The 72,089-nt window shown below is 39.3% G+C and overlaps 3 protein-coding genes and 1 long non-coding RNA gene across 4 annotated transcripts in view; all 4 read left to right on the top strand.

Moving 5' to 3' along the window:
- The first annotated feature begins 2,227 nt into the window (after positions 1-2,227).
- Positions 2,228-2,711, top strand: LOC110921827. Its single transcript, XR_002582677.2, has 3 exons — positions 2,228-2,309; positions 2,374-2,441; positions 2,608-2,711. It is a non-coding gene; the product is annotated as an uncharacterized LOC110921827 (long non-coding RNA).
- A 27,227-nt stretch (positions 2,712-29,938) lies between these two features.
- LOC110923178 (putative disease resistance RPP13-like protein 1) lies at positions 29,939-31,895 on the top strand. Its single transcript, XM_022167351.2, has one exon. The coding sequence runs from the start codon at positions 29,939-29,941 to the stop codon at positions 31,616-31,618; it is 1,680 nt and encodes a 559-aa protein (XP_022023043.1). The 3' UTR covers positions 31,619-31,895.
- Positions 31,896-31,972: 77 nt separating this feature from the next.
- On the top strand, positions 31,973-44,952 carry LOC118485909 (putative disease resistance RPP13-like protein 1). The gene is made up of 3 exons (XM_035982427.1): positions 31,973-32,801; positions 44,146-44,801; positions 44,887-44,952. The coding sequence occupies exons 1-3, from the start codon at positions 31,973-31,975 to the stop codon at positions 44,950-44,952; spliced, it is 1,551 nt and encodes a 516-aa protein (XP_035838320.1).
- Positions 44,953-70,110: 25,158 nt separating this feature from the next.
- LOC110899966 (putative disease resistance RPP13-like protein 1) overlaps positions 70,111-72,089 on the top strand; it is a 3,383-nt gene continuing 1,404 nt past the window's right edge. Inside the window, exon 1 of the mRNA XM_022146861.2 lies at positions 70,111-72,089. This exon is cut by the window's right edge and continues 1,404 nt beyond it. Coding sequence (XP_022002553.1) covers positions 70,166-72,089 — 1,924 coding nt within the window. The 5' untranslated portion in view covers positions 70,111-70,165.

Here is a 72,089-nt window from a genome sequence, read left to right as displayed (position 1 = left end):
TGACTATGAGGAGACCTTTTCTCCTGTTGTTAAACTTGTTACTGTAAGGTGCATTGTTGCTTTAGCTGTTCAAAATAACTGGAAATTGTATCAATTAGATGTCAATAATGCATTTTTATATGGTGATTTAAATGAGGATGTTTATATGTATTTACCAGAAGGTTATGATGACAAAGATAAGTCTAAAGTGTGTAAGTTGAATAAGTCATTGTATGGGCTAAAGCAAGCTCCTCGAATGTGGAATGAAAAACTTGTGGGAGTTTTGATTGCTTCTGGTTTTGTTCAAAGCAAGTGTGACACATCCTTGTTTGTTAAAAATGTTGATAATATATTTGTTGTGTTGTTGGTTTATGTTGATGATATTGTCGTTACTGGAAATTCCATGACTGAAATTGAAAAAGTAAAGCAAAATTTAAAGGCTCAATTCTTAATTAAAGATCTAGGATTGTTACAATATTTTTTAGGTATAGAAGTTTTAACATGTGATAATGGGTTATGCTTATCACAAAGAAAGTATTGTACTGACTTGTTGACTGAGTATGGAATGCTAGGTTGCAAGCCTGTGAGTATTCCTATTGATCAAAGTCACACTGTTAATGCTTTACTTGAAAACAATACTGGTCCTTTACAAAACATAACTGGGTATCAACAGTTAGTAGGAAAACTTATATACCTCTCTCACACTAGGCCTGACATTTCATATGCTGTTCATATTTTAAGTCAGTTCATGCATAGTCCTACTGAAGGACATCTAAAACTTGCTTTTCATTTATTAAGATATCTAAAATCTGCCCCTGGTAGAGGGTTGATATTTAGTAAGAGTAAGGTGTTTAATTTGTCTGTTTTTGCTGATTCTGACTGGGCTAAGTGCTTGGTGTCCAGGAAGTCTGTTACTGGATTTTGTGTGTTTCTTGGTAACTGCTTAGTGTCTTGGAAAAGTAAGAAACAGACAACTGTGTCTAGATCTTCAGCTGAGGCTGAATACAGGTCTATGTGTGCTGCTGCATGTGAATCTATTTGGTTAAAAAATTTGCTTAGTGAGTTAGAGGTTAATATAGAGGTTCCTATTAAACTGTTCTGTGATAATAATGCTGCTATTTCTATAGCAGCAAACCCGGTTTTCCACGATAGGACCAAACATTTTGAATTAGACTTGTTTTTTCTAAGGGACTTAATTTCAAAAGGAACTATAAAGTGTATTTGTATAAAGTCTGATATGCAAGTGGCTGATATATTTACAAAAGGGGTTTTACTTAAAGATCATCAGTGCTTGTGTGAAAAGTTACAGTTGTTTGATATGTTTAGGTGATGGAATTGTGAGGGGGTGTTAAAAGTATGGTCAATTCCATATTTCATCCCTGGTCAATGTTGTTTATTAATATTGGTCAATATTGTTTTGTCTTCTAATTATATTTTTATGGGTTGTGTTTTTTGTATTTCATATGGGCTATATTGGAGTTGCTGGTCATAAGGAGATGGGCTTACAAGACAAGAAGTTTGGGCTTAGAAGACTGTGGGCTTAAAGACGGGCTTAAAGACTTTCTCGAAGAGTCGGTTGGTTCAGGAGCTATATAATACTTGGTCAAGATATTTTCTAACCTAACTTTAGTCAGTGTGTGGTCATCCGTTCTTCTTGATTCTCTCCAGTTTTAGGCGATTAGGGTTTGTCAATATTGAATCACTTTGATTCATATTTTAGTTGTTTGATTTCCTTGTATTTGTCTAGCAGATTATCTTGTTGATAATCTGCAAGTGAGAGTCTGTTTGTTGGTGATTTCTGTCTAAGTTCATATTGTATCTGTTGGTCGATTTGGGTTAATAAATCATCGGTTTGGGTAGATCTTCCTCTGATCCATATTTTTGACACTTTTACGGTTCAGGTGAAGTTGTGGAGATGGGATTTTGGGGCTTTTGCTTGTAATCAACCCTAAGGTATCACCATATTGTAATATCATCGCCATTGGAATTGATTTGGGTGGTCAATCGATAGAAACATGAAGTTAGGGTTTCAGTAACGTTAAACTTGAGGATTTTGTAATTCTTGTGTTGTATGATCAAATTAACAACCAATTCAGGTTATACACCTCTAAGATGGCCCAATGTAATGTATTTTGTGACATTTTATTGATTTGGGTGGCCAATTGTAAGAAACGCGAAATTAGGGTTTTTGGTATTGTCAAATTTGGGGATTTTGTAATTCGTAAGGCATTGATCCTAATTGCATTCTTAAGTTGATTTTAGGGGAGCTTCATGAGTGCAATTATTGAACACAAATCCTTAAATGGTTCAAGAAGAACATTTTGATTCAGGTGACACCCTGATAAGAATTTTAAACTAATTAAATATGATAGTTTACACTAATTAAAATTATAGTTTCTGTAGGAGTTGATGCTGAAAAGGGACATAAAGACACCCTTAGAATCAAGTTCCTGAGACCAATGGTAAGTTTGAAATCTCTACCAATCAACAATCTCCTGTAAATATGATTGTATTATTAAAATTATATTAGCAATTAGTGAGTATGGTGAGTAGTATGATCACTGACAACACTGAGAATCCGATAGATGAAATAATCACAAAGATATGTGTATATATCTATATTTACAGTAGATTGTTGATTGGTAGAGATTTCAAACATACCATTGACACCCATCAAGAAAGCGACAGAGCGAAGGTGAATCAGCTATTTGTATTTCTGTTCTTAGAGCGAATGTGAAATCAGCTATTTGTATTTTCTGTTCTTAGAGCCGGTCGTTAAGAAAGCTCGGATCATCCTACTTAGGCGGGGATGATGAATCTGATCTCGGCAGCAAGCAAGATGAGTTTAAGTTTGGGCTGGATGATGAGGATGGTATTGTACGAAAAAGCTTTCCTGTAAGTTATTCAACATATAATATTAGGTTTTAACCTGTCGTTCGTAATTATATTTAAAATTTTTGTTTTTTTTACATGCAGGTTTTTGATGATCGATTCTCTGAAAAGATACCATGCCTTGACTGACACCTTATCTACCAGATGAGAATGAAGTTGGGTTTGTCTTTGATGGAGCACTATGAAAGACATTGCCCTCTGCCGAAACGGCGTTTTAACTACTTGATTCCTCACCCAAATGGGTACAAGGTGCGTTTCTAATCAACTAGAAGTGAAAAAAGGACAGGTTGGGTACCGGGTCATTCATGTGGCTCATGGTACCTTGTCAAACGGGTCGGGTTGACAAGAAACATTTTATTGTCCATGTTCACAAAAAAAAACATTATTTTTATAGTATTCTAAGCTTTTAAATGAGTAAAATACACGGATGGTCCCTGTGGTTTACCTAAATTTTTTATTTGGTCCCTAGCTTTCCAAAAGTAGACAGATGGTCCTTGTGATTTACACTTTGTAATGCATTTAGTAAATGCACTGCTGACCATTCACTAAGAAAATTCATCATATGTGTATCCTTTATTTTTCATTTGATAAAACCCCTCAAGGCCTTCTCCAAATTCACCCGCTTTATTTCATGATGACAGTGAAAGTGCTAGCATTAGGTTCAAGATTTGATTCCTCAAGCTCCTTCAGGACCTGTCTTGTAGTCCGTAACCGACCGGATTTACAAAGCCGGCCCGTCAATCAGTATGTTGTATTTGATTAATTGAGGAATGAACATCCCACTTTGCTTTAAATACATGAATGAATAACTTTAAGGCGTTATTGTTCTGCGGAGACCATTAAACAAACATGGTGTTGAAAGTAGTTGAACAAGGAGATATAATATCATCATGGTAAACCTTGTTGGCTTCCTTGGGTTTTTTAAATTTAAAAAAGCAATGCATTAAAGTATTATAACTCCAAACATCAAGTAAAGTTATAAATGTGATGATGAAGAAAATGAAAAAACTAGCGATGTCTCTGCCGTAAACACTCACCGGAAAATATGTTCACAGAGCCAAAACGCTCCAGCCAGAAACCTGACCGGGAAAATGCCTTCAAAAACGTCGACGCATCCACATCCTCTTTCTCTTCTTTATTTAAAAACTCGACCGGATTACGGAGAAATGAGATTATAAGATGCGGCTTTGGCTGGTCTAATGGAGATTGGAGATCGTATTGGATGTGCGAGTGTGCATATAATAATAATAATAAAATAAGGATCAGTGTTGGTGCACTTGTGTCTGTACTTTGTCTGTATTCGGTCTGTATGTAAACGATGTCCTAAATCAGTCTGTAAGTTGACCAAGTCAACTATCCTCCTAGTTTGACTTGGACAACATGATGTTTGTCTGGATCGAAGGATAGCCTCGAAGGATACGCATCATCCTTCGAGGTGCTCGAAAGATATGGTTCGACCATTAGACATCGAAGGATGATCCTTCGATGTCCACGCTGATCGTTCGAGCTCCCTGTCATCGATAGATGATCCTTCGGACCATCTATCGATCCTTCGACCAAGAGCTGCTGTGTATGGGTATAAATACCCATGCAGTGTGTTAGTGTTGGATAGATGCACACATAGAGAGTTAGTGAAACTCTGCTGGAAAACACACACACACACACTTTAGAGAGTTTGCAAACAAGATTGTAAACATTGTGCTTGTAACCGTAAACCTTCATACGTATTAATACAGTGGTGTTAATCGGTGAACTTTGTGTGTTCTTGTGTTTGTTCTTGCTTCATCCCGGTTTGCCTACTAGCTTGGATTCCGCACTTGCTAGTGGGTTAGTATAACAAGGTTTAGGTTTGTTCTCGATCCTCCGAGAAAAGGGACCTACAAGTGGTATCAGAGCCTCGCTCTTTACCTTGTTTAAAACCGGTTTGTTCAAGTTCTTGGTGTGTTTGGACACTTGGTTTAGTAACCGTTTTTGGTAGTTTTCTGCATAAAAACGCGTACTAAACCTATCGGGAGTGTTCGGGGTCGGTTTGGGTAACATAAAAATCGTGTTTGTAAAACTTTGATTTTTCCGGCCATATTCCGATTTGTTTCCGGTGACCAGATCTTGAAGATAAGGTTGCTTATTTTGGCAAAAATTTTTGAAAGTCAAAAGTTTGGTGAAAAAGTTGTTGGCAGACCATCCTTTCTGCCGAAAGTACTTCACCAACCTATCACACTTTTCACCAACCTGTCAAGTCAGTGTCAGTGTGTCAGTCAACCGCCGAAGGATATCTTTCGATTTCGAAAGATCATCTTTCGATTGGAGACAGCTCGAAAGATTAGCATCCTTCGAGTAGTCTTTCGAAGTCTACATCATCCTTCGCATTTGGAATCTTTTTGAAAGATAATTGTCCGAAAGATACAAATTCATCTCGAAAGATAAGGATCATTCATAGTGAATCCTTCGAGACCAGAATTCGAAAGATAAAGATCTTTCGAACTGTGAATCTTTCGTGACAATCAGTCGAAAGATAAGGATCTTTCAATTGTGAATCTTTCGAAGACTTTGCTCGAAACTCAACAGTCATCTTTCGATCACTGTTGATCCTTCGAACAAGTCTTGATCTTTCGATCAGATTGGATCTTTCAATTGTTGTCTGTTTGTTGTTAACAGTTTGTGGTGTGTAGGTGATTTATTAATTTTTGATCACAATGAGTTGCACAAGTCCTTGGGATTGGAGTACGGATCCACAACCAGATCTGAAACAGATGTCGATGGCTGAATATATGACGAGTGCCATTCCTAAACAACAACAATCAATAAGTTCGTGTCAATGGGCTTTGGTATCCAATCAAAGTCAAAGTCTTCAGAATCTTCTGATTAGTGAGAGTGAAACAGGCAGTAACAATCGTCCACCAAAGCTGAACCACATGAACGATTTTCCGTCATGGAAAGGCCGCTTTCACACATATGTTCAAGGACAAAGCACCGACCTTTGGATGTGTTTTGTCAATGCATTCAATGAAAGTCTTGAAAGTAGAGCATCCACTTCAGAAGGTTACGCCAATATGCTTGAAAATGACAAGAAGGCTTATGAATTGGAGAAAAAGGCATATGCCATACTTACTCAAGCACTCAACAAAGACATCTACCATCAGTTTTCATATTGCAAGACCACGAAAGCATTGTGGGATGCCTTAGTTGCTAGAGGAGAAGGCAATGCAGCTGCTCGAAAGTCTAGGCATGATTTGTTGAAGAAAGAATTTGAATCTTTTCAGTTTTTGGAAAACGAGACTCTGAATGATATGACCACACGTTTCTATCATTTGATTAGTGAAATGTGTGCTTATGGGGTGGCAGCTACTCAACAAGACATGGTGAACAGGTTTGCTGACGCCCTACCCCCAAAATGGAGTTCGTTTATTGAGCTGTTGAAGCATACTAAAGCTCTAGATGAGATTAACATCTATGAGTTCATTCAGAAGCTGGAACATAAAAATGATGAAGAAATTAGGAAAGCAAGGCGTGCTCCAGCTCCTCAAAATACAGAAATGTATTTGCCTGGTTTTGGTCCTTCAGCTAGTTCTGTTCAGCAACCGAAGCTTCAAACTGCTTTTGTGTCCAATACGAGTTCTTTTCCATTTCCTCAATCAACAGCTGCTCCACCACAACCTCAATTCGATCCGAGGTCCTATATTCCTGTTCCAACACAGCCACAACCACAACCTCAACAACAACAACAGCAAGCTCACTATACAAGCAATCCTCAACCTCAACCTCAAAGTCATCACACAATCCGAGTCGACAACTCAAATCTTTCACACCTTAGCATTGAAGTTGCTAAGGAACATATGGAAATTATCAACACCATGGTCAGTGCTTACTGTGGTTTGGTAGCTGGTCAGCTTGGAAACATCAACATGACCAATGAAGATTATGATCAGATCGACAAGGAAGAAATGGAGTTGATGGATATTAAATGGGCTTTTGCTAGTGCGGTTAGAAGGGCAAAAGATTTCATGGCACGAACTGGAAGAACTTCGTTGGAAGGAAAGAAAAACACGAAGTATGGGTTTGATATTAATGCCGTCACGTGCTTTAATTGTGGCGAGAAAGGGCACTTTAAACGTGAGTGCACTCGACCAACAAAACACGGCAATCACAACCCGTTCAGAAACCAGACTAATGCGAATGCCCAACAAGAAAACCGTGAACGGAGGATGGTGGCAGTGAATAACAATCAGGGACAGCCTGGAGCTACCAATCACAATCGGGCTTTGGCTGTTCAAGCTGATGAAGGATGTGACTGGTCAGTGCAGTTTGGTGAAGGTGATCAAGGAAGTGGAACTGCATTGTATGCTAAAGTCATCGAGCAGGTTCATAAAGAAGAATCTTCTGGGAGCGATGACAGTTCTGGTTATTCGGGCAGTTCTGATGAAGAAGGCTCTGTTTCTGGGGATAATCACTCAGAGCCTGATGTGAATGAAGAAGGAGATGATGATATACAGGAGCTACTGAATGAAGCTGATGAGCTTAAATGTCAGAAATCAATTCTGATTAGGAAGGCTGCTGATACATCAATGGAAATGGAAAAGCTATTCTCTGAAGATGGAGCTTTTTCTTTTCAAACTGCCTTTATGGCAAATGGTTCAGCCTCTACTAGTCAGGTAACTTCTGAACCTCCTGCTCCTAGTATTTGTAAATCATGTGCAGAGATGAAGCTTGAATCAGAAAAGCTTCATAGTCATAATCAGAATTTGGTTATTGAACTGTCAAAATGCCAAGAGGCAAACATGGCTTTAACCCGGAATGAAAAAGAATTTAAATCTGTAATAGAAACATTAAAGAAAAATGTGTCCGAGGTTAACAAAGTAGTTTACCACAAACAAGTAAGTATAAATGAGTACATTAACCTTGTGGAAGAAACTAAGAAGCAATTAGCCATTGCCCAATGCAAGCATGATGCGATCAAACAGAAATTGGATAGTTATTCTAACTCCCGATTTGTGCTTGATCACATCATAGACGTTCAACAACTGAAAGGTAACGTGAAAGGTGTAGGGTATAAGGCGTGTCCACCCCCTTTGATGGACAACTATACCAAGATGCCCGATGAAGAGGAAATGCCTCGGTATGAACCCAGTGTGCCTTTGAACTTTGAGGAATTTTCTACTGGCCTAGGGTTCAAATCGGACAGTTCTTCAAACACAGCCCCTAAGGAACAAGAAACTTCACCATCCATGAAACAAAGTCCTCCAATTATCGAGGACTATGAGACATCGGATGATGAATCAGATGTGGCTGTAAGTGATCAGGATAAATCACTTAGCAAGATGAAAGGAGTAGATATTCCACGAGAGAATCACATCCTTTGTGATCCTGATACTCCTGAGGTTCCATCTGTTGAGAAGCAAGTGATTGATCCTGTCAAGGTTGATAAGACAGGTGTGTCTACTGTTAAAAGCAGTAATGTGTTGTACACCTTGGTTGGAGATAATAAAATCTATTCAGATCATGTTTTTCCAATTAAAAATGTAAATAAATCTTTGATTGACAAAGTCTTTGAAGACAATACAAACAAATTTTTGGGAAAAACACTGCCGGGAATTGTGGTAACACAATGTGATCCAATTCCTAAGGCTGAGATTAGGAAACAGTTTGGCAATCAAAAATCTCCAACCACTCAACAACCGACTGCTTCTAAGGGTAAACAACCACAACGAGTTCCAAAGCCAAAGGCTAAAGTTGAATCAAAAGGAGCTCGTTACATGAAGAAAGGAAAAGATGTTAAGTTTGTAGCATCAAAAGGTACTGATAAAATTGAGACTTTTGAAAACAAATCAAACACTGATTTTGTACAACAAGTCAAGATTTTGAAACGAAACAGTGATAACAATTACACCCAACACACAAACGGGTGTGATGAAAGAGCAAGTACCTCAGGTTCTACAAGCTCAACATCTGGTAGTCGATCAAGTTCTCCTAAAACTGTTGAAAGGAGAACTTGTTTCAAATGTGGAGAAATTGGGCACATTATCAGAAATTGCCCAAATGCTCCAAAGAAGAAGTTGGTTGAAAAGGCTCCACCTGAAGCAGTTCACCCTCAACGTCGGTCAGTTTCACCTAAACAAGATAAACGAACTGTAAAAGAACAAGAAACTAAACAACGACGTAAGAACATAAAAACTGTTGAAAAAGCTTTAAAATCTGAAGTTAAAACAGTTCAAAAGGAACCAAGAGTGTCACAACCTATAAAACCAGAATCTTCAAAAGCTGGTAGGCAAAGACAAACTTGGTTACCTAAATCGGGTGACAATTCAGGGGGAGCAGTTGTTCTTGAAAACCATCAGGAGATAGAGCTTACGTATCGTGATGCCAAGGGACGACCCAAGACCACTAAGGCTTGGGTCCCCATTCTCAACTGATGTGTTTATTTGACATGTGCAGGATGTTCTAGGAGGAACTATTAATAGTCATTGGATTGTTGATAGTGGGGCATCCAGGCACATGACTGGCGACTTACGACTCCTATACGACGTGAGAAATATTAGAGGAGGGTATGTTGCTTTTGCGGGTGATAAAGGAGGGTACATTACTGGAGAAGGAAGTATCTCCAATGGCATCGTGTGCTTTGATAAGATCAATTATGTGAAGCAAATTGATCACAATCTTCTCAGTGTGTCGCAAATCTGCGATAAAAAGTTCTCAGTGATTTTTGATGATGCTGGCTGTTATGTGCTGAAGCCTGGATTCAAAATTCCACAAGAATGGGTTCTCTTATCGGCTCCGAGAGTTAATGATCTTTATATTCTCGACATGAGCCAAGCAATTACTACATCTGCACAAGTTACTTGTTTTGTCTCAAAAGCCACAGAAAAGGAGTCTATATCTTGGCACAGAAGAATGGGGCACATTCACTTGAGAAAAATGAACCATTTGGTGAAAAATAATCTTGTGAATGGTGTGCCTGTAAGAAGTTTTCATCTACAAGATATCTGTGTCTCTTGCCAAAAGGGGAAGCAAACGAAGAAGTCTCACCCTTTGAAGAAAATCAACACTGTCAGCATGCCTCTCGAACGTCTTCATATGGACCTTTTTGGACCTATGAAGCACAAGACAACGTTTGGTGATGCTTATTGTTTAGTAGTTACTGATGACTACTCTAGATTTTCTTGGGTATCTTTTATGGCACACAAAAGTGAAACTCCTGGCATCCTCAAGGATCTTCTTACAATGTTGGAGAATCTCTATACGTTGAAAGTGAAAAGGATCCGAAGCGACAATGGAACTGAATTCAAGAATCAAGTTATGGATGAGTTTTGTACTTCTAAAGGCATTCTTCATGAGTACAGTTCTCGTTATACTCCACAACAAAATGGTGTCGCTGAGAGGAAGAATCGGACTATTATTGAAACTGCAAGAACAATGTTAGTAGAGTCGGAACTCCCTATTCAATTCTGGGGAGAGGCTGTATCGGCTGCTTGCTACACGTTGAACAGAGTTCTTACAGTTAAGAGACATGGCAAGACTTGCTTCGAACTCCTTCAGAGAAGGAAACCGGATCTTTCTTACCTTGAACCGTTTGGTGCTCCTTGTACTATGATTGAACCGGATGGAAAGTTTGGTGCACGAGCTATCGAGGGTTTCTTCCTTGGATATGCAACTCCGAATTTTCGTGTTTGGAATCTAGCTACCAAAAAGATTGAGCTATGGAGTGAAGTTAGGGTTCAAAGGTACACGAGTCCTGTTAGGGCTCCGGGTGATCCGTGGATGTTCGATTATGATGGATTATTTAACTCCTTCAATCTGCCAACCTTTGACGAAGAATCAGCAGCGGCTCGGATGTTGTTAGAAAGTGACAACGCTGCTGTCTCGCCATTGGTCAGACCTATTGTTGTTGACCCTCAAGCTTCTACGTCAGTCAACAATATGGTTCAAAATGAGGTTTATGAAGATGCTGCTGATTATAATGACTCTTCTGAAGATGATGAATATCATGATGCAGCCGAAGGATCTTCAGCTCCAGCTGCTCCTGTTCAAGGTGCCTCTGGGGATACACCTCATACGCAGAATATAGATACTGCTGAAGGGAATGCATCCACTTCTAACCACATTCCTGGTGTGGAGTTGGTTGTTGATCTTAATCTGAATAATTTGGGTATCAATGCTCGTGTGCCAGATAATTCTGAAATGCGGATTCACGATACCCATCCTCAGCAGAATATCATAGGAGATGTCCATCGCGGTGTGCAGACGCGTAATCAGCTGAGAAACAACCGGAATGCTGGTTTGTATTCAGCTATAAGAGAATCTGGTCAACAGAATGACTGGTCCTTCGCGTGTTATGTGTCACAAGAAGAACCAAAGTCGTGGAAAGAAGCATTGAAAGACAGTGCTTGGGTTGAAGCCATGCAAGAAGAGTTACAGCAATTTCACAAGCTTGGTGTTTGGAAGCTTGTTGAAAAGCCTGAGAATTACAAGAAGATTGGCACTCGATGGGTCTTCAAATGCAAGAAAGACGACCGTGGAGTGGTTATTCGGAACAAAGCTCGTTTAGTCGTTCAAGGTTTTCGTCAGATAGAGGGTATCGACTACAACGAAGTCTATGCACCAGTTGCACGTCTGGAAGCTATTCGGATCTTTCTGGCTTATGCCTCATTCAAAGGATTCAAAGTTTACCAGATGGACGTCAAAAGTGCATTTTTACATGGTGTGGTTGAAGAAGAGGTATATGTCGAACAGCCTCCAGGTTTTGAAGATCCTGTTCATCCCGATCGGGTTTGGTTGCTCAACAAAGCTCTATATGGTCTTCATCAAGCGCCACGAGCTTGGTATGCAACCTTATCTACATATCTGTTGGAGAACGGTTTTCGAAGAGGTCTTATCGATTGTACTCTCTTCATCAAAGAACAAGATGGAGATCTTCTTCTGGTACAGGTATATGTTGATGATATTATTTTTGGTTCTACTAATGATGTTTTGTGTAGGAATTTCGAGCGCATCATGCAGGATAAATTCGAGATGAGTGCTATGGGGGAAATGAATTTCTTTTTGGGCCTACAAGTGCAACAAACGGAGTCTGGGATATTCATCCATCAGACTAAATATGTTGGAGACATCTTGAGCCGGTTCCAGATGTCCGATGCAACGCCCATTGGTACCCCATTGCCAACTAATCACGGAATAACTCCTGACGTAAAGGGTGAACCTGTTAGCCCTTCATACTATCGCGCGATGATTGGATCCCTTATGTACCTCACAGCATCAAGGCCAGATATAATGTACCCAACGTGCCTGCTTGCCAGATATCAAGTTAACCCGAAGGCCTCACATCTTGCAGCTGTCAAAAGGATTTTTCGTTATTTGAAGGCTTATCCAGACACCGGTCTGTGGTATCCTAGGGATAATAACTTTGACTTGGTCGCATTCAGTGATTCTGATTTTGGCGGATGTAAAATCGACGGCAAATCCACAACGGCTGGATGTCAGTTTTTAGGAAATCGCCTAGTCACCTGGCAGTGCAAGAAGCAGACGTGTGTCGCTACATCAACATGCGAAGCTGAATACATTGCTGCCTCAAGTTGTTGTTCACAAGTTCTTTGGATCCAACAACAATTGCGGGACTACGGTTTTGAATTCCTAACTACTCCTATTTACGTTGATAATTCTGCTGCTTTAGATATCACTAGAAATCCTGTGCAGCATTCAAAGACCAAACACATCGAAATCAAATATCACTTCATACGTGATTGCTTTGAGAAAAGGCTAATCGATGTTGTTAAGGTCCACACCGATGACCAACGTGCCGACTTATTTACCAAAGCTTTTGACAAATCTAGATTTGATTTCTTATTATTGGTAAACGGCATTAAGGTCAAGCAAGAGTAAACCAACATCGGAAAATCATTTTTGTAAATATCTTTGTGTGTTTTTAAATTTGTCTTAGTTTGTTGATTTTAGGGGGAGTAAATCCAAAAATCGGAAAATACAAAAACATCGAAAAATTTCAAAAACACAAAAACAATAGAAAATCAAAAATGAGTTTCCTGGCGAGCAAAAGAGAAAATGATAGTACATCAGTGGTCTATCCAAACCTCTTTTAAACCTTAAATGCAAAACGATAAGCAGCTCTATATAAGATGTATCGGTAGGCTCACAATCATTTTAAAGTGTGCAGGGTGATATAAATCTTAATCGACTGAAGATCAGGTGGGAACCATTCATTGGCATATGGTCTTAGTACCGAAATTTCGTTTGATAGATTGCCGAGGTTCTGAGATATTCGGTCTTTATGCTGCTTATCATCTGGGTATCATGGTTGTATCTTTTACCGAAAAATAACGGGGACGCAAGTCTAGATCTTCCATGATACTATACATACGTGCACATATTGCATACTGCATTCGACCTCAATAAGTGATAAACAATCACATGTCCAAATCAAATAAGTGATAAAATATCACATTTATCCGGGTGTCAAGTTCGTCTCTCTGCTGTACGGAAGTACTGACCTGTTCACGGACTTGCACCTGTGCCCTCATGCATACGAAAATCAAGTTCCTCATCAATAAGTGATTATATCACAAAGGACTTGTTTTCAAATCAAAATAAGTGAGTATCTCACAATTTATACGGTCAAACAGATGATAATCGGTATACTCACCGGTAAGATGAACTCTCGTGCATACCTTGATACGGGAATGTGTCGTGATGTGGATGAACACCGGTCGGTAAGTATAAATCATACATTAACGTATCCTCTAAACATGATTACATCTGATAAGTTGAGCTTAAGTGGATAACAATACCGATAATTGTTATAGGATGCTTATCTTAATGTTAACTAACTGAACAACAAGAGTGTTTTGGCATGACCGTACACTGATATGATTCTCTTACCCTCGAAACTCGCAAAAAGAATGTCTGTATATATTAACTTACTACTTAACTTTTATTGTTCTTCTTTTAAACAGTTTCGTCGTTTGGTGCATATCAGCACGACATTAGCGGTGATGTCGTTTGATAACACTCAAAGGATTTTAAATTGTTGTCTTTTTATTTCAAAAACACACCTGAAATCTGTGTTTTAATATAAACTTTATAAAAGCCAAAAAGATTTTATTTCTACTTTATTTTCGATCGTACGATGTTGGAGCTCAAGTCTTCGTTGCCTGAAACCTGAACGAAAACCAAACTGACTAAATCTTCATAAACGGTCGAAATTTGCATGTTTTGAAAGTTAGAATTTAAAATTTGAAAAATTTATTAAACTTTCAAACTGTCGGACGGTGCTTGATTGTGACATGGTCATTCGTGTGTCATTTGCTTATACTATGTTCCAAGCAGTTGTTCTCATTACGCGTTTAGATTTCTTGCATGTGCAGATTCTAAAGGCTAGGAGAACATGGTCGATGACAAGCTTTGGAATGAAGACACGACGAGAAGGCGCTCAAAAGACGAAGATGATCGAGTTGCCGCTGGCCATCTTCAACACCACAAGGATCTCACTTCATAAAGATAAAGTCCATTCACGAGCATAACTCAAGGGGGAGCTTATGTTAAGGGGGAGTTTGTCAACACACTTCCTACATGATACGGGTAGTTTGTTGATACACTCTCTGCTTTCAAGACGTGAAGACTTTGAAGATCCTCCGACCATGAAGACTTGAAAGGACATCAGAGTTTTGGAAACTCGAAGACCAAAGACTGTCGAAGTTCGAGACAAGTCTACATCTATAGAAGATAAAGACAAGATAAAGACAAAGCTACAGCCAAGGGGGAGTTTGTTGGTGCACTTGTGTCTGTACTTTGTCTGTATTCGGTCTGTATGTAAACGATGTCCTAAATCAGTCTGTAAGTTGACCAAGTCAACTATCCTCCTAGTTTGACTTGGACAACATGATGTTTGTCTGGATCGAAGGATAGCCTCGAAGGATACGCATCATCCTTCGAGGTGCTCGAAAGATATGGTTCGACCATTAGACATCGAAGGATGATCCTTCGATGTCCACGCTGATCGTTCGAGCTCCCTGTCATCGATAGATGATCCTTCGGACCATCTATCGATCCTTCGACCAAGACCTGCTGTGTATGGGTATAAATACCCATGCAGTGTGTTAGTGTTGGATAGATGCACACATAGAGAGTTAGTGAAACTCTGCTGGAAAACACACACACACACACTTTAGAGAGTTTGCAAACAAGATTGTAAACATTGTGCTTGTAACCGTAAACCTTCATACGTATTAATACAGTGGTGTTAATCGGTGAACTTTGTGTGTTCTTGTGTTTGTTCTTGCTTCATCCCGGTTTGCCTACTAGCTTGGATTCCGCACTTGCTAGTGGGTTAGTATAACAAGGTTTAGGTTTGTTCTCGATCCTCCGAGAAAAGGGACCTACAATCAGGGGCAAAGAGATAATTTTATCACCTTTCAAACATTCAAGCAAACGGTTAGTAGACGAAGGGTTGCAAACTGAAGCAAAGTAGAAACGTAAATGGCTCAGGTATCTAAACTTTTCTTAGGTACGTACTTGCAAAGTGATTTTGTTGTCATACCAAGGGGCAAATTGACCTTTACTCAAAATATTTCAAAATAAATACAGGGGTGGAAAGTGAAAAACACATTCTAGAAAGTGATTTTGGTGTTTTTTTTGTTTCTTTTTTTTATTTTTATCATTATTAACATATAAAGAAGCAACTTGTATATGCATATATGTGTTGTAATATTTGCTTAGGGGGTCTTTCAAAAAAGAAATACAATTTTCCTTTTTAACCCTAAAGTTTTAATCTTTCACAATTTAAGTTTAACTTTGTTTCCTTTTTAACCCTAAAGTTTTAATCTTTGACAAATTAAGTTTAAAGTTTTAATCTTTGGTAATTTAACCCTTTTGATTAGTTTGATTTTTCACTTCTAATTCAAAAGTTTCCATCTTATACAATTTATCCCCTTTGATTAATTTAATTTTTCTGTTGGTGCACTTGTGTCTGTACTTTGTCTGTATTCGGTCTGTATGTAAACGATGTACTAAGTTGACCAAGTCAACTATCCTCCTAGTTTGACTTGGCCAATAAGTTGTAATGTGTTTGCCTGTATCGAAGGATAGCCTCGAAGGATACTGTTGATCCTTCGAGGTGCTCGAAAGATATGCTTCGAATGTTAGACCTCGAAGGATCATCCTTCGAGGTCCCTGCTCATCCTTCGAGTGACATGTCCCCGAAAGATGATCCTTCGGACCATCTATCGGATCCTTCGACCAGACATCATGGGCTGGGTATATATATACCCATGCAGTGTAGTGTGAAAGATAGATGCACACAGACAGAAAGTTAGAGAGTTGAGAGCATTCTGTCCGAAACTCACACACACACACTTTGAGAGTTTGCAAACTGTTTGTAAACATTGAGCTTGTAACCGGAACCTTCATACGTATTAATACAGTGGTGTTAATCGGTGAACTCTTGTGTGTTTGTTTCTCTACTTGCTTCATCCCGGTTTGCTTACTAGCTTGGATTCCGCACTCGCTAGTAGGTTTGTATAACAAGGTTTAGGTTCGTTATCCTCCGCGAAAAGGGACCTACAAGTGGTATCAGAGCTTGGCTCTTTACCTTGTTTAAAACTGGGTTGTTCAAGTTCTTGGTGTGTTTGAACACTTGGTTTAGCACCCGTTTTTGGTGGTTTTCTTGCTTGTTTAAACTGAAAAACGGTTTCTAAGCCTTCGGGAGTGTTCAAGGTTGGGTTGGGTAACTTGAAAACTTGTTTTTAAGTGACTTTGATTTTTCCGGCCATATCTCCGGTGTGTTTCCGGTGACCAGATCTTGTTGATAAGGTTGCCATTTTTGGTATTGTTTTTGAAAGTCAAATAGTTGGTGAAAAAGTTGTTGGCAGACCATATCCTTTCTGCCGAAAGTACTTCACCAACCCATCACCTTTTTCACCAACCTGTCGTACTTTCTGTCAGTGTGTCAGACATCGAAAGATACCCTTCGAGCTCGAAAGATCATCCTTCGATCAAGGAGATTCGAAAGATAGCCATCCTTCGAACATCCTTCGAAGTCAGTGTGTTATCCTTCGAGTCAAGGAATCTTTTCGAAAGATCATCCTTCGAGTTACTGTTCATTGCGAAAGATAAGGATCCTTCGTGTAGGAGAATCTTTCGTATTAGTGTTCGAAAGATCGGTATCTTTCAAGTGTGAATCTGTCGAGATCTTTGTACGAAAGATCAGGACCCTTCGTTGTGAATCTTTCGAGACACTTGTTCGAAAGATAAGGATCTTTCAATCTTCGAAAGATAAGGAGAATCTTTCGAAATCTTCTTTCGAAAGATAAGGATCCTTCGTACAGTCAATCTTTCGAAGTGATTGTTCGAATCTCAACAGTGATCTTACGAACATTGTTGATCCTTCGAACAGGTCTTTCGAACAGATTGTATCTTTCAATTCTTATCTGTTTTACACTTAACAGTCTGTGCTTGTGTAGATTCTCAATTAATATTTGATCAAAATGAGCTGTACAAGTCCATGGGATTGGAGTCTGGACTCACGAACCAATCAAGAGTTAGTCACTGCTGCAGATTGGGCAAAGAGTATGATTCCACAGCCTTCAATCAGTCCAAGTCAATGGGCTTTGGTATCCAATCAAAGTCAAAGTCTTCAGAACCTTCTGATTAGTGAGAGTGAAACTGGCAGCAACAATCGTCCACCTAAGTTGAACCATATGAACGATTTTCCATCATGGAAAAACCGTTTTCACACATATGTTTAAGGGCAAAGCACTGATCTTTGGACGTGTTTCATCAATGCGTTCAATACTAATCTTGAAACTGCTGCGTCAACTTCAGAGGGTTATGCCAATATGCTTGAAAATGACAAGAAGGCTTATGAATTGGAGAAAAAGGCCTTTGCCACACTTACTCAAGCACTCAACAAAGACATCTACCATCAGTTCTCATATTGCAAGACCACGAAAGCATTGTGGGATGCCTTAGTTGCTAGAGGAGAAGGCAATGCAGCTGCTCGAAAATCTCGGCATGATTTGTTGAAGAAAGAGTTTGAATCCTTTCAGTTTTTGGAAAACGAGACTCTGAATGATATGATCACACGTTTCTATCATTTGATTAGTGAGATGTGTGCTTATGGAGTTGTCTCTACTCAACAAGACATGGTGAGTAGATTTGCTGACGCCTTACCTCCAAAGTGGAGTTCTTTCATTGAACTGTTGAAGCATACTGGAACTCTAGATCAAGTCAACATCTATGAGTTCATTCAAAAGCTGGAACATAAAAATGATGAAGAAATTAGGAAAGCAAGGCGTGCTCCAGCTCCTCAGAATACAGAAATGTATCTTCCAGGATTCGATGTTTTGGCAAGATCCGCTGCAGCTCAGCAACAGCAACCTAAGCTGCAAACTGCATTTGTGTCCAATACAAGTTCAAGTTCCTTTCCGTTTCCTCAGTCAACAGCTGCTCCACCACAACCTCAATTCGATCCGAGGTCTTACATTCCTGTTCCAACACAGCCACAACCACAACCTCAACAACAACAACAGCAAGCTCACTATACAAGCAATCCTCAACCTCAACCCCAAAGTCATCACACAATCCGAGTCGACAACTCAAATCTTTCACACCTTAGCATTGAAGTTGCTAAGGAACATATGGAGATTATCAACACCATGGTCAGTGCATACTGTGGTTTGGTAGCAGGTCAGCTTGGAAACATCAACATGACCAATGAAGATTATGATCAGATCGACAAGGAAGAAATGGAGTTGATGGATATTAAATGGGCTTTTGCTAGTGCGGTTAGAAGGGCAAAAGATTTCATGGCACGAACTGGAAGAACTTCGTTGGAAGGAAAGAAAAACACGAAGTATGGGTTTGATATTAATGCCGTCACGTGCTTTAACTGTGGCGAGAAAGGGCACTTTAAACGTGAGTGCACTCGACCAACAAAACACGGCAATCACAACCCTTTCAGAAACCAGACAAATGTGAATGCCCAACAAGAAAACCGTGAACGGAGGATGGTGGCAGTGAACAACAATCAGGGACAGCCTGGAACTACAAATCACAATCGGGCTTTGGCTGTTCAAGCTGATGAAGGCTGTGACTGGTCAGTGCAGTTTGGTGAAGGTGATCAGGGAAGTGGAACTGCCTTGTATGCTAAGGTCATCGAGCATGTTCATAAAGAAGAATCTTCTGGAAGCGATGACAGTTCTGGTTATTCTGGAAGTTCAGATGAAGAAGGCTCTGTTTCTGGGGATAATCACTCAGAGCCTGATGAGAAGGAGGAAGGAGATGATGATATTCAGGAGCTACTGAATGAAGCTGATGAGCTTAAATGTCAGAAATCAATTCTGATTAGGAAGGCTGCTGCTACATCAACGGAAATGGAAAAGCTATTTTCTGAAGATGGAGCTTTTTCTTTTCAAACTGCCTTTATGGCAAATGGTTCAGCCTCTACTAGTCAGGTAAATTCTGAACCTCCTGCCCCTAGTATTTGTAACTCATGTGCTGAGATGAAGCTTGAATCAGAAAAGCTTCATAGTCATAACCAGACTTTGGTTATTGAACTGTCGAAATGCAAAGAGGCAAACATGGCTTTAACCCGGAATGAAAAAGAATTTAAATCTGTAATAGAAACTTTAAAGAAAAATGTGTCCGAGGTTAACAAAGTAGTTTACCACAAGCAAGTGAGTATAAATGAATATATTAACCTTGTGGAAGAAACTAAAAAGCAATTAGCCATTGCCCAATGCGAACATGATGCGATCAAACAGAAATTGGATAGTTATTCTAACTCCCAATTTGTGCTTGATCACATCATCGATGTTCAACAACTAAAGGGAAATCAGAAAGGCATAGGGTATAACAAATGTCCACCCCCCTTGATGAACAACTATACCAAGATGCCTGATGAGGAAGAAATGCCTCGGTATGAACCCAGTGTGCCTCTTGATGTTGAGGAGTTTACTACTGGCCTTGGGTTCAAACCGGACAATTCTTCAAACACAGCCTCTAAGGAACAAGAAACTTCATCATCCATGAAGCAAAGTCCTCCAATTATCGAGGACTATGAGACATCGGATGATGAATCAGAAATGGCTGTAAGTGATCAGGATAAATCACTTAGCAAGATGAAAGGAGTAGATATTCCACGAGAGAATCACATCCTTTGTGATCCTGATACTCCTGAGGTTCCATCTGTTAAGAAGCAAGTGATTGATCCTGTCAAAGTTGATAAGTCAGGTGTGTCTACTGTTAAAAGCAGTAATGTGTTGTACACTTTGGTTGGAGATAATAAAATTTACTCAGATCATGTTTTTCCAATTAAAAATGTAAATAAATCTTTGATTGACAAAGTCTTTGAAGACAATACAAACAAATTTTTGGGAAAAACACTTCCGGGAATTGTGGTAACACAATGTGATCCAATTCCTAAGGCTGAGATTAGGAAACAGCTTGGTAATCAAAAATCTCCAACCACTCAACAACCTACTGCTTCTAAGGGTAAACAACAACAACGAGCTCCAAAGCCTAAGGCTAAGGTTGAGTCAAAAGGAGCTCGTTACATGAAGAAAGGAAAAGATGTTAAATTTGTAGCATCAAAAGGTACAGATAAAATTGAGACTTTTGAAAACAAATCAAACACTGATTTTGTACAACAAGTCAAGATTTTGAAACGTAACAGTGATAACAATTACACCCAACACACAAACGGGTGTGATGAAAGAGCAAGTACCTCAGGTTCTACAGGTTAAACATCTGGTAGTCGATCAAGTTCTTCTAAGTCTGTTGAAAGAAGAACTTGTTTCAAATGTGGAGAAATTGGGCACATTATCAGAAACTGCCCAAATGCTCCAAAGAAGAAATTGGTTGAAAAAGCTCCACCTGAAACAGTTCACCCTCAACGTCGATCAGTTTCACCTAAACATGATAAACGAACTGTAAAAGAACAAGAAACTAAACAACGACGTAAGAACATGAAAACTGTTGAAAAAGCTTTAAAATCTGAAGTTAAAACAGTGCAAAAGGAACCAAGTGTGTCACAACCTGTAAAACCAGAATCTTCAAAAACTGGTAGGCACAGACAAACTTGGTTACCTAAGTCGGGTGACAATTCAGGGGGAGCAGTTGTTCTTGAAAACCATCAAGAGATCGAGCTTACGTTTCGTGATGCCAAGGGACGACCCAAGACCACTAAGGCTTGGGTCCCCATTCTCAACTGATGTGTTTAATTGACATGTGCAGGATGTTCTAGGAGGAACTATTAATAGTCATTGGATTGTTGATAGTGGAGCATCCAGGCACATGACTGGCGACTTACGGCTCCTATACGACGTGAGAAATATTAGAGGAGGGTATGTTGCTTTTGCGGGTGATAAAGGTGGGTACATCACTGGAGAAGGAAGTATCTCCAATGGTATCGTGTGCTTTGATAAGATCAATTATGTGAAGCAAATTGATCACAATCTTCTGAGTGTGTCGCAAATCTGCGATAAAAAGTTCTCAGTGATTTTTGATGACGCTGGCTGTTATGTGCTGAAACCTGGATTCAAAATTCCACAAGAATGGATTCTCTTATCGGCTCCGAGAGTTAATGATCTTTATATTCTCGACATGAGCCAGGCGATTACTACATCTGCACAAGTCACTTGCTTTGTCTCAAAAGCCACAGAAAAGGAGTCTATATCCTGGCACAGAAGAATGGGACACATTCACTTGAGAAAGATGAACCATTTGGTGAAAAATAATCTTGTGAATGGTGTGCCTGTAAGAAGTTTTCATTTACAAGATATCTGTGTCTCGTGCCAAAAGGGGAAGCAAACAAAGAAGTCTCATCCTTTGAAGAAAATCAACACTGTCAGCATGCCTCTTGAACGTCTTCACATGGACCTTTTTGGACCTATGAAGCATAAGACAACATTTGGTGATGCTTATTGTTTAGTAGTTACTGATGACTACTCTAGATTTTCTTGGGTATCTTTTATGGCACACAAGAGTGAAACTCCTGGCATCCTCAAGGATCTTACAATGTTAGAGAATCTCTATTCGTTGAAAGTAAAAAGGATCCGAAGCGACAATGGAACCGAATTCAAGAATCAAGTTATGGATGAGTTTTGTACTTCTAAAGGCATTCTTCATGAGTACAGTTCTCGTTATACTCCACAACAAAATGGTGTCGCTGAGAGGAAGAATCGTACGATAATTGAAACTGCAAGAACAATGTTAGTAGAGTCGGAACTCCCTATTCAATTCTGGGGGGAGGCTGTATCGGCTGCATGCTACACGTTGAACAGAGTTCTTACAGTAAAGAGACATGGCAAGACTTGTTTCGAACTCCTTCAGAAAAGGAAACCGGATCTTTCTTACCTTGAACCGTTTGGTGCTCCATGTACTATGATTGAGCCGGATGGAAAGTTTGGTGCAAGAGCTATCGAGGGTTTCTTCCTTGGATATGCTACTCCGAATTTTCGTGTTTGGAATCTAGCTACCAAGAAGATTGAGCTATGGAGCGAAGTTAGGGTTCAAAGGTACACGAGTCCTGTTAGGGCTCCGGGTGATCCGTGGATGTTCGATTATGATGGGTTATTTGACTCCTTCAATCTGCCAACCTTTGACGAAGAATCAGCAGCGGCTAGGATGTTGTTGGAAAGTGACAACGCTGCTGTCTCGCCATTGGTTAGACCTATTGTTGTTGATCCTCAAGTTTCTACGTCTGTCAACAATATGGTTCAAAATGAGGTTTATGAAGATGCTGCTGATTATAATGACTCTTCTGAAGATGATGAATATCATGATGCAGCCGAAGGATCTTCAGCTCCAGCTGCTCCAGTTCAAGGTGCTTCTGTAGATACACCTCATACGCAGAATGTAGACACTGCTGAAGGGAATGCATCCACCTCTACCCACATTCTTGGTGTGGAGTTGGTTGTTGATCTTAATCTTACCAACTTGGGAATCAACGCTCGTGTGCCAGATAATCCTGAAATGAGGATTCACGATACCCATCCCCAGCAGAACATAATAGGAGATGTCCATCGCGGTGTGCAGACGCGTAATCAACTGAGAAACAACCGGAATGCTGGTTTGTATTCAGCCATAAGAGAATCTGGTCAACAAAATGACTGGTCCTTCGCGTGTTACGTGTCACAAGAAGAACCAAAGTCGTGGAAAGAAGCATTGAAAGATAGTGCTTGGGTTGAAGCCATGCAGGAAGAATTACAGCAATTTCACAAGCTTGGTGTTTGGAAGCTTGTTGAAAAGCCTGAGAACTACAAGAAGATTGGCACTCGATGGGTCTTCAAATGCAAGAAAGACGGCCGTGGAGTGGTTATTCGAAACAAAGCTCGTTTAGTCGTTCAAGGTTTTCGTCAGATAGAAGGGATCGACTACAACGAAGTCTATGCACCAGTTGCACGTCTGGAAGCTATTCGGATCTTTCTGGCTTATGCCTCATTCAAAGGATTCAAAGTGTACCAGATGGACGTCAAAAGTGCATTTCTACATGGTGTGGTTGAAGAAGAGGTATATGTCGAACAGCCTCCAGGTTTTGAAGATCCTGTTCATCCCGATCGGGTTTGGTTGCTCAACAAAGCTCTCTATGGTCTTCATCAAGCGCCACGAGCTTGGTATGCAACCTTATCTACATATCTGCTGGAGAACGGTTTTCAAAGAGGTCTTATCGATTTTACTCTCTTCATCAAAGAACAAGATGGAGATCTTCTTCTGGTACAGGTATATGTTGATGATATTATTTTTGGTTCTACTAATGATGTTTTGTGTAGGAATTTCGAGCGCATCATGCAGGATAAGTTCGAGATGAGTGCTATGGGGGAAATGAATTTCTTTTTGGGCCTACAAGTGCAACAAACGGAGTCTGGGATATTCATCCATCAGACTAAATATGTTGGAGACATCTTGAGCCGGTTCCAGATGTCCGATGCAACGCCCATTAGTACCCCATTGCCAACTAATCACGGAATAACTCCTGACTTGAAGGGTGAACCTGTTAGCCCTTCATACTATCGCGCGATGATTGGATCCCTTATGTACCTCACAGCATCAAGGCCAGATATAATGTACCCAACGTGCCTACTTGCCAGATATCAAGTTAATCCGAAGGCCTCACATCTTGCAGCTGTCAAAAGGATTTTTGGTTATTTGAAGGCTTACCCCGACACCGGTCTGTGGTATCCTAGGGATAATAACTTTGACTTGGTCGCATTCAGTGATTCTGATTTTGGCGGATGTAAAATCGACGGCAAATCCACAACGGCTGGATGTCAGTTTTTAGGAAATCGCCTAGTCACATGGCAGTGCAAGAAGCAGACATGCGTCGCTACATCAACATGCGAAGCTGAATACATTGCTGCCTCAAGTTGTTGCTCTCAAGTTCTTTGGATCCAACAACAATTGCGGGACTACGGTTTTGAATTCCTAACTACTCCTATATACGTTGATAATTCTGCTGCTTTAGATATCACTAAAAATCCTGTGCAGCATTCAAAGACCAAACACATCGAAATCAAATATCACTTCATACGTGATTGCTTTGAGAAAAGGCTAATCGATGTTGTTAAGGTCCACACCGATGACCAACGTGCCGACTTATTTACCAAAGCTTTTGACAAATCTAGATTTGACTTCTTATTATTGGTAAATGGCATTAAGGTCAAGCAAGAGTAAACCAACATCGGAAAATCATTTTTGTAAATGCCTTTGTGTGTTTTTAAATTTGTCTTAGTTTGTTGATTTTAGGGGGAGTAAATCCAAAAATCTGAAAATCCAAAAACATCGAAAAATTTCAAAAACACAAAAACAATAGAAAAACAAAAATGAGTTTCCTGGCGAGCAAAAGAGAAAATGATAGTACATCAGTGGTCTATCCAAACCTCTTTAAACCTTAAATGAAAAACGATAAGCAGCTCTATATAAGATGTATCGGTAGGCTCACAATCATTTTAAAGTGTGCAGGGTGATATAAATCTTAATCGACTGAAGACCAGGTGGGAACCACTCATTGGCATATGGTCTTAGTACCGAAATTTCGTTTGATAGATTGCCGAGGTTCTGAGATATTCGGTCTTTATGCTGCTTATCATCTGGGTATCATGGTTGTATCTTTTACCGAAAAATAACGGGGACGCAAGTCTAGATCTTCTATGATACTATACATACGTGTACTTATTACATACTGCATTCGACCTCAATAAGTGATAAACAATCACATGTCCAAACAAATAAGTGATAAAAATATCACATTTATCCGGGTGTCAAGTTCGTCTCTCTGCTGTACGGAAGTACTGACCTGTTCACGGACTTGCACCTGTGCCCTCATGCATACGAAAATCAAGTTCCTCATCAATAAGTGATTATATCACATAGGGCTTATTTTCAAATCAAAATAAGTGAGTATCTCACAATTTATACGGTCAAACAGATGATAATCGGTATACTCACCGGTAAGATGAACCCTCGTGCATACCTTGATACGGGAATGTGTCGTGATGTGGATGAACACCGGTCGGTAAGTATAAATCATACCTTAACGTATCCCCTCGCCATGATTACATCTGATAAGTTGAGCTTAAGTGGACAACAATACTGATAATTGTTATAGGATGCTTATCTTAATGTTAACTAACTGAACAACAAGAGTGTTTTGGCATGACCGTACACTGATATGATTCTCTTACCCTCGAAACTCACAAAAAGAATGTCTGTATATATTTATTTACTGCTTAACTTTTATTGTCTTCTTTTAAACAGTTTCGTCGTTTGGTGCATATCAGCACGACATTAGCGGTGATGTCGTTTGATAACACTCAAAGGATTTTAAATTGTCGTCTTTTAATTTCAAAAATACCAAAAAGATTTTAGGCGTGTTTTAATATAAACTTTATAAAAGCCAAAAAGATTTTCTTTCTACTTTATTTTCGATCGTATGATGTTGGAGCTCGAGTCTTCGTTACCTGAAACCTGACTGAAAACCGAACTGACTAAATCTTCATAAACGGTCAAAATTTGCATGTTTTGAAAGTTAAAGACTAAAATTGAAAAATTTATTAAACTTTCAAACTGTCGGACGGTGTTTGTTTGTGACATGGTCATTCGTGTGTCATTTGTTTATACTTTATTCCAAGCGGTTGTTCTCATTACGCGTTTAGATTTCTTGCATGTGCAGATTCTAAAGGCTAGGAGAACATGGTCGATGACAAGCTATGGAATGAATACACGACGAGAAGGCGCTCAAAAGATGAAGATGATCGAGTTGCCGCTGGCCATCATCAACACCACAAGGATCTCACTTCATAAAGATAAAGTCTTTTCAAGAGCATAACTCAAGGAGGAGCTTATGTTAAGGGGGAGTTTGTCAACACACTTCCTACATGATACGGGTAGTTTGTTTATACACTCTCTGCTTTCAAGACTTGAAGACTTTGAAGATCCTCCGACAATGAAGACTTGAAAGGACATCAGAGTTTTGGGAACTCGAAGACCAAAGACCGTCGAAGTTCGAGACGAGTCTACAACTATAGAAGATAAAGACAAAGCTACAGCCAAGGGGGAGTTTGTTGGTGCACTTGTGTCTGTACTTTGTCTGTATTCGGTCTGTATGTAAACGATGTACTAAGTTGACCAAGTCAACTATCCTCCTAGTTTGACTTGGCCAATAAGTTGTAATGTGTTTGCCTGTATCGAAGGATAGCCTCGAAGGATACTGTTGATCCTTCGAGGTGCTCGAAAGATATGCTTCGAATGCTAGACCTCGAAGGATCATCCTTCGAGGTCCCTGCTCATCCTTCGAGTGACTTGTCCCCGAAAGATGATACTTCGGACCATCTATCGGATCCTTCGACCAGACATCATGGGCTGGGTATATATATACCCATGCAGTGTAGTGTGAAAGATAGATGCACACAGACAGAAAGTTAGAGAGTTGAGAGCATTCTGTCCGAAACTCTCACACACACACACTTTCAGAGTTTGCAAACTGTTTGTAAACATTGAGCTTGTAACCGGAACCTTCATACGTATTAATACAGTGGTGTTAATCGGTGAACTCTTGTGTGTTTGTTTCTCTACTTGCTTCATCCCGGTTTGCTTACTAGCTTGGATTCCGCACTCGCTAGTAGGTTTGTATAACAAGGTTTAGGTTCGTTATCCTCCGCGAAAAGGGACCTACATTTTCACTTCTAATTCAAAAGTTTTTATCTTTTGCGATTTAACCACTTTGATTTTTTTACTTATGTGTGGTAATCTTGGCTTTGGGGGGTTTTCAAACAAAAAATGGTTATTCATATGGTTGTTGTAACCTTGGCTTTGGGGGTTTTTAAAAAAAAATTGATTTTTTTTACTTTTCACCAAAAGTATTTCATAAATTACTTTTAACTCAAAACTATTTGTTTTTTTTCTTTTAACACAAAACTTTTTATCTTTTGCAATCTATACTCATAACTTTTTTTTACTTTCAGCTTTGTTCCTTTATAATTTTCGTTTTCCGCAAATTTTTTTTTTATGCTTCGTTCTAAATTTTGTGACTTAACACATCGCAACATGCGTCTTTGGTTTAACGTTTTTACGTTTCGTTCTAAATTTTACGAGTTAACACGACGCAACGTGCGTGTGTGGGTGAACGTTTTTACATCGTCTATTTTTTCCCGTTTGACAGGTTCAACATAACGTTCGCGTCTTAAATCGACTTAGTTATAACTAAAGAATCCCCGCCGCATTGCGGCGGGTCGTAATTCTAGTTCTTTATTAAATACAAGAGTCTATTACAATTTCCGTCCATGTAGTTTACATCCGTTCTCACATACAAACCCTATTCGAAGAAAACAGCCATTCCAATCCCTGTAGTTGTCGATTGGAATCAATAACATCCCTCCTTACAAAATATGTCAGTCAGTGCTTAGTTGACCGGGGCAAAGGTGTGTTTTCAACTCAATTTCAAAGGGTAATTGTGTCTTTTGTATTATTACTATTATTAAAACCAATAATTATTCATCCAGATCCCCAGTTCATCTTCTTCTCTTCGTATCATCTTCGATGAATGGGTGTGATGAATAAATGATATTTATTTACAGTTATACAAAATAGGTGGAGGGTTTTGATGGCGATGTCGACCCAGAAGTCTTGCATCATAAAAATTTCAGTATCTTGTAGGCTAAGAATTTTATTGGTTGTGATCGTAACAACGTCCTGTGGATCCAGATGCTTCCAACTCGGTTCAATTTGGTCCTTGGGGTATTAAGGTCATTTCACCTTTACTTAAAAGAAAGTGAACAAATTGGCAGTTTTATACCTCCGCCCATGTTAGCACTCTTGGTCCCTGGGGTATTAAGGCCATTTCACCCCTTCTGTAATGTTGAGGTAATGGCAGAGTTGTTATTTATTCCAATCGACAACCACAAAGACTGAAATGGCTGGTTCTATTTTCTTTTTTTTTTTTTTGCAAATAGGGTCTGTATGTAAGAACGATGTAAAAATATTTTTGCAAATTACCTAAATTGATGCATATACACGCTTCTACCTAATTGTATTCCTCACCACTGTGACCCACTCTGTAAATCGATAAAGAACCCATCACGACGCCGGTGTTTGTTTGTACGCACCGAATAACCCATAGACCCTCCACCACAGAAGGGTGAGCCAAGGAGACAGTGATAGGTTTTGGTTGATGGTCCACAAACCCCCAATCCCAAGGTTCGTATTTCTTCTCATTTTTATTCCCATGCAAACATCTTATTATTTTATCTTTGTATGTGTTTTTCTGTTGTATTGTAATTCTGCACCTAAATTACACCCATTGGTACCTATATTTGTGTATACTGCAGCGTCCCGATACCTTCTAAACATATATTTAGTTAGTTCTATGATTTATCCTAAATACCAAAGAAAAGACATCAGTTATTGGTGTTGATTTATCAATCAATAATAGATGGGTATTTTTTAAAAGAAAAGATGGGTAAAATATTATTAATTGAAGGAATAGTTATTTTTTTTACACGATTGTTTTATATATGTCTTCTCTCCATTTATTTAAGGGTCTCGGTTTAATTTTTTGTGCAAATCAAGTTATAAACAAATGAATCAAACCGCCAAACAAAAGTCCAGAATCATTTTATTAAAAGGTATAGGGGACAGTGTAGGCACCGCCTCTGGATGCTGATTGGTGATATGAGATCTGAGTGTGCAAAACGATGCTTGAAACTTTGACCATACACCTGAATGAATGTCAGAACCACTAAACACAACTCACGTCTTCATAACATCATATATATTTAGAATTTGTTGCTGATTAAAAGGATACGTGGACCTAGTTTATTTAGCATGCTCCTATTCAATAAAGAAGTATAAATATCCAAGTAGCAGCATTTTGGTTTTTAATTAAGCAGCTCATTATCTTTCTTTGTAATCGTTCAAATAAGAGTAGAACCTGTTTGGGTTCTAGTGTGTGTTAACGTACCAGGGCCGCCTGAACCAACAGTTTAGTGCAGATACTAAAGAAAAGAGATCAATTATTGGTGTTCATTTATCTATAATAGATGAGTATATATTTGAAATAATTTTTTTATTATTTAAGGATTGTTTGTTTTATAATAATAAATAAATGTCTTCACTCCATTTATAAAGGTTTATGTCAGATTACTATCTTGGTTTAAGTATTTTTTGCAAATCAAGACATAAACAAATCCAATAAGACCATTATTCCTACAATTGAACAAACTCAATACGATTACAAACTAATGGTAGGTAGACGAGCAACATGCTGTGCCGCTACCCCTTTCTGAATAGCAAACCCTACCCTGCTAAACACAAAATTCTGCCCCTTAACAAATGAATCAAACTAAACAAAAGTCCAAAATCATCTTTTTTAAAATACTTAAAAGGACATGGTAGACAGCACCACAGGATGCTGATTGGTGTTCTCAGATCTGAGCGTGCAAAACAATACTTCAAACTTTGACCATATATCTTCTGAACGAGTAATCTACACTTACAACTCTTCACTCTCAAGTCTCAAGCTTTCACAAACCTCATACCTTTCATTTACAATCTCACCACCGTAAGCAAGCAAGCAATGGCTGAACTCGTGCTTTCTTCCCTCCTCCAGCAGCTCCCTGTCCTCTTTGAGAGGCTGACTGATGCAGCTTTGAAAACCATTGCTCGCCACAAGGGACTTGATGCTGAGATCAAGAAATTGCAGAAATCATTAGTCTCCATCCAACTTTATCTTACTCATGCTTCTCAGATGGAGATAACTGATCCATCTCTGAAACAGCGACTGAATGATCTCCAGCATCTGGCTTATGACATCGATGACGTCCTCGATGGTTGGGCTACCGACGCTATGGACCCTGAGTTCAAGCAACAGCCAGAAGGCATCACCGGCAAGGTAAGAAAGCTAATCACCCCAACTTGTTGCACAACTTTCTCACGGACTACAACTATGATTGCCGAGTTAGATGATATTTCCACCAAACTACAAGATCTAGTTAAGGAGAAAGATAACCTTGGTTTAGATAATCTTGGTTTGAAAGTGGAAGAGGAAACTAGGCCAAGAACTAATAATAACCGAAGATTACAAACCTCTGTTGTCAACCCATCTAGTATTGTTGGGCGCCAAGCTCATAAAGATGCACTGGTTCAACAGCTATTGTTACCGGCTGATGAACCATGTGATCAAAACTATAGCATTGTTCCCATAATTGGTATGGGTGGGGTTGGGAAAACTACTCTTGCTAGACTTGTCTATGACGAACAGCTGGTCAAGGATCACTTTGATCTAAAAGCATGGGTTTGTGTCTCTGATGAGTTTGATACCGTTCGTATAAGCAAAGAGATCTTTCAATCTATGGCAAACAAGGAAGTTTCAGATTTTAATCGGCTTCAAGAAGCTCTTAAAGATCACGTAAAGGGTAAAAAGTTTCTGTTGGTACTTGATGACATATGGAGCGAAAGTTATGAGGATTGGGAAACCCTCGTCAGACCGTTGTATACATGTGATCCTGGTAGTAAGATCATCATAACAACTCGGAAGGATAAGTTGCTTAAAAAACTGGGTTACAATCCTCTAAACAAGCAGCTGGAGAGCCTCTCAGATGATGACGCCTTGTCTTTAGTTGCTCGAAATGCATTAGGGGTAGATAACTTTGATTCACATTTGTCGCTCAAACCATATGCTGAAGGTATTGTGAAAAAATGTGGAGGATTACCATTAGCTTTAATAGCACTTGGTAGATTGTTGAGAACAAAAAAAGACGAAGTAGAGCACTGGAAGGAAGTGTTAAACAGTGAGATATGGAGATTAAATGATGAAGATGGAATTCTCCTAGCCCTTAGATTGAGCTACCATGATCTTTCTGCACCTTTGAAGCGGTTGTTTGCATACTGCTCATTGTTTCCCAAGGACTTCCTGTTTGATAAGGAGGATCTGGTTTTACTTTGGATGGCAGAAGGGTTCTTGCAGCAGGCAACTCCAAATGGTTCAACAGAAGAACAATGCATGGGTCGCAAATACTTTGGCGAGTTGTTGTCAAGGTCATTTTTTCAACCTGCACCGAATAATGAATCATTATTTATAATGCATGACCTCATGAATGACTTGGCAACATCTGTTGCTGGTGAGTTTTTTGTAAGGTTAGACGGTGAGACAAAGAAGGATATTGGTGTGGAGAGGTTGAAGTACCGCCATCTGTCATTTGTTCGTGAAGAATATGTAACTTACGAGAAATTCAAAGAATTCACCGAAGCGATATAATTGAGGACATTCTTGGCAACATCTGTTGGGGAGGTAGAAAGTTGGAGAAGTTTCTACTTATCCAATAAGATTATCAGTGACTTGCTTCCTGAGTTACCATTTCTAAGGGTTCTAAGTTTGAGCAACTTTGAAATAAGTGAGGTACCGGAGTCCATTGGTACATTGAGGCACTTGAGATATCTTAATCTATCTCGAACTAGTATCACACATTTACCGGAGAAAGTTTGCAATCTCTTTAATTTACGAATATTGATCCTGTTTGGTTGTGATAGATTAACTAAGTTGCCCAACAATTTTCTAAAGCTTAAAAACTTGCGACATCTTGACGTTAGGGACACCAAGCTTTTGTTTAAGATGTTGCTAGAGATTGGTAAGTTGAAAAGCCTACAAATTTCTCTCTCGAAAATTGATATCGAAAGTGAAAGCGGAATTGAAATAGCCAAACTTAAAGACTTTGAGAATCTATATGAGAAAATTTCTGTTGTAGGTTTGGAAAAAGTGCAAAATGCAATTTATGCACATGAGGCGAACTTTTCAGAAAAGAGGCTTAGTGAGTTAGAGCTTGAATGGGGTTTTGAGCTAAATGATTCTCGAAATGACATGCTTGAAAAAGAGGTCCTAAATGAGCTGAAGCCTTGTCATGATAAGTTATTAAAACTCAAACTTATGTCATATGGGGGATCAGAGTTTCCAAAGTGGGTTGGGGATCCGTTGTTTCTTCATTTGAAGCATGTGTCAATAAGTGGGTGTAAGAGATGTACATCAATACCGCCACTAGGACAACTACCGTCACTGAAAGAGTTGTTAATTAAAGGCTTACATGGAGTGGAAGTTGTGGGTTTTGAGTTATTTGGGACTGGTCAAGCATTTCCTTCGCTTGAAATTCTGAGTTTTGATGATATGTGTGGGTGGAAGAAATGGTCAGGGGCTGCGTTTCCACGCTTGCAAAAGCTTCAAATACACCGTTGTCCTAATTTGGTTGATGTCACACTTGAAGCACTGCCTTCATTAAGTGATCTAAAATTAGATAAATGTGACAGTGGTGTGTTGAGAAGTCTGGTTGAAGTAGCTTCAGCAGTCACCAAGTTGGATATAAATGGTATTTCAGGGCTTAATGATGTGGTGTGGGAGTATCTTGGGGGAGTTGAAGAATTAAGCATAGATTTTTGTAAGGAAATTGTAGGTCCCTTTTCGCGGAGGATTACGAACCTAAACCTTGTTATACAAACCTACTAGCGAGTGCGGAATCCAAGCTAGCAAGCAAACCGAGTTAGTAGCAAGTAGAGAAACAAACACACAAGTTCACCGATTAACACAACTTGTATTAATGCAATGAGGGTTCGGTTACAAGCTCAATGTTTACAGAAATGTTCTATAAACTCTCTAAGTGTGTGTGTGAGTTCTGGACAGAATGCTCTCAACACTCTCTATCTCTCGGATGTGCAAATGGCAGAACTTCAGAACTAACTCACACTCAACACATGCATGGGTATATATACCCAGCCCATGAAGTCTTGATCGAAGGATCTGATAGATGGTCCGAAGGATCATCTATCGATCATAGTTCACACGAAAGATCAGCATGGACCTCGAAAGATCATCCTTCGAGGTCTGATGGTCGAACCATGGTCGAACCATATCTTTCGATCACCTCGAAGGATCAGGTGTATCCTTCGAGGCTATCCTTCGATCAGAGCATCTTTCAACTGTTGTCCAAGTCAAACCGGAGGATGGTTGACTTGGTCAACTTACAACACAAATCAGGACATCGTTACATACAGACCGGATACAGACAAAGTACAGACACAAGTGCACCAACAAACTCCCCCTTGGCTGTAGCTTTGTCTTTATCTTCTATGGTTGTAGACTCGTCTTGAACTTCTACGGTCTTTGGTCTTCGAGTTATCAAAACTCTGATGTCCTTTCAAGTCTTCAATGTCGGAGGATCTTCAAAGTCTTCACGTCTTGAAAGCAGAGAGTGTATCAACAAACTACCCGTATCATGTAGGAAGTGTGTTGACAAACTCCCCCTTAACATAAGCTCCCCCTTGAGTTATGCTCGTGAAATACTCTAACTTTATGAAGTGAGATCCTTGTGGTGTTGATGATGGCCAGCGGCAACTCGATCATCTTCATCTTTTGAGCGCCTTCTCGTCGTGTCTTCAATCCAAAGCTTGTCATCGACCATGTTCTCCTAGCCTTTAGAATCTGCACATGCAAGAAATCTAAACGCGTAATGAGAACAACTGCTTGGAATAGTATAAACAAATGACACACGAATGACCATGTCATAATCAAACACCGTCCGACAGTTTGAAAGTTTAATAAATTTATCAATTTTAAATTCTAACTTTCAAAACATGCAAATTTCGACCGTTTATGAAGATTTAGTCAGTTCGGTTTTCAGTCAGGTTTCAGGTAACGAAGACTTGAGCTCCAACATCGTACGATCGAAAATAAAGCAGAAATAAAATCTTTTTGGCTTTTATAAAGTTTATATTAAAACACTCCTAAAATCTTTTTGGTATTTTTGAAAGTAAAAGACAACAATTTAAAATCCTTTGAGTGTTATCAAACGACATCACCGCTAATGTCGTGCTGATATGCACCAAACGACGAAACTGTTTAAAAGAAATAATAAAAGTTAAGCAGTACATAAATATATACAGACATTCTTTTTGTGAGTTTCGAGGGTAAGAGAATCATATCAGTGTACGGTCATGCCAAAACACTCTTGTTGTTCAGTTAGTTAACATTAAGATAAGCATCCTATAACAATTATCGGTATTGTTGTCCACTTAAGCTCAACTTATCAGATGTAATCATGTTTAGAGGATACGTTAATGTATGATTTATACTTACCGACCGGTGTTCATCCACATCACGACACATTCCCGTATCAAGGTATGCACGAGAGTTCATCTTACCGGTGAGTATACCGATTATCATCTGTTTGACCGTATAAATTGTGAGATACTCACTTATTTTGAATTGAAAACAAGCCCTTTGTGATATAATCACTTATTGAGGAGGAACTTGATTTTCGTATGCATGAGGGCACAGGTGCAAGTCCGTGAACAGGTCAGTACTTCCGTACAGCAGAGAGACGAACTTGACACCCGGATAAATGTGATATTTTATCACTTATTTGATTTGGACATGTGATTGTTTATCACTTATTGAGGTCGAATGCAGTATGTATATATGTACATGTATGTATAGTATCATGGAAGATCTAGACTTGCGTCCCCGTTATTTTTCGGTAAAAGATACAACCATGATACCCAGATGATAAGCAGCATAAAGACCGAATATCTCAGAACCTCGGCAATCTATCAAACGAAATTTCGGTACTAAGACCATATGCCAATGAATGGTTCCCACCTGGTCTTCAGTCGATTAAGATTTATATCACCCTGCACACTTTAAAATGATTGTGAGCCTACCGATACATCTTATATAGAGCTGCTTATCGTTTTTCATTTAAGGTTTAAAGAGGTTTGGATAGACCACTGATGTACTATCATTTTCTCTTTTGCTCGCCAGGAAACTCATTTTTGTTTTTCTATTGTTTTTGTGTTTTTGAAATTTTTCGATGTTTTTGGATTTTCTGATTTTTGGATTTACTCCCCCTAAAATCAATAAACTAAGATAAATTTAAAAACACACAAAGATATTTACAAAAATGATTTTCCGATGTTGGTTTTACTCTTGCTTGACCTTAATGCCGTTTACCAATAATAAAAAGTCAAATCTTGATTTGTCAAAAGCTTTGGTAAATAAGTCGGCACGTTGGTCATCGGTGTGGACCTTAACAACATCGATTAGCCTTTTCTCAAAGCAATCACGTATGAAGTGATATTTGATTTCGATGTGTTTGGTCTTTGAATGCTGCACAGGATTTCTAGTGATATCTAAAGCAGCAGAATTATCAACGTAAATAGGAGTAGTTAGGAATTCAAAACCGTAGTCCCGCATTTGTTGTTGGATCCAAAGAACTTGGGAGCAACAACTTGAGGCAGCAATGTATTCAGCTTCGCATGTTGATGTAGCGACGCATGTCTGCTTCTTGCACTGCCATGTGACTAGGCGATTTCCTAAAAACTGACATCCAGCCGTTGTGGATTTGCCGTCGATTTTGCATCCGCCAAAATCAGAATCACTGAAAGCTACCAATTCAAAGTTATTATCCCTAGGGTACCACAGACCGGTGTCAGGGTACGCCTTCAAATAACGAAAAATCCTTTTAACAGCAGCAAGATGTGAGGCCTTCGGGTTAACTTGATATCTGGCAAGCAGGCACGTTGGGTACATTATGTCTGGCCTTGATGCTGTGAGGTACATAAGAGATCCGATCATAGCGCGATAGATTGAAGGGCTAACAGCTTCTCCCTTCAAGTCTGGAGTAATTCCGTGATTAGTTGGCAATGGGGTACCAATGGGCGTTGCATCAGACATCTGGAACCGGCTCAAGATGTCACCAACATATTTAGTCTGATGGATGAATATCCCAGACTCCGTTTGTTGTACTTGTAGGCCCAAGAAGAAAGTCATTTCCCCCATAGCACTCATCTCGAATTTATCCTGCATAATGCGCTCGAATTCCCTACACAAGACATCATTAGTAGAACCAAAAATAATGTCATCAACGTATACCTGTACCAGAAGAAGATCTCCATCTTGTTCTTTGATGAAAAGAGTACAGTCGATAAGACCTCTACGAAAACCGTTCTCCAGCAGATAGTGTGATAAGGTTGCATACCAAGCTCGTGGTGCTTGATGAAGACCATAAAGAGCTTTGTTTAGCAACCAAACCCGATCGGGATGGATAGGATCTTCAAAACCTGGAGGCTGTTCGACGTATACCTCTTCTTCAACCACACCGTGTAAAAATGCACTTTTCACGTCCATCTGATAGACCTTGAATCCTTTGAAGGACGCATAGGCTAGAAAGATTCGAATTGCTTCGAGACGTGCAACAGGTGCATAGACTTCGTTGTAGTCGATCCCCTCAATCTGACGAAAACCTTGAACGACTAAACGTGCTTTGTTTCGGATAACAACTCCGCGGTCATCCTTTTTGCATTTGAAAACCCAACGGGTACCAATCTTCTTATATCCAGCAGGTTTCTCTACCAGTTTCCAGACACCCAGCTTCTGGAATTGTTGCAGTTCTTCCTGCATTGCTTCAACCCAAGCATTATCTTTCAAGGCTTCTTTCCACGTTCTTGGTTCTTCTTGTGAGACATAACACGCGAAGGACCAGTCGTTTTGTTGCCCGGATTCTCGAATAGCTGCATACAAGCCTGCATTGTTGTTGTTTCGCAACATGTTTCTTGTTTGTACGCCACTTTGCACATTTCCAATGATGTTTTGTTGAGGATGGGTATTATGAATCCTTGTTTCTGGATTATCTGGAACTGGAACATTTATACCCAGGTTATTAAGATCAACAACCAATTCAAGACCCGGAATTGACGAAGAAGATGATGCAGTAGTCTCAGCTGTTCGATGTGTATCCACTGGAGGAGTACCCTCTGAAGTACCATGAACTGCTGTTGTAGGAGCTTCTTGATCTGCATCTAGAAATTCATCATCCTCTGAAGATTCGTTCAATTCGTTTGCATCATGAAAATCCTCATTGTTGAGAGTATTGTTGTTCACCGAAGAAGATGGTTCTTGATTAACAAGAATTGGACGAACCACCGGTGAAACTGTTGCATTGTCACTCTCGAAAAACATCCTAGCCGCAGCATTTTCTTCAACGGCTTCAACATTGATCGAATTGAAGAAGTCATCATACTCAAACATCCAAGGTTGACCCGGATTTTTGACTGGCAAGGTGTGCCTTTGTACTCTGACCTCAGACCATTCCTCGACCCTTTTAGTCTCTAGATTCCAGACTCGTAAGTTAGGGGTGGCATACCCAAGAAAGTATCCATCAATTGCTCTTGCCCCAAACTTTCCATTAGGATCGATGATCGTGCATGGAGCTCCAAACGGTTCTAGATAAGACAAATCTGGTTTCCGTTTTTGAAGAAGCTCAAAGCAGGTCTTGTTGTGCCTTTTGACTGTAAGGACTCTGTTCAATGTGTAACATGCAGAGGCCACAGCTTCAGTCCAGAATGGAATGGGCAACTGTGACTCTACCAACATTGTCCTAGCAGTCTCGATCAATGTGCGGTTCTTACGTTCAGCGACACCATTCTGTTGAGGAGTATAGGCTGCACTAAACTCATGAAGAATACCCTTTGAAGTGCAGAACTCCGCCATGGAATGATTCTTAAATTCAGTACCATTGTCGCTACGTATCCGCCTAACCTTCAACTTATACAAATTCTCAATCTGAATGATCAAGTTTTTGATAATGCCAAAGGTTTCACTCTTGTGTGCCATGAACGCAACCCAAGAAAATCTTGAATAATCATCAGTAACCACGAGGCAGTATTGATCACCCCGAATACTCTTGTGCTTGACAGGACCGAACAAATCCATGTGCAAACGCTCAAGAGGAACTGCCACTGTGTTGATCTTCTTTGTAGGGTGCTTCTTCTTTGTTTGTTTTCCTTTCTGGCACGAAACACAGACGTCTTGAAGATGAAAATTTTTGAGGGGAACACCATTCACCAATTCATTTGAAACCAAATGATTCATTTTTCGTAAGTGAATGTGACCCATTCGTCTGTGCCAAGAGATAGTGTCTTTTTCTGTGGCTTTTGAAACGAAACAAGTTGCTTGTGCAGACGTAGTAATAGCTTGGCTCATGTCAAGAACGTACAAATCATTTATTCTTGGAGCCGACAAGAGAATCCACTCTTTTGGAATTTTGAAGCCGGGTTTCAGCACATAACATCCATTAGCATCAAAGTGTACTGAAAATTTCTTGTCACAAATTTGAGAAACACTAAGAAGATTGTGATCAAGTTGTTGCACAAAATTGATCTTGTCAAAGCTGACAATCCCGTTAGATATCATTCCTTCACCTGTAATGTATCCACCTTTATCTCCAGCAAAAGCAACATAACCTCCTCTAATAGATTTAACGTCGTAGAGAAGCTTCATGTCGCCCGTCATGTGCCTGGATGCCCCACTATCAACAATCCAGTGACTACTGATAGTTCCTCCTGAAGCACCCTGCACATGAACTCAAATGAATTAGTTGGAGATGGGGACCCAAGCCATTGTGGTCTTGGGTCTTCCATTTTCATCAATGACAATAACTTCTTGTCTTTGATGGTTGGTGAATTGTGATGGTCCCCCTGATTCAGTAACCGATTTAGGTTTCCAAGTCTGTTTGGTTTCACCAGTGTTTTTCTTTAAAATTTTAACTTCTTGATGATTTGAAGTTTTAGAATTTTCTGGTTTTACAACAACAGATTGTTTATGAACCACATCGGTTTTAATCGCTTTTTCAATCTTTTTGACCTGTTGGCGTGTCTGTTTCTTTTCCCTTTCTTTTACAAGGCGGGGATCTTGTTTTGTGGAAACAGTTGGCTTACGGTCAGTTTTGCCACGGGGATCATCAACCTTTCCTTTTTGTTTATGAAGATATGGGCAGTTTCTAATAATGTGCCCAATGGTTCCACACTCAAAACATGATCTTCGTTCAACAAACCCCGAAGAATCATGTGATCGTCTAGCCGAAGATGTTGAACTTTGTGAACCCGAGGTACTAGGTTTTGAACTGCTTGGTTCATTTCTTTTCTCGACAATAGCTTTCTTGACAAAATCTAAGTTAGATTGATTTTCAAACTTTTCAATTTTGTCTGTTCCCGTCGATTTCACAAAGTTAACATTTTTCTTCTTCTTTTGGTTCGGCTTCTTGTTAGCTTGAGCCGGTGTTTTACCTTTGGGTTTGGTGTGATTTTGCTGTGTTGGCACTGTTGGTGATTTCTTGTTACCAAATTGTTTTCGGATTTCAGCTTTTGGAATAGGCAGACACTGTGTAACTGTAACTTTAGGTCCTGCCTTTCCCAAGAACTTACTCGTCGAATTCTCAAAGACTTTGCAGATTAAGGATTGATTAACATTCTTAATGGGAAAATCTTTGTCTGAGTAAATTTTATCATCACCAACTAGAGTGTACAGCAAATTCACACTCTCCGGCTCTTCTGCAGATGAGGACTCAGTTGCAACAGTCTTAGCGGGTTGAACAGGGGGATCACATAGAATGTGATTCTCAAGAGGTATGTCCTCATTTTTGGCTACCGCATCAGACTTTGCTGGGACAGTATCGTCAGATTCATCATCAGACGAATCAGCATCCTCAATCACAACTGGAGGATCTTGATTCTGTTCAGCACTCACAAATGTATCTGCTGACACATCTGAATCTGAGGATACTTCCTTTTGGTATCCGAGTCCTGCAGCAAACTCCTTAACATCTAGAGGCACAGAAGGTTCAAAGAAAACCCTGTCCTCTTCATCAGGCATGGCATCATAATTATGTCTCACTGGTGGTGGACACTTCTTGTAGCCTATGCATGTGACATCTCTCTTTTCCTTCTGAACGTCAATGATGTGATCTAACACATAGCTAGAACTCAAATAACTGTCTAGCTTGAGTTTGATCGCATCACTTTCGGTTTTCACACAAGCTATCTCTTTTTGCATACTCTCAAGGCGAGATATATACAAATTGATATCAGTTTGTTTTCTTGAAACCATTTTAGTCAGTTCAGTTTTATCCTTCTTTAATGTTTCAATTACTGACTTAAATTCTTTTTCATGGTTTTCATAAAACATGTTGGCTTCTGTGCATTTAGAGAGGTCCACAGTCAATTTCTGATTGTGGATGAATGTCACATCATATTTCTCTTGCAAAGCGTCATGCTTACTTTGCAAGTCACTCAAATTCTCAGTCACAGTAGTATGTTTGTCTTGCAAGTCAAACAAACTAGCTTGTAAAGCATCATGTTTGCCTTGCAACTCAGACATACTTTTCTCCATTTCAGCACATCTAGCATGCAACCTAGCACATTCATCACAATTAACAGCAGTGGGTTCATCGACACATACCTGACTTGATGAACCGTCGACATTAGCCATAAAGGCTGAATGGAGAGAAGACGAAGTATAAGCAGCTTGATCCACCAGAATAGATCTTCTTTGAGTTTCTGTTGCAGCTTCCTCCAAGAGTTCATCAATATCTGCATCGATTACTGCATTCGATGTCTCACCCACATAATCATCACCAGAATTGGATGATTCTTCATCAGCACTCCTGCTATAACCAGAAGAGTCTTCATCTTCAGACGATTCACCACCACTGGCAGAAGATTCTCTACCACTGGTGTGAACCAACTCTTTCACGATTTGAGCAAAACATGCTGTTTCATCAGGAGCATCACCACCCAACTGGATTGACCAGTCACAACCTTCATCCACCTGAACTGCAAGTGCTCGGTTTGTTTGGTTATTTGCAGGCACCAATGAACGCTCAGTGTTTCTGTTCTGATTCTGCTGGTTGCCTCGGTTTCTGAAGGGATTTTGATTCCCGTGCTGGGCTGGCTTTGTACATTCCCTTTTAAAGTGGCCCCGTTCACCACAGTTGAAGCATTTAACAGCTTGTTTATCGAACCCATACTTGGTGTCTCGCTTACTTTCCAAGCTGGTTCTGCCAGTACTTTCCATCCAATCCTTTGCTCTTCTCACAGCACTCGCAAAGGCCCACTTGATATCCATCAAGTCCATCTCTTCCTTATCAATCTGCCTGTAATCTTCTTGTGTCAGATTAATGTTTCCAATCTGACCTTCTATCAACCCACAGTACGCGCTCACTACAATGTTAAGCAGCTCCATGTGTTCCTTAGCTACTTCTACACTGATTTTAGAGAAGCTTGACGTGTCGAGCTGTACTGTATTTGACTTTGATTGTTGACCTGCAGCAGATGATGTTCCTCCATAACACGCATATTGTGGTTGTTGAGCAGGAGGAGGAGGAGGTGGTTGTATTGGATTTCCATACAGATCTGTGGTTGGAGGCGGCTTTACAGGAACTTGCACTGGATTGCCATACATATCCGTGCTTGTGACAAACGCCGTTTGAAGTGGAGCATGTGAACCGGCTTTTGCAGATGAAGTAGTGGAGGTGCCATAATACATCTCTGGATTCTGTGGCACTGCAACTCTCTTCGCCTTCAACGTTTCTTCCTGATCCTTGTTCTCCAGAAGCTGCACGAAATCGTTGATATTTGTGGTTTTCAACGTTCCGTTGTACTTCAAGATTTCCAGGAAGTTATTCCATTGAGGAGGCAATGCATCGGCAAACTTCTTTACCACCTCTGTTGGAGTCGTTGTGACTTCAAAGTTGGTCAGCTCAGTAAGTAGATGATAGAAGCGGCTTGTCATATCTCCCAAGGACTCCTTATCCATACATGTGAAGCCATCGAATTCTTTCTTCAGTAGATCTCGTCGTAGTTGACGTGTGGCTTCATTACCTACTCCTCTTGTCTTCAATGCATCCCACAGCTTCTTCGTAGTCTTGAAACTGACGAACTGATGATAAATATCCTTGCTCAGTGCTTGAGTGAGAATAGCGTATGCTTTCTTTTCTAAGTCATACGTCTTCTTTTGATCATCAGGAAGATCGGCAAAAGTAGCTGTCGAAGAAGCAGCAACCTCGATAGTTTGATCGAATTCCGTAGTGAACCGCAACCACAACTCTGTATTTTGACCAAGAATGTATGTATGGAAACGATCAACCCATCCCGGATATTCATTAAGATGCATCAACTTTGGAGGCCTGTTTAAACTTCCGGTTTCACTTTCGCTTAGTAGAAGACTTTGAATACTCGGAGTTTGATTTGAAACAAACGCCCATTGACCAGCTGGAATGGCATTTGTTTGTGAGGATGTAGATACCGGAGATTCGGCCCATGATGGAGATTGACTGGTATTCATGTATTTTCCACTGTCTGGAGCCGGACTTCCCCACCAACTCGGATTCATGATATAAAAGCAAAATAAATGCTAAGTAAGAATGATCCGAAAGATACACAGCCGAAGGATCCTGGTCGAAGGATCTGAAATCACAGAAACTTGTTAACAACAAACTGACCACAATCGAAAGATATAACCTTGTTCGAAGGATCAACAGTACTCGAAAGATTACTGTTGACTCTCGAACAATGATCTCGAAAGACTCAAGAACACGAAAGATTCCCTTTTGAAAGATCCTTATCTTTCGTGTTAAATCCTTATCTTTCGAACAACAGATCTCGAAAGATTCACCAATACGAAGGATCCTAATCTTTCGGACACTAATCTTTCGAAAAGATTCCTTTCTCGAAGGATATAATTCAAACTTTGAAAGATGAATCGAAGGATAGTAATCTTTCGACCCTTTCTTGATCGAAAGATGATCTTTCGATATCGAAAGATATCCTTCGAGACTTCTGACACAAACAAATCTGATGTGAAAGGTTGGTGAAAAGGTGACAGGTTGGTAGGTCAACTTTCGGCAAGATGGTATGTGCAGGCTGTCCTATCACCACCAACTTTGAAAGTTTGCCAAAAAAGTTTTCCAAAAATGACAACCTTATCTTCAACACCAGTCACCGGAATTTTGAACCGGAATATAGCCGGAAAATTCAAAATCACTTAAAACAATTTTTCAAGTTACCCAACCCCACTTTAAACACTCCCGGTTAGTTTAGACACGTTTTTACTCAAAGAAAGTGCAAGAAACTAGGTAAAAACAGGTGCAAAAACAAGTGTTTCAACACACCAAAACTTGTAAAAACCCGGTTTTAAACAAGGTAAAGAGCGAGGCTCTGATACCACTTGTAGGTCCCTTTTCGCGGAGGATTACGAACCTAAACCTTGTTATACAAACCTACTAGCGAGTGCGGAATCCAAGCTAGCAAGCAAACCGAGTTAGTAGCAAGTAGAGAAACAAACACACAAGTTCACCGATTAACACAACTTGTATTAATGCAATGAGGGTTCGGTTACAAGCTCAATGTTTACAGAAATGTTCTATAAACTCTCTAAGTGTGTGTGTGAGTTCTGGACAGAATGCTCTCAACACTCTCTATCTCTCGGATGTGCAAATGGCAGAACTTCAGAACTAACTCACACTCAACACATGCATGGGTATATATACCCAGCCCATGAAGTCTTGATCGAAGGATCTGATAGATGGTCCGAAGGATCATCTATCGATCATAGTTCACACGAAAGATCAGCATGGACCTCGAAAGATCATCCTTCGAGGTCTGATGGTCGAACCATGGTCGAACCATATCTTTCGATCACCTCGAAGGATCAGGTGTATCCTTCGAGGCTATCCTTCGATCAGAGCATCTTTCAACTGTTGTCCAAGTCAAACCGGAGGATGGTTGACTTGGTCAACTTACAACACAAATCAGGACATCGTTACATACAGACCGGATACAGACAAAGTACAGACACAAGTGCACCAACAGAAATAAGGTACGTGGTGAAATCAGATGCAGATCCAAGTAAGTTTCTTGTGAAGCTGAGGAAATTGGTAGTGTGGTATTGTGATAATTTGGTGAGTATAGGAGAGAAGGAAGAGGAGGAGGATAATTGTAGAAGCAACCTCCTAACATCTCTAAGAATATTGAGTGTGTCTACTTGTAATAATATGGAGCGTTGCAGTTGTCCAGATGGCATTGAGGAGTTGACTATTAACCATTGTAGTTCAATGATAGTTGTCTCATTTCCAAAAGGAGGACAGGAGAAGCTCAGGTCACTTACAATCTATAATTGCCAGAAACTAATAGAAAGGGGTTGGGGAGGACAAAAAACAAACAACAGAAGCAGAATGTCGATGCTTGAATATGTATGGATAAGTGGCTGGCGAAATCTGAAATCAATCATTGAAGTGAACTGCTTGGTTCACCTCACTGAATTGATGATACACAACTGTGAAAACCTTGAGTCATTTCCAGACACTTTAACATCGTTAAAGAAACTGGAAATAATCAAGTGTCCCAAATTGGAGGTTTCCTTTCTTGGTGACAATTTGACATCGTTAAAGGAACTGAGCATAAGAAATTGTCGAAGAATGGATGCTTGTTTACCTGGTTGGGTTTGGCCTCCTAATCTGCAATTCTTAATAATTGAGAAGTTGAAGAAGCCCTTCTCCGAGTGGGGCCCACAAAGTTTTCCAACCTCACTTGTGAAACTAGAGATATACGGTGGTGGTGAAGATGGAGTGAGTGGTTGTAGTCAGTTTTCTCATCTTCTTCCTTCATCTCTTACTTCTCTTCAAATAACTGAATTTAAGAATTTGGAATCAGTTTCAATGGGACTCCAACACCTCACTTCCCTCCAACATCTCTCTTTTAGCTTTTGCCCTAATCTGAAGAAAGTGACTAAGATGATGAATCTACCAGAAACGTTGTTGCCTTCACTCTTGAGATTAGAGATCAGGTTTAATTGCCCAGTTCTGAAAGAAAGATGCAGTAAAAAGGGGAGTTCCTGGCCCCAAATCTCCCATATCCCCTGTATCCACATACTATGAAGGTACCTCTCCCTCTACCTTTAATAATTTTTAAATTTTATAACGTATTAATAAAATTGTTTTTTATTAAACAAACAATATTACCTCGTATTGATAAGGCCAACTAATATTACCAGGAGTAATATTCAATCTTAACTTTAAACCCATAATAGCCCATTTAAAATTAATGGGGTTTAATGGATTAAAAAGTTATTATTTGTACAGGATTTGATTTTGATCATTCTTACTGCTAATCAAATTCATATGGCTTCTCTTTGGTTTCATTTGAATGGAATACTATTTCTAATAGAGTTTTCTTAATTCAATCCATTAAGTTGAGTTTTATTAGAGTCTATTTTGGATGGAAAGAGAGCATGTAACTTTTGTTTCTTGAGTTATCTTCACTTTCTTTCTTTATTTAGTAAATCAAGATCTGAAAATCATTTTTACACTTATATTTCCCATCTAGTGACTCACAATTGCAGAGTTCCAAATGTATGAATATGTAGAAATCATGAAGCCCTTGAATTCTGTTTGTCGTGATATGACATTGCCGATTTTATATCCATGGCAGATTTGATGCTGCAGCCTGGAAACATTTACAGCAGGGAGCAAAAAGTTAGGCTTGATTGGAAGATTATGATGTTGGCTACCTTTTTCCTTTTTCGTTTTGTTTTGTTTTGTTTTGTTTTTTTTTTTTTTTTTTTTTTTTTTTTGTCGATACCTATTAGTTATTTGTGCATAAAAGAATCAGTTGACTGATTCTATTTTGTTGGTAATGGTTCAAACTGCAGATTGTATTTCGAATAGAGTTTTCTTAATTCAATAAGACTTGCATTTAATATAATACCATATTGGTCTATGGTTTGATAAAGCAACTTTGAAGGTCCCTCTCGGAGGATGACGAACCTAAACCTTGTTATACAAACCCACTAGCGAGTGCGGAATCCAAGCTAGCAAGCAAACCGAGATGAAACAAGTATAAACACAAACACACAAAGGTTCACCGATTAACACCACTTGTATTAATACGAATGAAGGTTCCGGTTACAAGCACAATGTTCACAAATGTGTTTTGCAAACTCTCAAAGTGTGTGTGTGTTTCTGACAGAATGCTCTCAAAGTGTCTCTCTATCCTTCTGTGTGCATCTGTCTGTCTTGAACACACTGCATGGGTATTTATACCCATACACAGCAGGTCTGACCGAAGGATCCGATAGATGTCACGAAGGATCATCTATCGATGTTGAACCTGTCGAAGGATCAGGAATGCTGATCGAACAGACTTCCATCGAAGGGTTCACAGTGACCTCGAAGGACTATCTATCGAGGTCCATCCATCGAAGGTTCAACTTTCGAGCTCATCGAAGGATCTCACTATCCTTCGATGGGTCATCCTACGAGCCAGACATGTTACAACCATATTTCTAACTGTTTGGCCAAGTCAAACTAGGAGGACAGTTGACTTGGTCAAACTTACATGACTAACAAGGACATCGTTTATAATGTGACCGAATACAGACAAAGTACAGACACAAGTGCACCAACAAACTCCCCCTTGGCTGTAGCTTTGTCTCGATCTTCGATGTTTGCAGATTTGTCTTGACATTGATCATCCTTGATCTTCATGTCTTCAAGACTCTGATGTCCTTTCAAGTCTTCAATGTCGGAGGATCTTTAAAGTCTTCACGTCTTGAAAGCAGAAAGTGTATCAACAAACTACCCGTATCATGTAGGAAGTGTGTTGACAAACTCCCCCTTAACATAAGCTCCCCCTTGAGTTATGCGGGTGAAACACTTTAATCTTTATGAAGTGAGATCCTTGTGGTGTTGATGATGGCCAGCGGCAACTCGATCATCTTCATCTTTTGAGCGCCTTCACGTCGTGTCTTCATTCCAAAGCTTGTCATCGACCATGTTCTCCTAGCCTTTAGAATCTGCACATGCAAGAAATCTAAACGCGTAATGAGAACAACTGCTTGGAATTGATAGCATAAACAAATGACACGCGAATGACCATGTCACAATCAAACACCGTCCGACAGTTTGAAAGTTTAATAAATTTCTCAATTTTAGATTTAACTTTCAAAACTTGCAAATTTCGACCGTTTATGAAGATTTAGTCCATTCGGTTTTCAGTCAGGTTTCAGGTAACGAAGACTCGAGCTCCAACATCGTACGATCGAAAATAAAGTAGAAAGAAAATCTTTTTGGCTTTTACAAAGTTTATATTAAAACAAGCCTAAAATCTTTTTGGTATTTTTGAATATATTAAAAGACAACAATTTTAATATCCTTTGAGTGTTATCAAACGACATCACCGCTAATGTCATGCTGATATGCACCAAACGACGAAACTGTTTAAAAATAAAACAATAAAAGTTAAGCAGTAAATAAATAAATATATACAGACATTCTTTTTGCGAGTTTCGAGGGTAAAAGAATCATATCAGTGTACGGTCATGACAAAACACTCTTGTTGTTCAGTTAGTTAACATTAAAATAAGCATCCTATAACAATTATCGGTATTGTTGTCCACTTAAGCTCAACTTATCAGATGTAATCATGGCGAGGGGATACGTTAAGGTATAATTTATACTTACCGACCGGTGTTCATCCACATCACGACACATTCCCGTATCAAGGTATGCACGAGAGTTCATCTTACCGGTGAGTATACTGATTATCATCTGTTTGACCGTATAAGCTGTGAGATACTCACTTATTTTGATTTGAAAACAAGCCCTATGTGATATAATCACTTATTGATGAGGAACTTGATTTTCATATGCATGAGGGCACAGGAGCAAGTCCGTGAACAGGTCAGTACTTTCGTACAGCAGAGACACGAACTTGACTCCCGGATAAATGTGATATTTTATCACTTATTTGATTTGGACATGTGATTGTTTATCACTTATTGAGGTCGAATGCGTCCCTGTTATTTTTCGGTAAAAGATACAACCATGATACCCAGATGATAAGCAGCATAAAGACCGAATATTTCAGAACCTCGGAAATCTATCAAACGAAATTTCGGTACTAAGACCATATGCCAATGAATGGTTCCCACCTGGTCTTCAGTCGATTTAAGGTTTATATCACCCTGCACAGTTTAAAATGATTGTGAGCCTACCGATACATCTTATATAGAGCTGCTTATCGTTTTTCATTTAAGGTTTAAAGAGGTTTGGATAGACCACTGATGTACTATCATTTTCTCTTTTGCTCGCCAGGAAACTCATTTTTGTTTTTCTATTGTTTTTGTGTTTTTGAAATTTTTCGATGTTTTTGAATTTTCAGATTTTGGATTTACTCCCCCTAAAATCAATAAACTAAGACAAATTTAAAACACAGAGGTATTTACAAAAATGATTTTCCGATGTTGGTTTACTCTTGCTTGACCTTAATGCCGTTTACCAATAATAAGAAGTCAAATCTAGATTTGTCAAATGCTTTGGTAAAAAGGCCGGCATGTTGGTCATCGGTGTGGAACTTAACAACATCGATTAGCCTTTTCTCAAAGCAATCACGTATGAAGTGATATTTGATTTCGATGTGTTTGGTCTTTGAGTGCTGCACAGGATTTCTAGTGATCTGTAATGCAGCAGAATTATCAACGTAAATAGGAGTAGTTAGGAATTCAAAACCGTAGTCCCGCAATTGTTGTTGGATCCAAAGAACTTGGGAGCAACAACTTGAGGCAGCAATGTATTCAGCTTCGCATGTTGAAGTAGCGACGCACGTCTGCTTCTTACACTGCCATGTGACTAGGCGATTTCCTAAAAACTGACATCCAGCCGTTGTGGATTTGCCGTCGATTTTGCATCCGCCATGATCAGAATCACTGAATGCGATTAAGTCAAAGTTATTATCCCTAGGGTACCATAGACCGGTGTCAGGGTAACCCTTCAAATAACGAAAAATCCTTTTTACAGCTGCAAGATGTGAGGCCTTCGGCTTGACTTGATATCTGGCAAGCAGGCACGTTGGGTACATTATATCCGGCCTTGATGCTGTGAGGTACATAAGAGATCTGATCATAGCGCGATAGTATGAGGGGCTAACAGCTTCACCCTTCAAGTCTGGAGTAATTCCGTGATTTTGTGGCAGTGGGGTACCAATGGGCGTTGCATCAGACATCTGGAACCGGCTCAAGATGTCACCAACGTATTTAGTCTGATGGATGAATATCCCAGACTCAGTTTGTTGCACTTGAAGGCCCAAGAAAAAGGTCATTTCCCCCATAGCACTCATCTCGAATTTATCCTGCATAATGCGCTCGAAATTCCTACACAAGACATCATTAGTAGAACCAAAAATAATATCATCAACATATACTTGCACCAGAAGAAGATCTCCATCTTGTTCTTTGATGAAGAGAGTACAATCGATAAGACCTCTTCGAAAACCGTTCTCCAGCAGATAGATAGGTGGATAAGGTTGCATACCAAGCTCGTGGTGCTTGATGAAGACCATAGAGAGCTTTGTTGAGCAACCAAACCCGATCGGGATGGACAGGATCTTCAAAACCTTGAGGCTGTTCGACATATACCTCTTCTTCAACCACACCATGTAAGAATGCACTTTTGACGTCCATCTGGTAAACCTTGAATCCTTTGAATGAGGCATAAGCCAGAAAGATCCGAATAGCTTCCAGACGTGCAACAGGTGCATAGACTTCGTTGTAGTCGATTCCTTCTATCTGACGAAAACCTTGAACGACTAAACGAGCTTTGTTTCGAATAACCACTCCACGGTCGTCTTTCTTGCATTTGAAGACCCATCGAGTGCCAATTTTCTTGTAATTCTCAGGTTTTTCAACAAGCTTCCAAACACCAAGCTTGTGAAATTGCTGCAATTCTTCCTGCATGGCTTCAACCCAAGCACTGTCTTTCAACGCTTCTTTCCACGATTTTGGTTCTTCTTGTGACACGTAACACGCGAAGGACCAGTCATTTTGTTGACCAGATTCTCTTATAGCTGAATACAAACCAGCATTCCGGTTGTTTCTCAGCTGATTACGCGTCTGCACACCGCGATGGACATCTCCTATAATATTCTGCTGGGGGTGGGTATCATGAATCCTCATTTCAGGATTTTCTGGCACACGTGCATTGATACCCAAATTGGTAAGATTAAGATCAACAACCAACTCCACACCAGGAATGTGTGTAGAAGTGGATGCATTGCCTTCAGCAGTGTCTACATTCTGCATATGAGGTGTACCACCAGAGGCACCTTGAACAGGAGCAGCTGGAGCCGAAGATCCTTCAGCTGCATCATGATATTCATCATCTTCAGAAGAATCATTATAATCAGCAGCATCTTCATAAACCTCATTTTGAACCATATTGTTGACAGATGAAGAAGCTTGAGGGTCAACAACAATAGGTCTAACCAAAGGCGAGACAGCAGCGTTGTCACTTTCCAACAACATCCTAGCCGCTGCTGACTCTTCATCAAAGGTTGGCAGATTGAAGGAGTCAAATAGTCCATCATAATCGAACATCCACGGATCACCCGGAGCCCTAACAGGACTCGTGTACCTTTGAACCCTCACTTCGCTCCAAAGCTCAATCTTTTTGGTAGCCAGATTCCAAACACGAAAATTCGGAGTAGCATATCCAAGGAAGAAACCCTCGATAGCTCTTGCTCCAAACTTTCCATCCGGCTCAATCATAGTACATGGAGCACTAAACGGTTCTAGGTAAGAAAGATCCGGTTTCCTTTTCTGAAGGAGTTCGAAGCAAGTCTTGCCATGTCTCTTTACTGTAAGAACTCTGTTTAACGTATAGCATGCAGCCGATACAGCCTCCCCCCAGAATTGAATAGGGAGTTCCGACTCTACTAACCTTGTTCTTGCAGTTTCTATAATCGTCCGATTCTTCCTCTCCGTGACACCATTTTGTTGTGGAGTATACCGAGAACTGTACTCATGAAGAATGCCTTTAGAAGTACAAAACTCATCCATAACTTGATTCTTGAATTCGGTTCCATTGTCGCTTCGGATCCTCTTCACTTTCAACGAATAGAGATTCTCCAACATTGTGAGAAGATCCTTGAGGATGCCAGGAGTTTGACTCTTGTGGGCCATAAAGGATACCCAAGAAAATCTAGAATAATCATCAGTAACAACTAGACAATAAGCATCTCCAAATGTTGTCTTGTGCTTCATAGGTCCAAAAAGATCCATATGAAGACGTTCAAGAGGCATGCTGACAGTGTTGATTTTCTTCAAAGGGTGAGACTTCTTTGTTTGCTTCCCTTTTTGGCACGAGACACAGATATCTTGTAAGTGAAAACTTCTCACAGGTACACCATTCACAAGATTATTTTTCACCAAATGGTTCATCTTTCTCAAGTGAATGTGTCCCATTCTTCTGTGCCAAGATATAGACTCCTTTTCCGTGGCTTTTGAGACAAAGCAAGTGACTTGTGCAGATGTCGTAATCGCTTGGCTCATGTCAAGAATATAAAGATCATTAACTCTCGGAGCCGATAAGAGAATCCATTCTTGTGGAATTTTGAATCCAAGTTTCAGCACATAGCAGCCGGCATCATCAAAATGCACGGTGAATTTCTTATCGCAGATTTGCGACACACTGAGAAGATTATGATCAATTTGCTTAACATAATTGATCTTATCGAAGCACACCATACCATTGGAGATACTTCCCTCTCCAGTGATGAATCCTCCTTTGTCTCCCGCAAAAGCAACATACCCTCCTCTAATGTTTCTCACGTCGTATAGGAGCCGTAAGTCGCCAGTCATGTGCCTGGATGCTCCACTATCAACAATCCAATGACTATTAATAGTTCCTCCTAGAACATCCTGCACATGTCAATTAAAATCATCAGTTGAGAATGGGGACCCAAGCCTTAGTGGTCTTGGGTCGTCCCTGAGCATCACGAAACATGAGCTCGATCTGTTGATGGTTTTCAAACACATTAACTCCCCCTGAACTATCACCCTTTTTAGATCTCCAAGTTTGTCTTTGTTTACCAGACTGTGTATTATGTACAGTTTCTGATTTTGATGGTTGTGACAAACTAGGTTTCCTTTTAACCGTTTTGACTTCAGATTTTAAAGCCTTTTCAACAGCTTTGATGTTATGACGTCGTTGTTTCGTTTCTTGTTCCTTAACAGTTCTTTTATCATGTTTTGGAGAAACAGGACGACGTTGTGAGTGACCTTGTTCAGAAGGGGTTCTTTCAACAAAATTTGGTTTGGGCGAGTTTGTGCAGTCTTTAATGATGTGCCCAAACTTCCCACATTTGAAACAAGTTCTCCTTTCAACAAACTTAGGAGAACTTGATCGACTAGCAGATGTCGAACCTGTAGAACCTGAGGTACTTGCTCTTTCATCACACCCGTTTGTGTGTTGGGTGTAATTGTTATCGCTGTTACGTTTCAAAATCTTGACATGTTGTACAAAATCAGTGTTTGATTTGTTTTCAAAAGTCTCAATTTTATCCGTACCCTTTGATGCTACAAATTTAACATCTTTTGCTTTCTTCTTGTAACGAGCTCCTGTTGATTCAACCTTAGCCTTTGGCTTTGGAGCTCGTTGTTGTTGTTTACCCTTAAAAGCAATTGGTTGTTGCTTTGTTGGTGACTTTTGGTTTCCAAATTGTTTTCTAATTTCTGATTTTGGAACAGGATCACATTGTGTTACCACAACTCCTGGAATGGTCTTTCCCAAAAATTTATTCGTAGTATCTTCAAACACTTTGTCAATCAAGGATTGATTGACATTTTTGATTGGAAAATCTTTGTTTGAATAGATTTGACTATCACCGACCAAAGTATACAACACATTATCACCTTTAACAGCAGACATACTTTCCTTGTCATTCCTGACATCTTTGACAGTTTTGACAGGATCTATCACTTGCTTGGCAACAGGTTGCACGACAGGAGTAGGAGGATCACAAAGAATATGATTCTCAATTGGAATTTCTACTCCTTTCGTTTCATCAAGTGATTCATCCTTGTCACTCACATCTGATTCATCATCTGAAGAATCATAGTCCTCAATGGTTGGAGGACTTTGCTTCATGGATGATGACGTTTCTTGTTGCTTAGAGGTTGTGTTTGAATAATTGTCCGGTTTGAACCCTAGGCCAGTAGCAAATTCCTCAACATCAAGAGGCACACTGGGTTCATACCGAGGCATTTCCTCCTCATCAGGCATCTTGGTATAGTTGTTCATCAAAGGGGGCGAACATTTCTTATACCCTATGCCTTTCTGATTTCCTTTCGGTTGTTGAACATCGATGATGTGATCAAGCACAAATTGGGAGTTAGAATAACTTTCCAATTTTTGTTTGATCGCATCATGCTCGCATTGGGCAATGGCTAATTGCTTCTTAGTTTCTTCCACAATGTTAATGTATTCATTTATACTTACTTGCTTGTGGTAAACTACTTTGTTAACCTCGGACACATTCTTCTTTAATGTTTCTATTACAGATTTAAATTCTTTTTCATTCCGAGTTAAAGCCATGTTCGCCTCTTTGCATTTCGACAGTTCAATAACCAAATTCTGATTATGACTATGAAGCTTTTCTGATTCAAGCTTCATATCAGCACATGATTTACAAACACTAGGAGCAGGAGGTTCAGAATTTACCTGACTGGAAGAGGCTGAACCGTTTGCCATAAAGGCAGTTTGAAAAGAAAAAGCTCCATCTTCAGAAAATAACTTCTCCATTTCCTTTGATGCAGTAGCCGCCTTCCTAATCAGAATTGATTTCTGACATTTAAGCTCATCAGCATCATTCAGTAGATCCTGAATATCAGCACCTCCTTCCTCCTTCACATCAGACTCTGAGTGATTATCCCCAGAAACAGAGCCTTCTTCATCAGAACTTCTAGAATAACCGGAACTGTCATCACTTCCAGAGGACTCTTCTTTATGAACATGCTCGATGATCTTTGCATAACAAGTTGTGCCACTTCTCTGATCATCTTCACCAAACTGCACTCACCAGTCACATCCCTCATCAGCTTGAACAGCCAAAGCCCGATTGGGATTTGAATTTCCAGGCTGGCCCTGATTGTTATTAACTGCCACCATCCTCCTTTCACGGTTTTCTTGTTGGGCATTCACATTTGTAGTACTCGTCTGGTTTCTGAAAGGGTTGTGATTGCCATGTTTTGTTGGTAAAGTGCACTCACGTTTGAAGTGCCCTTTATTACCACAGTTGAAGCATGTAACGGCGTTGATATCAAACCCATACTTCGTATCTTTCTTTCCTTCCAACGAAGTTCTACCAGTACGAGCCATAAAGTCTTTGGCCCTTCTAACCGCACTTGCAAAAGCCCACTTAATATCCATCAACTCCATTTCTTCCTTGTCGATCTGTTGATAATCTTCATTGGTCATGTTGATGTTTCCAAGCTGACCTGCTACCAAACCACAGTAAGTAAGCACTGACCATTGTATTAATAATTTCCATGTGCTCCTTAGCAACTTCAATGCTGAGGTGTGAAAGGTTTGAATTATCGACTCGGATTGTGTTAGGGTTTTTAGGTTGAGGATTGCTTGTATAGTGAGCCTGCTGTTGTTGTTGTGGAGGTTGGACTTGTGGCTGTGTTGGGACGGGAATGTAAGACCTTGGATCAAAAGCCGGAGCAGCAGTTGATTGAGGAAACGGAAGAGAACTTGTGTTAGACACAAATGCAGTTTGCAGTTTAGGTTGCTGTTGCTGAGCTGCAGCGGATCTTGCCAAAGCATCGAAGCCTGGAAGGTACATTTCTGTATTCTGAGGAGCGGGAGCTCGCTTTGCTTTCCTAATTTCTTCATCATTTTTATGTTCCAGCTTCTGAATGAACTCATAGATGTTAACAGTGTCTAGAGTTCCAGTGTGCTTCAACAACTCAATAAAAGAACTCCATTTTGGAGGCAAAGCGTCAGCAAACCTATTTACCATGTCTTGTTGAGTAGATACAACCCCATAAGCACACATTTCACTAATCAGATGGTAGAAACGTGTTGTCAGATCATTTAGAGTTTCGTTTTCCAATAATTGAAACGATTCAAACTCTTTCTTCAACAAATCATGACGAGACTTTCGAGTAGCTGCATTGCCTTCTCCTCTAGCAACTAAGGCATCCCACAATGTTTTTGTGGTCTTGCAGTAGGAGAACTGATGATAAATATCTTTGTTGAGTGCTTGTGTAAGTGTAGCAAAGGCCTTTTTCTCCAATTCATAAGCCTTCTTGTCGTTTTCGAGCATGTTGGCATAACCTTCTGAAGTGGACGCCGCAACCTCAAGATTAGCATTGAATGCATTGATGAAACACGTCCAAAGATCGGTGCTTTGCCCTTGAACATACGTGTGAAAGCGGTTTTTCCATGATGGAAAGTCGTTCATATGATTCAACTTTGGTGGACGATTGTTGCTGCCCGTTTCGCTTTCACTAATCAAAAGGTTTTGAATGCTTTGACTTTGATTGGATACCAAAGCCCATTGACTTGGATTGATTGATGGCGGTGGAAACATACTTTCTGCCCAAGCTGCAGCAGAAGTTAGTTCTTGACTAGATTGTGAGTCCAAACTCCAATCCCAAGGACTTGTACAACTCATTTTGATGAAATATAAATAGAAAACCTACACAACCACAAACTGTTAAGTTCAAACAGACACGAATTGAAAGATCAAGACTTGTTCGAAGGATCAAGACTTGTTCGAATGATCAAGACTTGTTCGAATGATCAACAGTGTTCGAACGATCACTGTTGAGTTTCGAGCAAAGACTTCGAAAGACTCACAGTTTGAAAGATCCTTATCTTTCGAGCAATTATTTCGAAAGATTCACAATGAAAGATCCTTATCTTTCGACTCTGATCTCGAAAGATTCTCTAATCTCGAAAGATTCACAGTGAAAGATCCTTATCTTTCGAGATAAATCCTTATCTTTCGAAGAGTAACAGTAGTTCGAACGATTGTATCTTTCGAAAAGATTCCAAGAACGAAAGATAATGTTTAGACTTCGAAAGACTACTCGAAAGATGATTATCTATCGAGCTGTCTTTGATCGAAAGATGGTCTTTCGATGTCGAAGGATATCTTTCGAAAGCTTCTGACACACTGACACGAAGTTGACGGGTAGGTGGGAAAGGTGATGGGTTGGTGCACAACTTTCGGCAGAAGGTATGTGCAGACACAACTTTTCACCAACTTTTTGACTTTCAAATAAAATTTCCAAAAATGGCAAACCTTATCCAGAAGGTCCGGTCACCGGAACACACCGGAGATATGGTCGGAAAACACCAAGTTACTTAAAAACAGATTTTTAAGTTACCCAACCCAACCTTGAACACTCCCGAAAGGTTTAGAACTCGTTTTTCAGTTTAAAAATGCAAGAAAACCACCCAAAACGGGTGCTAAACCAAGTGTTCAAACACACCAAGAACTTGAACAAACCCGGTTTTAAACAAGGTAAAGAGCCACGGCTCTGATACCACTTGTAGGTCCCTCTCGGAGGATGACGAACCTAAACCTTGTTATACAAACCCACTAGCGAGTGCGGAATCCAAGCTAGCAAGCAAACCGAGATGAAACAAGTATAAACACAAACACACAAAGGTTCACCGATTAACACCACTGTATTAATACGAATGAAGGTTCCGGTTACAAGCACAATGTTCACAAATGTGTTTTGCAAACTCTCAAAGAGTGTGTGTGTGTGTGTTTCGGACAAAATGCTCTCAAAGTGTCTCTCTATCCTTCTGTGTGCATCTGTCGGTCTTGAACACACTGCATGGGTATTTATACCCATACACAGCAGGTCTGACCGAAGGATCCGATAGATGTCACGAAGGATCATCTATCGATGTTGAACCTGTCGAAGGATCAGGAATGCTTTTCGATCAGACTTCCATCGAAGGGTTCACAGTGACCTCGAAGGACTATCTATCGAGGTCCATCCATCGAAGGTTCAACTTTCGAGCTCATCGAAGGATCTCACTATCCTTCGATGGGTCATCCTACGAGCCAGACATGTTACAACCATATTTCTAACTGTTTGGCCAAGTCAAACTAGGAGGACAGTTGACTTGGTCAAACTTACATGACTAACAAGGACATCGTTTATAATGTGACCGAATACAGACAAAGTACAGACACAAGTGCACCAACAAACTTGAAGTGGCATAAAAAAGGGAAAATATATCATTAAGTTGAGTTTCATTAGAGTCCATTTTAGATGGAAAGAGAGCATGTAAATTTTGTTTCTTGAGTTTATGTGATTATTTTCACTTTCTTTCTTTATTTAGTAAATCAAGATCTGAAATCATGAAGTCCTTGAATTCTGTTTGTCGCCATATTACATTGCCAATTTTACTATTCTTTTAGTTTTTGATATGATCTTTTAGTTTTCTTATTTAAATTGACAGTATGAGGAAACTGACCAAGATTATTATATCCATGGCAGATTTGATGCTGCAGCCTGGAAACATTTTACAGCAGGGAGCAAAAAGTTAGGCTTGATTGGAAGATTTTGATGCTGGCTACCTTTTTCCTTTAACGTTTTTTGTCGATACCTATTAGTGATTTATGCATAAAAGAACCAGTTGACTTGGATTCTATTTTGATGGTAATGGTTCAGACTGCAGATTGTATTTTGTGTGTATACCTATTAGCGACGGTCAGCGGTGTGTTTTGAATAAAAGATCAGCTTTTCATTGGTTTTCTAAAAATCTAATTTTCGATTCCGGTGGCAAATTTAGACTTGTGTGTGTCAAAACGAGTCAAGTCAAAATAAGTCTATGGTTGTTTAAAATTCATATCAAACTAGAAGATTTGAGTTATAATTTTATTTGAATTAAAGGGGTGGATTTGAAATTTGTCGATAAAAACTCAACCCATTATCATTTTCTGCAAGTGGGGATAATGTAAAGACAATGGTGCTTTTCAATTTAACAAAGTGCCTCCATTTAATGACAATAGTCCCTCCATTTTTACAATTCTTTTTTAAGTTGTGAAGGCAACACTACCCCTCAACTCCGTCCCCATAGTGTACAAGCAGAGGTAGCACGGGCTACCCTACAACTCCGTCTTCGTAGTGTAAAAATACCCCTTAACTCCATCTACCTAGTGTAAATACAAAAGATACCCTGATCCCAAAAAAAAATTAAAAAACTGGGATTACCCTGAATTTTTGAGCTTGATCCCCCACTGGCAAGGGTGGTGGTTCTAATGAACATAACCCTAGACATCCATTATCAATGTGCTTATGAAAATGTAGATGCAAACCATTGGTTATACATTCTCCGGTCATTTCGGTTATGGTTCTATTAACAGAAGAGTTAAGACAGAATGATTAATCATCAACCAACAACTTAATATGACAACTAGATAAGTTGCACACAAATTGAAAGAAAGCAAAACTAAAACAGATCTACAAAATCCCGGAAACCAATTTACAAGAGACCCAAAAAAAATAAAAGAAAACGAAAGCACACCACTATATGTTGACTTTTGAGGTCAAGACTTTAATCTCCCAAATTGAGAAAGAATACGCAATGTTTTAAAAACCGGTTTATACCGGCCGGTTGAACCGGTTAAACCGGATGTCGGAAGCTTAGCCGGCACGAATAATACCGATAAACTGAGAGAACGGTAAGGAAGTTGTACTGCCGGTAAATTGGGTTATACCAGTTTAAACCGGTATACCAGTACCGGGTCAAAGGTTAAAATTTGGAGTTTTAAAATGAGTTAATTACTGTTTTCGTCCCTGTGATTTGTCAAAAATTACTATTTCAGTCCATTAGTTTAAAAATTGTGATTTCAGTCCCTGTGGTTTCACTTTCGTAATCCCTGTGGTTTCACTTTCGTAACCATTTCAATCCATTTATTCTGTTAGTACAGGGACTGAAATGGTTACGAGGTGGACTGAAATTGTTACGAAAGTGAAACCACGGGGACTGAAATCGCAATTTTCTATCTAATGGGGACTGAAATAGTGATTTTTGACAAACCACAGGAACGAAAACAGTAATTAACTCTTTAATCTTTTATGGGCACAAAAAGGTGACGGTTACCTAGCGCCTAAAATGGTAACAATAGTGAAGTTTTTGATTATTTTTTATTTTTTATCATGCATTAACTTTTAAAATATTTTTTTTTATTATGAAGTGATATAGTTTTAGATTATTTTTTGAGTAAAATTGTATTTTATGAATTTATAGGGTTAATTAGTCAACTCGGTTGAACCGCCTGGTACAACCCGGTTGAACCATTTCTGAACCTAACCCGGTACAATTTAAAAATCGGTTTTTAAAACATTGAGAATACGTATTTTATCATGAGTATTAAAACTAGAGCTCTTATTTTAGTAGTAATTCGTTAACATTAAGCACATGGTATTGAAAGTTCTATGAAAAGATTTTGGCAAATGTATACTTTTTAAACTGAACACCACTCTGTTTGAACCAACCCGAACCGGTTTTAAAAGTCGTTTAGAATCGATGCGGGAAAAACCGTTTTACTGAAAAGATTTTGGCAAATGTATACTTTTTAAACAAATTTGATTTATAGTAATTTCTCAAAAAAAAAACAAATTTGATTTATTTTTGTGATTATTGCCAGGTTGATTCGGAGCAATTTGATAAGATATTAGATAAAGGGTTGATAGTGGTGTTACTCTTGAAGCTAGAGGCCAAAGATTTGGCTCAAATGAATATTATATCCAACCAACTGTTTTCTCAAATGTCCAGGTAACATTTTCAACCATCGGTTCCGAACCAAAACTATAGGAACTGGTCCAGTTCCGAAAACAAACCACTTGTTTAGCACTGGTTCCACATCTTCACAACAAAAACCAACCCGAACCGGTTTTAAAAGTCGTTTAGAATCGATGCGGGAAAAACCGTTTTACTGTTATAACGTGTTGAACGTTAAAAGATGATCGTTTTAATATGATCGTTTCGGTTTTTACCCTTTTTTCACCTCCTATTAACCATTTTAATCCCTAGTATAAATAGTCATTTGATGTTAACGATATATCATGCTTGTGTAAAAAAGGAAATTTGACATGGTTCTTGTTCATTCAAAAGAATGGATCGTGTTTTAAAAACGAACGTGTGTCTTGATTATTATTTTGTTTTTATTATTCCATAATACAAAACCAAGTGAGACAATACCTTTTAAAATTTGACATGGTAGGGGCGTAAACCATTCCAAGTAGCACCAATCCTACACTATTGCCAGCAACCAGCAATACCGGAAAAGCTTGTAAAAACAAAATAAATAAAAAGAAAAAAAAATTAACACGGAACGAAAAGCAGATGTAAAATCGTTGAACCACGAATGCCCGTTGAGGTATGTCAATGTGAAGAAATTAGACTGAAACGTAAAAATGCAAAAGAATAACTAAGTCGATCTAGGGCCACGCGCGTTGCGACGAACATGTCAAACATAGAAAAATAGACGTGTTGCGGCGGACTTGTAAAAAGGAAAAAAATAGACGTAAAAAACGTTGAGCCTCACACACACTTTACGGCATGTTCACTCACAAAATTTAGAACGAAATGTAAAATGAAAAAAATTGTAAAAGATGAAAAGTACGGAGGATCAAAGTTGATAAAAAGTATTGAGATTAAATTGTAAAAGATGAAAAGCTTTAGATTAAAAGTAAAAAATAAAAACCTTTGTGTTAGTATTAAAAAGATTTTTTTTTTTTTTTGAAAAACTCTTAGAATACAACTCCATAAACCATAAAGATGGTACTAATTTATAGAATAGATATATAACAAAAGCTACATTATTTCCTTTCCACACAAAACTAAAGATATGAAAGTGGTAGGTGACTTTGGAGTATGCATTTATTTTTCAAAAGTAAAGCCATTTTTTTAAGGAGAAAACAAAGGGAAAAGATCAAATATGAAGTTTATTTTGGCTAGAAAGGATAGGAAGTAATAGGATTATGGCATGTGGCAAATTTTAAAATAAAGAGAAAGGGTATTTTAGTCAATCTCATCCTTTCTTCTTCCTTCTTCTCCCCAGTTACTTCAAAACCCACCATTTTCAAAACCCACCATCTCCAACCTTTTCTTCACTTACTATCTCAATAATCACTACATTATAGTGCGATTTTCGTCATCAATCAATGATTCAAACACCCGATCAATGTGTTCTTCAGCTTTTTTTTTGAAGAAAACCCAGTTTAATTTCATTCAAAATCTCGTTTTCTCCTGTGATTTTGAAGATAATCACTCGATCCGTTCGATTCAATCATTGATAAGTGTTTCTATCATTCAAATTTCGTCAATTGATGAAGAAATCGGCTTAGATCCATGTAAGAAATTCTTTAATTTCATTTTCCCGATCTGGGTTTTTAATTAAGTCATTGCGTTTTACGATCTTGGCGGGGTCCCAGGGGCGGCAGCCCCTGGAGGGGTCCAAGGGGCAGAGCCCCTGGCTGGGGTTGATTTTCCAGAAATTGGCTCATTTCGAAGACAGTAATTCGTAGACAATTCAGACAGTTTACAGACAATTCACAAACAGTTCACAGACAGTTTTATGTGTCCATTGCGTTTTAGAAATAAGAGAGTTTTATGTGTTTTCTGCTATTGCGTTTTAGAAAAAGCACATTTTTAAGTGTTTTTAGTCATTCCGTTTTAGGTAAAACACATTTTTGAAGTGTTTTTAGTCATTGCGTTTTAGGTAAACACATTTTTAGATGTTTTCAGTCCATTGCGTTTTACAGATAACACTTTCTTTTGTTTTTTTAGGCCATTGCGTTTTAGAAATGAGACATTTTTAAGTGTTTTCTGGCCATTGCGTTTTATAAATAAGACATTTCTTTGTGTTTTTGGTGCATTGCGTTTTAGGTAAAAACACATTTTTATGTGTTTGGGGTCCATTGCGTTTTACAGAGAACAATTTCTTTTGCTTTTTAGTCAATTGCGTTTTAGAATGAGTCATTTTTAAGTGTTTTCTGGCCATTGCGTTTTACAAATAAGACATTTTGTAGGTCCCTCGTGGAGGATGAGGTTGAACCTTAACCTTGTTATATTAACATACTAGCAAGTGCGGAATCCAAGCTAGAGTGCAACCGAGTTGAGACAAGCATAAACACAAGACACACAAGGTTCACCGATTAACACCACTTGTATTAATGCGAATGAAAGGTTCCGGTTACAAGCACAAGGTTTACAAATCAGTATTGCAAACTCTCTAATGTGTGTGTTCTTGACAGAAGTGTCTCTCAAGTGTTTCCAAATGTCTATCTCTCTGTCTCTCAAAGTCTTGTAAAATGAACACACTGCATGGGTATTTATACCCATACACAGCAGGTCTGTCCGAAGGATCCGATAGATGTCTCGAAGGATCATCTATCGATGTTAAACCTCTCGAAGGATCAGGAATACTGATCGAAAGATCATCTTTCGATCAGACTTCTATCGAAGGATTCACAGTGACCTCGAAGGATGATCTATCGAGGTCTATCCATCGAAGGTTCAACTTTCGAGCTCATCGAAGGATCTAAACTATCCTTCGATGAGACATCCTTCGAGCCAGACAATTCACATTCATAAGCTAACTGTTTGGCCAAGTCAAACCAGGAGGATGGTTGACTTGGTCAAACTTACATGACTAACAAGGACATCGTTTTACATCGTGACCAAATACAGACAAAGTACAGACACAAGTGCACCAACAAACTCCCCCTTGGCTGTAGCTTTGTCTCGATCTTGTCTCCATCTTGATCATCTTTGATCTTCGTGTCTTCAAGACTCTGATGTCCTTTTAAGTCTTTGATGTCGGAGGATCTTCAAAGTCTTCACGTTTTGAAAGCAGAGAGTGTATCAACAAACTACCCGTATCATGTAGGAAGTGTGTTGACAAACTCCTCCTTAACATAAGCTCCCTCTTGAGTTATGCTTGTGAAAGACTTGATCTTCAATGCTTGAGATCCTTGTGATGTTGATGATGGTCAGCGGCAACTCGATCAACTTCATCTTTTGAGTGCCTTCACGTCGTGTCTTCATTCCAAAGCTTGTCATTGACCATGTTCTCCTAGCCTTTAGAATCTGCACATGCAAGAAATCTAAACGCGTAATGAGAACAACTGCTTGGAATAGTTAGTACAAACAAATGACACACGAATGACCATGTCACAATCAAACACCGTCCGACAGTTTGAAAGTTTAATAAATTTGTCAGTTTTAATTTTTCAACTTTCAAAACTTGCAAATTTCGACCGTTTATGAAGATTTAATCAATTCGGTTTTCGGTCAGGTTTCAGGTAACGAAGACTCGAGCTCCAACATCGTACGATCGAAAATAAAGTAGAAATAAAATCTTTTTGGCTTTTATAAAGTTTATATTAGAACACACCTAAAATCTTTTTGGTATTTTTGAGTAAATTAAAAGACAACAATTTTAATATCCTTTGAGTGTTATCAAACGACATCACCGCTAATGTCGTGCTGATATGCACCAAACGACGAAACTGTTTAAAATAAGACAATAAAAGTTAAGCAGTAAATAAATATATACAGACATTCTTTTTGCGAGTTTCGAGGGTAAGAGAATCATATCAGTGTACGGTCATGCCAAAACACTCTTGTTGTTCAGTTAGTTAACATTAAGATAAGCATCCTATAACAATTATCGGTATTGTTGTCCACTTAAGCTCAACTTATCAGATGTAATCATGGCGAGGGGATACGTTAAGGTATGATTTATACTTACCAACCGGTGTTCATCCACATCACGACACATTCCCGTATCAAGGTATGCACGAGGGTTCATCTTACCGGTGAGTATACCGATTATCATCTGTTTGACCGTATGTGATGTGAGATTCTCACTTATTTTGATTTGAAAACAAGCCCTATGTGATATAATCACTTATTAATGAGGAACTTGATTTTCATATGCATGAGGGCACAGGAGCAAGTCCGTGAACAGGTCAGTACTTCCGTACAGCAGAGAGACGAACTTGACTCCCGGATAAATGTGATATTTTATCACTTATTTGATATGGACATGTGATTGTTTATCACTTATTGAGGTCGTATGCAATATGTAATATGTACACGTATGTATAGTATCATGGAAGATCTAGACTTGCGTCCCCGTTATTTTTCGGTAAACGTGATATCAATCTCTTGATGGTTTTCAAGAACAACTGCTCCCCCTGAATTGTCCCTGAGCATCACGAAACGTCAGTTGAGGATGGGACCCAAGCCTTAGTGGTCTTGGGTCGTCCCTGAGCATCACGAAACGTGATATCAATCTCTTGATGGTTTTCAAGAACAACTGCTCCCCTTGAATTGTCACCCGCCTTAGGTAACCAAGTTTGTTTTTGCCTACCAGTTTGAGTATTGTAAACAGTTTTTGAAGATTCTGGTTTTACAGGTTGTGACACACTTGGTTCCCTTTGAACTGTTTTAACTTCAGATTTCAAAGCTTTTTCAACAGTTTTCATGTTCTTACGTCGTTGTTTAGTTTCTTGTTCTTTTACAGTTCGTTTATCATGTTTAGGTGAAACTGACCGACGCTGAGGATGAACTGTTTCAGGTGGAGCTTTCTCAACAAATTTATTCTTTGGAGCATTTGGGCAGTTTTTGATGATGTGCCCAATTTCTCCACATTTAAAACATGTTCTCCTTTCAACAAATTTAGGAGAACTTGATTGACCACAAGATGTCGAACTCGTGGAACCTGAGGTACTAGCCTGTTCATCACACCCATGTGTGCGTTGAGTGTAATTGTTATCAATGTTACGTTTTAAGATCGTGACCTGTTGTACAAAATCTGTATTTGATTTATTCTCAAAAGTCTCAATCTTATCAGTACCTGTGGATGCCACGAATTTGACACTTTTTGCTTTCTTTTGAGATCGAGCTCCTTTTGTTTCAGATTTCATCTGAGAGACCTTATGCTTTTGAGCTCGTTTGACTGGTTGTTTACCATTAGAAGCACTAGGTTGTTGAGTGGTTGAAGATTTTTGATTACCAAACTGTTTTCTAATCTCAGCCTTAGGAATTGGATCACATTGTGTCACAACAATTCCCGGAAGTGTTTTTCCCAAAAATTTGTTTGTGTTGTCTTCAAAGACTTTATCAATCAAAGATTGATTTACATTTTTAATTGGGAAAATGTGATCTGAGTAGATTTTATTATCTCCAACCAATGTATACAACACATTACTGCTTTTAACAGTAGACACACATGTCTTATCAACTTTGACAGAATCAATCATTTGTTTCTTAACAGATGAGGCATCAGGAGTATCAGGATCACAAAGAATGTGATTCTCTCGTGGAATAACTACTCCTTTCATCTTGTTAAGTGATTTATCCTGATCACTTACATCCACTTCTGATTCATCATCCGATGTCTCATAGTCCTCGATAATTAGAGGACTTTGCTTCATGGATGATGAAGTTTCTTGTTGCTTAGAGGATGTGTTTGAAGAATTGTCCGGTTTGAACCCTAGGCCAGTAGCAAATTCCTCAACATCAAGAGGCACACTGGGTTCATACCGAGGCATTTCCTCCTCATCAGGCATCTTGGTATAATTGTTCATCAAAGGGGGCGGACATTTCTTATACCCTATGCCTTTCTGATTTCCCTTCGGTTGTTGAACATCGATGATGTGATCAAGCACAAATTGGGAGTTAGAATAACTCTCCAATTTTTGTTTGATCGCATCATGCTCGCATTGGGCAATGGCTAATTGCTTCTTAGTTTCTTCCACAATGTTAATGTATTCATTTATACTTACTTGCTTGTGGTAAACTACTTTGTTCACTTCGGACACATTTTTCTTTAATGTTTCAATTACTGATTTAAAATCTTTTTCGTTCCGAGTTAAAGCCATATTTGCCTCTTTGCATTTGGAAAGTTCAATAACCAAATTTTGATTATGACTATGAAGCTTTTCTAGTTCAAGCTTCATTTCAGCACATGATTCACAAACACTAGGAGCAGGAGGTTCAGAATTTACCTGACTCGAAGAGGCTGACACATTTGTCATAAAAGCAGTTTGAAAAGAAAAAGATCCGTCTTCAGAAAAGAACTTTTCCATTTCCCTAGATGTAGTAGCAGCCTTCTTGATCAGAATTGATTTCTGACATATGAGATCATCAGCTTCATTCAATAAATCCTCAACACCAGAACCTGCTTCCTCCTTCACATAAGACTCTGATTGATTATCCCCAGAAACAGAGCCTTCTTCATCAGAACTTCCAGAATAACCAGAACTGTCATCACTTTCAGAGGACTCTTCTTTATGAACATGCTCGATGTGATTGATGATCTTTGCATAACAAGCTGTTCCACTTCCTTGATCACCTTCACCAAACTGCACAGACCAGTCACATCCCTCATCAGCTTGAACAGCCAAAGCCCGATTGGGATTTGAAGTTCCAGGATGGCCCTGATTGTTATTAACTGCCACAATCCTCCTTTCACGGTTTTCTTGCTGGGCATTCACATTTGTAGTACTCGTCTGGTTTCTGAAAGGGTTGTGATTATCTTGTTTTGTTGGTCGAGTGCACTCGTGTTTGAAGTGCCCTTTATTACCACAATTGAAGCATGTAACGGCGTTGATATCAAACCCATACTTCGTATCTTTCTTTCCTTCCAACGAAGTTCTTCCAGTTCGAGCCATGAAATCTTTTGCCCTTCTCACTGCACTAGCAAAAGCCCATTTGATATCCATAAACTCCATTTCTTCCTTGTCGATCTGTTGATAATCTTCATTGGTCATGTTGATCTTTCCAAGTTGACCTGCTACCAAACCACAGTAAGCACTGACCATTGTATTGATAATTTCCATATGCTCCTTAGCAACTTCAATGCTGAGGTGTGAAAGGTTTGAATTATCGACTCGGATTGTGTTAGGGTTTTGAGGTTGAGGATTGTTTGTATAGTGAGCCTGCTGTTGTTGTTGTGGTGGTTGGACTTGTGGCTGTGTTGGGACGGGAATGTAAGACCTTGGATCAAAAGCCGGAGTAGTAGTTGATTGAGGAAACGGAAGAGAACTTGTGTTGGACACAAATGCAGTTTGCAGTTTAGGTTGCTGAGCTGCAGCGGATCTTGCCAAAACATCGAAGCCTGGAAGGTACATTTCTGTATTCTGAGGAGCGGGAGCTCGCTTTGCTTTCCTGATTTCTTCATCATTTTTATGTTCCAGTTTCTGAATGAACTCATAGATGTTAACCGTGTCTAGAGTTCCAGTATGCTTCAACAACTCAATAAAAGAACTCCATTTTGGAGGTAAGGCGTCAGCAAACCTATTCACCATGTCTTGTTGAGTAGATACAACCCCATAAGCACACATTTCACTAATCAGATGATAGAACCGTGTTGTCATATCATTTAGAGTTTCGTTTTCCAAAAATTGAAATGATTCAAACTCTTTCTTCAACAAATCATGACGAGACTTTCGAGTAGCTGCATTGCCTTCTCCTCTAGCAACTAAGGCATCCCACAATGTTTTCGTGGTCTTGCAGTAGGAGAACTGATGATAGATATCTTTGTTGAGTGCTTGTGTAAGTGTAGCAAAGGCCTTTTTCTCCAATTCATAAGCCTTCTTGTCATTTTCGAGCATGTTAGCATAACCTTCTGAAGTGGACGCAGCAACCTCAAGATTAGCATTGAATGCATTGATGAAACATGTCCAAAGATCGGGCCCTTGAACATACGTGTGAAAGCGGTTTTTCCATGATGGAAAGTCGTTCATATGGTTCAACTTTGGTGGACGATTGTTGCTGCCCGTTTCGCTTTCACTAATCAAAAGATTTTGAATGCTTTGACTTTGATTGGATACCAATGCCCATTGACTTGGACTGATTGATGGCGGTGGAAACATACTTTTCACCCAAGCTGCAGCAGAGGTTAGCTCTTGACTAGATTGTGAGTCAATACTCCAGTCCCAAGGACTTGTACAACTCATTTTGATGAAATACTAATAGAAGACCTACACAAACACAAACTGTTAAGTTCAAACAGACAAGAATCGAAAGATACAATTTGTTCGAAGGATCAACAATGTTCGAAGGATCAACAGTGTTCGAAAGATCACTGTTGAGTTTCGAACAATTGATTTCGAAAGATTCACAATTTGAAAGATCCTTATCTTTCGAACACTGATCTCGAAAGATTCACAATGAAAGATCCTTATCTTTCGAACAATGATCTCGAAAGATTCACAATGAAAGATCCTTATCTTTCGTAAATGTATCCTTCGAATAGATTCCCCTGAGCTCGAAAGATAGATCACAAACTTCGAAAGATGTTCGAAGGATGGTTATCTGTCGAACCTCCTTTGATCGAAAGATAATCTTTCGACTTCGAAGGATATCTTTCGACTGGATCTGACACAACAGACAAAAGGTTGACAGGTTGGTGAAAAAGGTGATAGGTTGGTGAACAACTTTCGGCAGAAAGGTATGTTCCTTTCTACCAACCCAGATTTGACTTTTAAAATATTTCCCAAAAAGGAAAATCTTATCCAGAAAATCCGGTCACTGGAACACACCGGAATTTGGCCAGAAATCACCAAATTTCTTAAAAACAAGTTTTAAGTTACCCAACCCGCCTTTTAACACTCCCGGTTGGTTTAGAACACGTTTTTATGCCAAGAAATCCAAGAAAATCACTTGAACAAACCCGGTTTTTAACAAGGAAAAGAGCCTTGGCTCTGATACCACTTGTAGGTCCCTCGTGGAGGATGAGGTTGAACCTTAACCTTGTTATATTAACACACTAGCAAGTGCGGAATCCAAGCTAGAGTGCAACCGAGTTGAGACAAGCATAAACACAAGACACACAAGGTTCACCGATTAACACCACTTGTATTAATGCGAATGAAAGGTTCCGGTTACAAGCACAAGGTTTACAAATCAGTATTGCAAACTCTCTAATGTGTGTGTTCTTGACCGAAGTGTCTCTCAAGTGTTTCCAAATGTCTATCTCTCTGTCTCTCAAAGTCTTGTAAAATGAACACACTGCATGGGTATTTATACCCATACACAGCAGGTCTGTCCGAAGGATCCGATAGATGTCTCGAAGGATCATCTATCGATGTTAAACCTCTCGAAGGATCAGGAATACTGATCGAAAGATCATCTTTCGATCAGACTTCTATCGAAGGATTCACAGTGACCTCGAAGGATGATCTATCGAGGTCTATCCATCGAAGGTTCAACTTTCGAGCTCATCGAAGGATCTAAACTATCCTTCGATGAGACATCCTTCGAGCCAGACAATTCACATTCATAAGCTAACTGTTTGGCCAAGTCAAACCAGGAGGATGGTTGACTTGGTCAAACTTACATGACTAACAAGGACATCGTTTTACATCGTGACCAAATACAGACAAAGTACAGACACAAGTGCACCAACACATTTCTTTGTGTTTTTGGTGCATTGCGTTTTAGAAAAATGTCATTTTTTAGGTTTTTTTTTCATTGCGCTTTACGTAACTGAGGGTTTTTCTATTGCGTTTTACGCAACTGGTTTTAAATTTTTTTTTTTTTTGAAAATATAGCAATAGTATACTCGTTTTAAAGATAAAAAAACGCTCGTTTTTTTGGTGCAATTTTTATAAAAAAATAATGTCGTATGAAAGAATTATTAACGTTTAAAAAATAGTGGTAATTGGAGGAGAGAGAAACTATTGGCTTGGATTGACTAGAATGCCCCTAAACAAACTCACGCGTTTCTTTTCTTCCCTTCAATTTCCATCATTTAATCTTAGCCCTTGATTAACTAAATGGATGGTCAAGATCACTTCCTAGCCTTTCTAGCCAAATAAACTTTCTATTCTATCTCCACCCAGAAAACAAAAACAAAGAAAAGTACAGTGGTTTCGGGATAAGGTTATCTACTTCTTTTTTCTTATTGGTTGATACTGATTTCCATTGTTCTTATTGGCCGATCCTGATTTCCATGGTTGACCAAGACAATAATACTCCAGACCTTAACATCGTAAACAATCAAACGACTGAAACAACAACTATCCACAACTCTTCACAACATCATCCACCCATTGCATCTACAATCTCTCACAACTCATCAAACTCTCATAAGTTCATACTCAATGGCTGACGTCGTGCTTTCTACCGTCCTCCAGCAGCTCCCTGTCCTCTTAGAGAAGCTGTCACGTGCAGCTTTGAAAAGAATTGCTCGCCACAAGGGAATTGATGCGGAGATCAAGAAATGGCAGAAATCCTTAACCTATATCCAAGTTTATCTTACTCATGCTTCTCAGATGGAGATAACCGATCCATCTCTGAAACAACGCCTGAATGATCTCCAGCATCTGGCTTATGACATTGATGACGTCCTCGATGGTTGGGAAACCGACGCTATGGACCCTGAGTTCAAGCAAGAGCCAGAAGGCATCACCGGCAAGGTAAGAAAGCTAATCACCCCAACTTGTTGCACAACTTTCTCACGGACTACTACTATGATTGCCGAGTTAGATGATATTTCCACCAAATTACAAGATCTAGTTAAGGAGAAAGCTGACCTTGGCTTAGACAATCTTGGTTTGAAAGTGGAAGAGGAAACCAGGCCAAGAATTAATAATAATAGAAGATTACGAACCTCTGTTGTCGACCCATCAGGTATTGTTGGACGTCAGGCTGAGAAAGATGCACTGGTTCAACAGTTATTGTTACCGGCTGATGAACCATGTGATAAAAACTATAGTATTGTCCCCATAATTGGTATGGGTGGGGTTGGGAAAACTACTCTGGCTGGGCTTTTGTATAACGATGATCAAGTCAACAATCACTTCGCACTCAAGGCGTGGATCTGCATCTCAGATGAGTTTGATGTCCCTGTTAGAAGCAAAGAGATCTTTATAACTTTTGGAGGTGATGTAAAGAAGGAACATGAAAATTTTAATAAACTTCAAGAAGCTATTAGAGATCACCTAACACGAAAAAGATTTTTATTGGTGTTAGATGACGTGTGGAGTGAGAGTAGTAAGGATTGGGAAACCCTCGTCAGTCCCTTTTATACATGTTCTCCAGGAAGTAAAATCATAGTAACAGCACGAAAGGATATATTACTAAAAGAGCTGGGTTACAATTCTCAATACAAGCATCTGGAGAGCCTGTCAGATGATGATGCTTTATCTTTGTTTGCTCTACATGCATTAGGCGTAAGAAATTTCGATTCACACTTGTCACTTAAACAACATGGTGAAGGTATTGTGAAGAAATGTGATGGGTTGCCTCTGGCATTGATCGCACTTGGTACATCACTGAGGACAAAAAAAGATGAAGATTCATGGAAGGGAGTGTTAGAAAGTGAGATATGGAAATTACCGGTTGAAGATAAAATTATCCCAGCCCTGAGACTTAGCTATCATGATCTTCCGGCACCTTTGAAGCGATTGTTTGCATACTGCTCATTGTTTCCCAAGGACTTCCTGTTTGATAAGGAGGATCTGGTTTTACTTTGGATGGCTGAAGGATTCTTCCAGCCAACTCCAAGCGATTCAACAAAAGAAACCTTGGGTCACAAATTCTTTGACGAGCTGTTGTCAAGGTCATTTTTTCAAAATGCACCTAATAGTGAATCATTATTTGTGATGCATGACCTCATGAATGACTTGGCGACATCTGTTGCCACCGAGTTTTATTTTAGGTTAGACAACGAGTCAGGGAAGAATATTAAGAAGATGAAGCTAGACAAGTACCGCCATATGTCATTTGTTCGTGAGGAATATGTAGCTTACGAGAAGCTCCAGGTGCTTGAAAACGCCAAATGTATGAGGACATTCTTGGCAACGTTTGTTGGGGAGGTGGAATGGTGGCGAGAATTTTACTTATCCAATAAGATTCTGACTGACTTGCTTCCTAAGTTACCATTATTAAGGGTTCTAAGTTTGAGCGGCTTTGAAATAAGTGAGTTACCGGAGTCCATTGGTACTATGAGGCACTTGAGATATCTTAATCTATCTCAAACTCATATCACACATTTACCGGAAAAGGTTTGCAATCTTGTTAAGT

Source organism: Helianthus annuus, chromosome 13 (assembly GCF_002127325.2).
Source record: "Helianthus annuus cultivar XRQ/B chromosome 13, HanXRQr2.0-SUNRISE, whole genome shotgun sequence".
NCBI lineage: Eukaryota > Viridiplantae > Streptophyta > Magnoliopsida > Asterales > Asteraceae > Helianthus > Helianthus annuus.
This window is presented reverse-complemented; position numbering and strand designations above follow the sequence as displayed.

Coding starts and splice junctions, on each gene's coding strand:
- LOC118485909 (XM_035982427.1), top strand. CDS start 31,973: ATGTTGCTAGAGATTGGTAAGTTGAAAAGCCTACAAATTTCTCTCTCG. Junction 32,802..44,145: donor TTTTTGTAAGGAAATTGTAG/GTCCCTTTTCGC, acceptor TGGTGAGTATAG/GAGAGAAGGAAGAGGAGGAG. Junction 44,802..44,886: donor ACGGTGGTGGTGAAGATGGA/GTGAGTGGTTGT, acceptor ATTTGGAATCAG/TTTCAATGGGACTCCAACAC.
- LOC110923178 (XM_022167351.2), top strand. CDS start 29,939: ATGGCTGAACTCGTGCTTTCTTCCCTCCTCCAGCAGCTCCCTGTCCTC.